The sequence below is a fragment of the Patagioenas fasciata genome, chromosome 5 (genome assembly GCF_037038585.1).
Source record: "Patagioenas fasciata isolate bPatFas1 chromosome 5, bPatFas1.hap1, whole genome shotgun sequence".
NCBI lineage: Eukaryota > Metazoa > Chordata > Aves > Columbiformes > Columbidae > Patagioenas > Patagioenas fasciata.
This window is the reverse complement of record NC_092524.1, coordinates 56,350,504-56,422,592: the sequence shown is the minus strand read 5'-3', so window position 1 is coordinate 56,422,592 and position 72,089 is coordinate 56,350,504. Positions and strand designations below refer to the sequence as shown.

At 37.9% G+C, this 72,089-nt stretch overlaps 1 protein-coding gene across 6 annotated transcripts; it reads right to left on the bottom strand.

The window, feature by feature from the left end:
• Positions 1-22,366: 22,366 nt before the first annotated feature.
• On the bottom strand, positions 22,367-56,504 carry VRK1 (VRK serine/threonine kinase 1). 6 transcript variants are annotated; one of them, XM_071809628.1, is made up of 13 exons: positions 56,367-56,504; positions 50,624-50,785; positions 49,012-49,067; positions 45,075-45,144; positions 44,595-44,682; positions 43,113-43,221; positions 42,874-42,966; positions 41,707-41,839; positions 40,327-40,447; positions 39,237-39,295; positions 37,936-38,114; positions 33,524-33,617; positions 22,367-23,711 (listed from the first exon to the last, which is right to left on the bottom strand). In XM_071809628.1, the coding sequence occupies exons 2-13, from the start codon at positions 50,778-50,780 to the stop codon at positions 23,629-23,631; spliced, it is 1,242 nt and encodes a 413-aa protein (XP_071665729.1). In that variant the 5' UTR covers positions 50,781-50,785; positions 56,367-56,504; the 3' UTR covers positions 22,367-23,628. The 6 variants fall into 6 exon arrangements, with proteins under 6 accessions (XP_071665729.1, XP_071665730.1, XP_071665728.1 ...); XM_071809629.1 differs by having other exon boundaries at positions 56,395-56,496; XM_071809627.1 differs by lacking the exon at positions 56,367-56,504 and adding an exon at positions 54,694-54,789.
• Between the last annotated feature and the right edge of the window lie 15,585 nt (positions 56,505-72,089).

Here is a 72,089-nt window from a genome sequence, read left to right as displayed (position 1 = left end):
CTTTCCATTTTGATTTGAAATAAAAAAGAATTGGTGGGTACTACCACATTGCTAGGAATGGGGCAGATCAGAGGCACTTTTCATTCTAGAAAATAATTAGAGCCTATCAGATCAGCCTGAGGCCTCAGATTCTAACTCTTACTCATGTAAATGGCTCCCGCTGAGGTATTTTTCTTCCTGCCAGGGAAAGCAGTTTGCGCCCCTACCTCTCATCAGGCAGGTCCCCAGCCATACATCCCAGCCTCTAAACAGTGATGCCAATCACCAGCCTCAGCTCTCCCATTCAAACAATAAAGTCACAGGCCTCTTGGATCAGAGAAAAACCCCTATGGCTGGAGCTGACAACCTTGGATTCGTCACTCTCCCAGCAATAAATGAGTTATGCAAGTACATAAATTTCAATTACTCAATGCTTTGGAAAGGGATTTCTGGATTGTATTGTCTGCAGTTATATCCTTGGCAGTGGGGCCACCCGGGCATTTTTCAAACAAGAGCGACACCTGGGTTGCGGCATTTACTCCAACAGCCTAGTTTATGCTTGCAACCCTTAACTGTCCCACAGAAATACGTTTCACAGATGGGATGGTCATTGAAACAAACTGGGAAGTGAACATAATGATGGCAGTTTTATGCATTGGCAACTTGTCTGTTTTAATTTTAGACTTTCTTGATGGCTGTGTTGGGCCTTGACAGCCATGGCCCCCAGATATTGCAAAGCAGGATTTTTTTAATATTTTTTAGGTAATACCATTTTTATTTATTATATCATAGTCTTCTACAAAGCAATGAGTTTGCTGTTGCTGTTTATAGAGAAAAATTATGACAAAAATCTTAATTGTTTATTTACACCCATGAACTCTAATTTGCTTTAGTATTTCGTCGTCCTTGTTTGCATTACGCCTGTCCTCATGCAATCATACAAGGAGCAGTCCATGTTGAGTGGAGATGTGCCCCAAAGACACACAGAGATTCCCAGGCTTCAGGGTGTCCTATCCTCACGATCTGAGCACCTTGCACCCTGAGGAGACAATGCCTTCTTGTGCGTCATGGGGAGAACATCAGCCTCCAGGTATTTTTCAGGTCTCTGGAAAAGTCACATGAACAGTCAAGAGAAACATTGTAAGCAGAAGTGCATATAGGGAGCATGCTCAAATTTGTTTATATGCAGGTCTCTAGTCAAGCCAACTTGTGCCCAAAAAGGAAGTGAAGGCAAGTTCAGGATCTCCCCAGAATTTTCCAGGGGACCTGGTGGATCCCCAAGGAGAAACATTAATGCTGTATATGTCAGGCCAAGTGCTTGTGCTGTTTCAGTCTTCTCACCATCTATCCCAAAAGATTCAAGCCCCTAAATGGACTCAAATAAATGAAGCTGCAGTTGCCAGAGAATTTTGAAACTGAGGAGGCTATGGATCCCTTCTCAAAGGAATAAGCAGAGAACAAAGTGCAAGGAAAAAAGCAAACTGAAAGGACCACAGGAATGCGCATGAATGATCTCAAAGTGTGTGTAGATTAGCATATTTTGAAAACATTTGTATACCAAAATATACTAAACAAATGCAGTTTGGTTTCGATTATTGAACACTCCTTTACGTTGCCACATATAATGGAAGCTTTCCTCCTGTTTGAATAGTGAATACAGACACATCTTAGTTAAGGTAAGCATAATAAACAGTTAAACAAAAAGAAAGTGGAAAAGACCAACATTCTGAAATGAAAATGTTTTGCTTTTTCTGAGTGACTTTAAAACCAGTAGTAGATCCTAGGCTCTTTCCACTTGATGTCACAATTTTCCATTTTTATACTCTATAGCAACAGTATAAAGCTTATACTGAGGTGAGAAAAGGCTCACAGAAATGCTCAACAAGTTCCTAAAGCCCCTTCTCCTAGGAATATTTCTCCAAGTGATACTGCTGCATTCACTCCATACCCATTCTCTGACATGGATACAGCTACCTGGGAGGGGTGGGTAAGGAAAAGGCCGGTCTGCATAGCCGATGTTTCCAGGAGATCCACCAGTCCTAAAACTAAAGGCTGAAGTTAAAAAAATCTGTGTTGTACAAGGGAGGATACTGATCAGAGTACAGTGTATTGTGGATGCCTAGAGAAGCAGGCATGCAGAGCCATGTTATCCCTTGTCCGTCACCTGTGCAGTACCTGTCTGCCTGCCAGATCTCACCCGTCACTCTGCCCAGTGTGTGCTGGCTCAGCACTGCGAATGGGCGGCAAGGGGAGAAAGCGGAGTAGTGAAGGACACAGCAGACTAGACTGTGCCGCATCTGAGCCTCGACATTCAGCAGCACTCAGGCAGACGACAGCATTCCTTGTGACAGGAGGAAGCCCGCAGGCTTTTTACAACAGCAGCTTCATCCAGACCAAGTTCAGGGGACAGGAAAAATGGTATGAGGTGACTTTCCCACTACCCCCAGCCAAGCTTAAAAGTCTGTTCAACTGGGAACTGAGTCCTGAGCCTTTAGACAGAAACCTATTTGAGCTGAGAGCAAAACAGAAACAGTTCTAGGATTGTCTCTTTTTTTAGTTTGGATGTGTTACTAACACAGTACAACGCTACAGTCAGCTACACATCATCCCAACTGTAAAAATTAAAAAGAGCTGTTGAATGTCAAGTGATGAAGCACTAAGTGTCACAACTTCAAAAGTCCTGTTTTTCTGGCAATATTTACTTATTCACATGACACGTTAACATATGTAATAAGTACATAAAAGAACAAATGTCATATGGAGAAGTGAATGTGTACCCATAATATAGCGAACAGTACCAGAAAAAAACTTAGATTGTTTTAATTTCTTGACTCATACCTGAAACACAACCCCTATGCTATAATATCACTTTTTTCTTCTGTGACTATACAGCACCTGACACTGTCAGGGTTCAGGACTGCTCCTCCTCTTTTCTGCCTCAACACACCGAATAGGACAGAGTTTCCTTTCCACTGAATTTCTTCCGGGCGACTTTATGAAGAACAAAACCAAAACCAAGATAGAGCTATAAAGAAAACCTGTTCTTTAGGGAGTTATTCTGAGCAGCTTTAGCCAGCAAAGGCTCATCCAATCAGTCCTTACCTCATATGAGCAGTGCACATTATTAAGTCATGAGGCTGCCACAGGATTATTGTGTAAGATGATGACCAGATCCTGAAAGTTTGCTTTGTCTCAGCTTTTCAACTGGCATACATTTAACTGCTTTACTTGCTTCCAAATTATGTCTAATGTCCATTGCACGTGTCATGTGGCAAACATCAGCCAGTTCTGCAAAAGCTGTTTCCAAACATGTTTGGTTAGATTTTTTTAAGGCACATTCATCTCCTCTGCCAAATTTAAAGAATAGACAGCCAGACATGTATGCAGCATTTCAGCTTCACGGTCAGTGGTCTTCATTCATTATTTGGGTGTGAAAATAAAGTGTAAGAAATGAGATGCTGCTACAGCTTTCCCTACATCTGATACTAGTAATTGGTTCCTCCAATGAGATTATTACGGGTTTGGTACATACACAAAAAAAAAAAATCAAAACAAAAGACAAATGTATGAACCAGATTAAAAAAAAAATTAAAAAAATGAAAAAAAGGCATTTTGTTTTAGGCTGGTACGTCCTAGACCTAGACTCTTTTCTTTTCCAAAATAGTAAAGATTGTATTGATATTCAGCTACTAAGTTAGAACAGATACATGTTGCCATTTGAGACTTCTAAAGAGTGTGGAAATCTGTGGGTAAATAAATCTCTCAATTTTTAAACTAACAGAACAGTAGCAAAGATGCTGACTATGTGCTATTCATTATATAAACTAATACATTTGACAGCTGAACTGAGACTCTCACTGTTACCTTCAAACTTGAACTTCGACTTGACCTAATCCCATATCAAATGATAACAGCTTACCATCTGTCCTTGGTCAGCCCAATGGAAGACTTCAAAGGATAGATTTAATAGCATATAGTTTGGCCTTGACATACAGACTGTATCTGTTCTTACTTAAAGAACAATAAAACCTTGTATTTAATTTCTTTTTTTTTTTCTTTTTTCTTTTTTTTTTTTAACAGATGGAGGGCTGGTGTCTTGTTCCATTCTGTCACCCCATCTGGATGCCTTAAATGTGATACTAAGGGAAGCATGGGGTGGCCCCACCAAAAGCTCAGTTCAAGTTGAGATACAGTGAGAAAGGAAAGAAAATAGACTGATACGTATCTTGTGTCATGGTAAATTAAAGGCATTTAAGGCTGCCATAGGGGAATGTGGAGAAGAAATCAGCACTGACTTCTGAAACAATGATGGCAGAACGTAAGAATGCAGCATCGGAGTGCACTGGAAGCTCTCAGAGAAGTACAGATGCTTCATGAGTGACACCTAATTGAAAATAACATTTTTGTCAGTCAGTTTATGTGGCACTTTGCAAAGCAGCAAACCACAAGTCTAAACATCATGTGAATCACTTTGTGCTTACTGTTCCTCCTGAGATCTCACCTGGCTGAGCTTACCATGGGAAAACCTTCTTTGGGGAATTCAGAGAATGTGTTTTACTCTCACTGCAAAATTAACTATTATTTTGCTCTTTCTGAATGAGCTCTTAGTTATAATAAAGAGCGCAGAAGTTTTTTTGTGAAACAGCCCAATGCTTTAATACAGCGATGGCATACTTTTAACTCCGAGTAATAGATTCAATTATCATTTTTTAAGGGATGAAGGGGCACTAAAATCATTTAGTCTGAGCTACCAACAAATATCAGACCAGCACATGATGACTCCTTTGTCTGCAAATCCTCTGCAGAGACAACTAAGTTATTCTGAGGCAAGTAGCATATTCAGCAGTGCTATAAAATAAGAAATAGAAAATGGGTTTGTTTTTAGTGGTCATTCAGAGTTTACTCTGGTGATTTACATATGTAGACTTCAAAGTTCCTTTGAATTGCAGAACAGTGAAGCAAAACCTTATTAATGATGGGGTGTTTTCATGTTAAGGTGATGCCCTGATCCTAAAAGCAAGACCTTCAGTCCCCAGTTAGCTTTAATCTAATACTTTCAATCTAGTGTGCTCTGACATTAGGAAACTTGGAGGAAGCAATGAAGGATGGCAGTGTAATGCAAAGGTAAATGATTAATGAACACCAGGAATTTATTCCTATCCCTTCCTGGTCTCTGTATCCCTCTGCAGATATGAAAAAGCAATGCAATTCCTTTCTTCCTCACAAAGGATGTTGAGTCTGTCACCATGGACAAAAATGCATCATAATGTTATGTCAATCAAAGCTTCGACAAACAATACCAAATCCAGTGACCAAAGTTTTGTAAAAGTATGAACAGACTTCTGCTCAATGAATCTCTGCATACACCCTTCTAATCATATTGGAGAAAATTATTTACCAGGTAAACCAAAATAAAAGAAGAAAGTGAAAAAAAGTAAAATTGATCCAGACCAAATACATATATTATTGTTTCTTTAACAATGATAAAACCTCTGCATTTTGTTCGGATTGAAACAAATAATTTTGGGGTGGTTTTTTTTGGTTTTTTTTTTTTAAGGCAGAGAAAATGCAAGTTGTAATTGTTATAAAAATATTTATGTCAACTTTCCTCCTTTTCACTTCTGACTTTTATTCACAAATTGCAATGCTTAGGCAGATCACTTGGAAGGGAACAGCCCTGTTTTCAGTCTCCCAGGACAGCACCCCAGGCCTGAAGCAATAAAGCTATTTAAGGTATGAATCTCGCCAATTGATGCCGTTCCACTTTGGGAAATGAGCATTTCCTAGATCAAAGACAAACTTGAGTGCAAATCTTAAACACAAGACTGTATAATTATTTTATATAAAATATATCTAGCTTGGAAGCTCAAATGTAATCTCAGCTTTAAAATGCACTCTGGTTGGGGAGTTATTTCTTCTGACACATGAGAAGGGGTTGATTTAAACCTCTGTTGTTGGCTTCCCTGTGAGAGACTGCAGGACAGAGCTTCCATGGAGAGTAGCTCCAAGGGCCAATTTTTCAGGAAATAATAAACAAACATGCATCTGCATATGTGCTGCAACTTCTGTGCAGTTGAGAGGAGGATTTGAACATGAAAACATCTATCCTGTACCAGTACCTTGGGCTCTCAGCATGGGACAGGCCAGTCAGTATGTAAAGACCTGTATCCCAAATCCCTGCCTGAACCATGATGGAATGGCAGCTGCCTGCATTACAAAGTGGAAATCTTCAGAAACATGTTTCTTCCTTGGTGAGGGATGTTTCTATGTCATTTCCTCTACTGCACATTTCTCCTGTTCATTAGTGTGCTTTTACTGATGTTCTCATGGAGACAACCAAAGCAGCCGGTCTGCTTTGAGATAAAACCTGCAACGACACTGGGATCAGCACAAAACTACAGGGAAAGGAAGCATTTTAAAGCCCTTTACTGAAGATCTCCATAGGTCTCAAAGACTCAGTCAGCAGCTCTTCCAAAGGAGTCAGGCTGGGGGATCTGTTTGAAGGCTCCAATAATGTAGCAAACCTGTTTTCTTAATGATCTGTCCTTTCTCATCTGCAGAGGGAAAGCAAGTCAAGTGTGTCCTTATACACTACTTTAGTAAAATGGATGTGCAGTACACACTTCATTACAACCACCACGGGGATTAAAAGTAACTTGAGCAAATGGCCCCAACTCCTTGTAATTATCTTTTTGAAGACACTCAAAGACAAAAGAAGGGAAAAAAAAAAGGCAAAAACTAGCTCAAGGACAGAAGACTTTGCCAAGGGATTGGTGAGCAGCTAACACAGCCCATGGGCTCAGCAGTTCACCCATAAGCCTGGCTCTACTGCACAGTATCCCACGCAGATGACACAGGCAGTGTCCCCTGTGAGACAGGGAGTGTGTAGTGGTCCTCAAAGAAGAAGGAGCCCTTCCATGGAGGCATGCAGGACAAAACTGAAAGGTGTCCAGCCTTGTGTCTGAGCAATGCTGCCCTCCGATGGTATCTTGCTCAGCCCATTCACTTCTGGGCTGACAGCCCCCAGTCTCAAATGTTTCAACAAGCCCCTAACCCCACTGAAAAGGCAAAAGGAGGGGTTACGTGATAATCAATCTGTTACTCTTTCTGGCTCGTGGCCTCTGAATCATATTCTCAGATGCCTGATGCAGCTGGCAGAGTCCCACACTGTGTCCAGGCCCCTGCGCTGGGGCCACAGCCCTTCAAAGACTTCAGTTCCTGTTTCCCTCTGAAGTCTCTTGGCTGTGGAGCAAATTCCCCTGTTAACCCTTTCAGATGTAATGCAACAGAGAAGCGAGAAGCTGAGAAGTTTAACACAGAGGACAAATATTCTTTTAAAAACAAACCTTCAAGTCATGACAAGTGGAGATCTACAAGAAGCTCCTGACTACAGTCATGTGTTCCCTTGTGCACCATTGAAGGGGCTGCAACCCAGCCTGAGTCCTTAGGTCAACCCCATACTGACTCTTCTTCCTTCTGACAGAAGAGTAAGACCTTTCTGACTTAAAGATTATTTTTCTCTTGAAAATAGTTTCTAGCTCCTTTCTTACCTACTTTCTAGGAAAGTTTCTCTTCTCTGTTGCCACAAAGTGGCTGCAAGTGGCCATGGAGTTGTCTCTGCAGACCCTGCTCATGGCACATCTCTACAGCTTTGTGTTGGCTCTCTTCAATACAAGCACTTGGTGTTTTCTCAGCTTACTAAAATGTCTTTCCACTACAACACCAGTCTCTACCCAACTCTGTCATGGCGTGTTTATCAGCAGGACTTGGCTTTAAGTCCCAAATAAGTGTGAAGATTTATTAAATAAATACAGCAATTGTCTGAAATGTGGCACTATGTGGTCAGTGAGTACTTCAGCAACAACAGAGGCACCCACTTCTGAAATGACTTTATGTGGACCAAGGCCCACAGCTACATTTTTGTAAGTGTTCTTTATGGAAAAGGAGGCTTGAACTGAGTGTATATCATGGTTTTGCAAGCAGTTACAGAATATAAATGTATAAGAGAAAAATTGTAAATTGAAGAGACATAGCATGGCAGGAGACAATGGCCATCCATGGAGTCTGTTCATATCCAATCAGTGCCCTGGATGATAGCTGCGTATTTTGTACACCTAATGAAGCTGGTTGCATAAGGTGCTCAAATATATGTAGCCACTTTTATAATAGCTAACAGGGAACACTCTTCTGCCTTTCCCTCAAATCCCCCAAATACCTGTGAAATCACTACTCCAGCACAGAAATGGGTCTGCCTTAAGCCATGCCAGCCTGTTTTCCAAATTCGCTGTAGTCAGAGCTCTGCAGTTCTGAGGCAAACCTGTACCTTTTAGGTAATAAAAAAGTAACTGAGTTTGTGTTTACCATGTGCCTTCTCAGATGTTTCTCACATCTGGATTGTTTCCAGTGTACATATATAGTTTATATATGTTTATAACTTTATAAAGTTTTAAAAGCTTTGGCAGTCTCTCAGCCAGAGCTGTGATGTAGGTCTAGTGTGTATTTTACAGGGCTTGAGTTGAGTATCAAAATACTGGGAATTTCCAATGCCTTTATGGACTTGCAGGTGGAGCTAAATAGAAGCCATAACCCAACTGAAGAGGATTTCTTCTGCATGTAAAAAACAAGGTTTTCCTACAACAACAGATTCCTGACTGAACCTCACTGTAATCACTTAAATCTGTTCTCGCAGGGACCTGCATAGCCCCACAGCTATCTGCATGGACACCCAGGCTGTCATATCCCAGTGGTACCCCTGGTCCCACAACCCCCTGACCCCTCTGCAGCCCACACTACTTTGCACATGACAAGCCTGAGCTACAGACCTGGCCCACCCTTCAGCCTCCAGGATGCTTCATGTGCCATGGCCACAGTCTTCCTTTCCCAGGTAGGAGGGCCCTTTGCATGGCTTAACACAGGCCTGAAGTGCAGCAGACCCCACTGGGAAGTGGGAGAATAGAGCATTAGCAAGTGCGCATCTATTCTTGGATGCAGAATTTATCTGTAGTCTCAAGCATTGCTCCCGCATTACACCCCCAGTCTTCACTAGGATCCTCCTCAGTGGGTCCTCCCACCCTTGCTCTGTCTTTGAGCAAACCTGTGTGCAGAGATACACTCCATTTTGTGAATACCAGGCAACTGGATTGTAGAAGTCCATTCCCAAAAAAAGCTCACCTTGCATGATTGTACCCTGACCCCTATATGGGCTACCATAAACATAATATTGTGGCTCTACTGGTCTTACCACCCCACTATGAAACCTGATAAATAGCTTTTGATGGTAGGCCATAGCTGGCTTCAAGCAGGCAATCCAACAAGCAGTGGAGATTTTGCATATACAGCTGTTAAAACACAAGGTAACATGGAGGGTCAACTTCTTCCCATGTTGCTATAGCAAGCAGTGAGAAGGTAAAGACAGAACACATTTCTGTAATGAGCTAATTACACTTAATACAAAAGAGAGGCTGTATTCAACACTGATGCATCTAGGAATGCTGGACATCATAGTTTGCATTCTTCACAACACCTGAGCATCTGTTTCAAACCATTTCCTGACAATCTAATTTCCCCCTTGAAATTTCAGAAGATGTAGGCACCAGTTTTGTCTCCCCTTACTACCCTCAGAAAGTGAAGCAAAGTTATTTTTGCTAGCATTACAAAAGACCTGCAGTTTAAGCCAGACTTGTATAAATAACTGAAGACTTTTACTGCATTATTATTTCCATTTTTTAGAAAACAACCACTTTGAATACATAGTTTGAATTCATCCTACAACCTGATGAATGGATTGCAACCATAGAATTACTAGAAAACTGAAAAATTGTAAAAAGTATTTCAAAAGGTAAATATACCTGGTCTTTTTTGAATTATGTACTAGCAGTTTCCTATAAAATAATAGCCATCATTTTGAAAAGACCAGTTCTTCAAAATGCAAAGAAAATATATATCAGTTCACTTTCCCCACTTCTACGAAGTAGGTTTCAGGAATGTAATGGGAGACATTTTGCTAATTACTGCCAATAATTAAGCCATCAGAATTTGCTTTTGCATAGGATTCGTCATCTATAAAGTGCAAAGAACTTCTCAGAAGCAGGCTGAGTTTTCTGCATTTCTGAAAGAGGGGTAGGAAAGGCTCTAAAATGAATCCAGTCTCAGGAACAGGTACTGAACCCAGCAGCATGCTGACTCCCAGCATCCTTCTGTGAACATCAGGAAGATTCCCTCAGATCAAGAGGCAGAAATGAGCTAACTGCTGCCCTCCGTAACACCAGAGGAGTCTTGGCATTGTAATTAAGGTGATGACACAACCTACTCAGTCAACCATTTCATGTCCACCCAGGTAATTATATTTTAACTGTTAAAAGACTTGGAAAATGGGCAGCCATGTGAATGCTTGGTTGGTGCAGCACATATATTTGCCATCTTAGGGTAATTAATGTAATTCCCAGCCCAGGAGAGGCCAGATGCAGTCCTTGGTATTTAAAAGCAACTGACCAAGAGAAATCATTGAGGACATACCCTACTCTTAATTTGTGACAGATAGATAAAAGAGTTCAGGGAAGAATCACAGAATCACAGAATGTTAGGGATTGGAAGGGACCTCAAAAGATTATCTAGTCCAATCCCCCTGCTGGAGAAGGAACACCTAGATGAGGTTACACAGGAAGGCGTCCAGGCAGGTCTTGAATGCCTCCAGAGTAGGAGACTCCACAACCTCCCTGGGCGGCCTGTTCCAGCGTCTGTCACCCTCACTGAGAAGTTTATTCTCAAATTTAAGTGGAACCTCTTGTGTTCCAGTTTGAACTCATTACCCCTTATCCTATCATTGGTTGTCACCAATAAGAGCCTGGCTCCATCCTTGTGACACTCACCCTTTATATATTTGTAAACATTAATGAGGTCACCCCTCAGTCTCCTCTTCTCCAAGCTAAAGAGACCCAGCTCCCTCAGCCTTTCTTCATAAGGGAGATGCTCCACTCCCTTAATTATCTTTGTTGCCCTGCGCTGGACTCTCTCCAGCAGTTCCCTGTCCTTCTTGAACTGAGGGGCCCAGAACTGGACACAACATTCCAGGTGTGGTCTCACCAGGGCAGAGTAGAGGGGAAGGAGAACCTCTCTTGACCTACTAACCATCCCCCTTCTAATACACCCCAGGATGCCATTGGCCTTCCTGGCCACAAGGGCCCAGTGCTGGCTCATGATCATCCTGTTGTCCACCAGGACCCCCAGGTCCCTTTCCCCTATGCTGCTCTCTAATAGGTCATTCCCCAACTTATACTGGAACCCGGAAAGAGCCTGTATAGCTTCTACTACAGCTAGCTCCTTAGATTTCACTAGACGGACTGAGGCTATTTTACTCCACAAGGCCTCCACAGGACATTAACATTGTACATAAATAACTTAGCAGGACAGTGAATCAAAAACAAATGCTTTTCAAGACTTGTATGAAGGACCAGGAGAGGAAGTGATAGGTACTGCCTGGGGGTTTTATACGCATTTTAGCATCTGATTTAGCATGAGATGCTCAGCAAGCTGAACAGTGTTTCTTGTCCCTTGTTTCCCTGTCTATAAAAGGAAGACAGTATTCAGCTCCTACATATGACCTTCTCCTACTGAGTCTGTAAGGCTCAGTGTTTGTAGAATAGCTTGAGATCTTTGGAAGAAAGATGTATGAAATCATTATTGTTGCCAAATGTTTTGTGTACTCTGTTGCTGCACTCAAGAAAACAATCAAATATAGAAAATGTTTCTGCAAAACTGACATGTAGAAAATTCTCTATTGTCTCTATCAAGCAGCCGCTTGAAATCTTTAGAGTGGCTAGTCAATACTATTTAAAATACCAAGAATGATTTTTACACTCCACATTCTTTGCAATTTCTCTTTCTCTCAAGTAAGTAGCATAGTTGTGGGAAGAATGTCTTCCCTTCATAATTACAACACACAAAGCTTCAGACATGCACATTTCAGGTGAAGGTCTAAAATTTTGAATGCTCTCATTATCCTTCCAACACAAATAGACTCTCCTGTGAATCACTGCTTTGGCATGAAAGGATGTGTATTTTGGTTTTTTTTTTCAATGTTACAGTGAAACATAATGTCATGACCACCTCACACACTTAATGGTAATCCAATTCATGAATAAGCAAATCCATCTATTGTATAATCGTAGCTTTATTATAACACAAGAGCCCATACAGGGTGGCTTAGCAGAAGACTGGTTCCAACTTGTCCCTGCCAATCATTCAACATCCAGAGCATATCTCTTGGAGTCATAGGTCTATCACATGCATCCTGGTAGCCCCAGAAATTATTCTAAATCATTTTATCGAATTCCAGGCCAGCACTTCTTCTAATTACAAAATGAATAGCTTGAAATGGGCATTCTAGAGTTAACCTCCCGACCTGCTTAATTGGTGACAAGAAGAGCAGCAAAATGTGGCACAAGTGTCAGGCCGAGAGTGACAATGCCTGGGGTACTTGAGGCTCCACTACTAGAAGCAATGATGTAAAAATTGAGGTAATTGTAAGGTTTTCACTTCTCCTTTTGGCCTGCAAAAGTTTGCTTTCCATAATTGACTTTCACATGCTACTTACTATGTGTATTTCTCAGTAGGAAAATATCAGTGATGAGGCACACTGATGCAGCTCAATCAGGTACTTCACTAATTTTCCACTGTTTGAGGGCGGAAGGGAATTTTTCACAAAGGAGTGTAGGACTCTTAGGGCAGGACAGGTATTCAGAGCCACCCAACAACTACTTTTGGCCAGTGCATCAATGATTTACATCCAGCCCAGTAACAGATGACATTAAGTATTAAGGGCCAGGGAAGAAGAAAAAATAATTAGACAAAAAGAGGTTTTAAAAATTTTCTTCTGAAAACAAAGAAACAAAAAGACCCAACCCCTGTTTTAACAAAAGGGTTGTACATTTGGCAGGTGTATTGAGCTCACTATAGGCTCAAATGAGCAACAATACTGGCAGGCAGAGGGGGCAAGAACACATAACTAGGGAACAGCAAAAAGAAATGGGTCTGAGCCAGTGACCCCAGGTACCCATTAGACTGGCTTAGTTGTAATGTGAATCTATTCTCTGACTGATGTCCAGCCTATCTGTAGAAACGTGCGAGACAGGAATCAACTGAATGAGTCTCATTCTCCAAGTATAAGACTTGACAGGTCTGAACGTGGGTTTTAAATGCCTGAACAAGGAAGGAAAGAGATTCTGGTGATGAAAACTTTTTGAAGAACAAAAAATTCCAACTTGGATCTACACTAAATAAAGCATTAAGGATGTCTTTTTATCTTTGGAAATTATTTTACTGTTAACTGAATAATAACTTTGAAAATAAAGCCTCCTTTTATTCTCTCTCCTTGGACTGACAATTGGAAGGATTTAAAGAACTATATTTGATCCATTAGGTTGAGGAACTCTCAGTACTGTACATTGTTTTAGTGTACTAAATTTAGTTGACTTCTGTCTCTTTCAATTACCCTTCTAAAAAGGACAGGTGAAAAATAATGTCTCTCTTTATATCATTTGGTCGCTGTTGATTAATTCTTCTTCTAGTGCTTGCTTATATTTTGTAGGGTAGGGAGGATAGAACAGCTTAAAGGGGGTGGGGAAAGGCCTTAATAAAAAGCTCTTTTTCTGAGTTTTAGCTTGTAGAGTCTTCCCTTTCATATTTATATCTCATCAATAAAATGTCAGGACTGTTGATAAGGACTCAAATTAGACAGAGAAGGGACTGAACCTTAACTTTGGTAAAACAGGCCAACTGTAAGAAATCCTGAATGTAAAAATGAATTTCTACACATGCTATCCTCATCATTAATGTGAAGCAAAACTAAATAAAAGTTTTACATAATTAATCCACTGACTTGTCCGTTTTTGCCACGGCAAAGAAATGTAGAGGAATAGCATGCCCTAATTCTTAAAAGAACTGTGATCCACATCAGAGGTACTCTTAGACATTTCAGAAATAGTTCAATTCCATTTGGTATCACTTATGTGTGTGCCCTCTGTAAGCTATGAGCAACTCTTAACACCCCTCAACCTCTCAAAAGGAGGTAGAAAGCAGGTATGAATTCTGGGGCAGGTCTTGAACTCAGCTTCTTCTTTGCAAAGGATACAACAGTGAGAGGCAAACGGTTTCTGACTGTGATGTCCTCCAGCCATCAAATGGTAATCAAATACTTTGATGAGGAGGAAGCAAAAAGATGAATGTATTTTAGTGATCCGTTTAAATTTCCAAAATAGTAATTGCTGAACTTGACTGCTCTCAAAAACCTTGTTCTGAAAACAGAAAGAAGTAGCAATGATTTGCCCTGAGTTTCTGCAGAGTTTTAATGATCAAAGATATATCAAAGTTTTATTCCCCCATCTTGTTTCAGTGCTTAGACTGGGCCTGTGTTTCACAGACAAAAAAATAAAAGGCTTCTGGAGAGGAAGTGCTCCATTCAGAAACTCGCTGATTCTTTCCAACCTTCCTGTTGGAAAGGTTATAAAAGTCTTCCTTACCACATTTGATAATGCTTCATTAATTATCAGGATTAATCTACCACTAAAATCTGATACAGAAAATTCAGCACTGATGTATGTTTCATTGATTCTTCCAGAGAAACACAAAGCAAGAAATCCAGATCGTGTACTAAGACATGGAGGAACTTATGACAGGACTGAAAGTCTAGTGTACTCTGTGACAATGCTGGTGATAGTAAATTGGGTAGTAGACCAGTATCAAAGGCAGCAGTGATGATACACGGACCTGTTGGGAGTTATGACTTCCTGGTTACAAATGTCTGTGGACCAGATATCCTGAAATCCCTCTTTCCCATCCACCCACCAGACGTTCCCTACCCTTCCTCTTAATTCATGTCTTCTTCAGACACTGGGATGTCACCAGGAACTGGGGAAGAACAGATCACATCTGTGCCATGGCTGGCACAAGCATAAGTAACTGGCAATGGTCATAAATGCTCATGTGAAGTATGTAGATATGTACACAAGTCTGATAGTCTTTTTGGGGCCGATGGCTTTAACTTGCCAGTAGATCATATACTAGAAACATGTCACTGCTTGTGATACAACAGCAGGTGTGCTCTTGCCTGTAACTGGAATGTGCCTGTTAAGGCAGTTTGAAATTCACCAGTTCAGACAAAGATATCTTCTTCAGGTTGTGACAAAGACAACAAAAGAATGGAAAAAGCTTAGCAGACATTCATTTTTTTCTTTATGAACAATCTATTTAATGTCATTTCTCAGTTAAAGTTTGAATTTATGAACTTCTGGAGAGGAAGTGCTCCCTTCAGAAACTCGCTAATTCTTTCTAACTTTCCTGTTGGAAAGGTTAAAATAGTCTTCCTTACCACATTTGATAATGCTTCATTAAAATGAAGCAAGTCCCTTTGCAAGAAAATGATGCAAGTCCCTTTGCCATCAGAGATTTGGATCCCTGTTTGGCTGGTGTTCTACTAGACTGATCAGCTGTTGGGCACATAATATGCTCTGGCACTTTTCTAAAGAAGTCTTGCAGTTCAAATAAAACTTGCAATTTTAAGATGTCAGACACATTGCTTGCTGCTGACCTACATGGGCTACCCATGCATTCAGGCAGGTTTCTACAGTGAACAAGCTCCCAGTGGAATGTGATATGATGTACAAAAAATCTTTGTCCATCTTCTAGTCTAGATTCTTGAGAACTCATGAGATAATTACGGGCTTATAATCTATGCTGTCTCTCCCTTGTGGACCATTAATACATGAAGAAATTCAAACACTCCCAAGAAACCATACCAAGACAACACATTTACACAAAAAAAATATTATCATGCCTATGAAAGTCTCGTGGTTGAACAGCACACATGCAGATAAAATCATTTTCCAGAAGAAATCACTTCTTTGGTACAGTTCATTCATTCCCAGTTTGACAGTCTTTCAGAAAAACTAACAGGACTGTGGAAGGCAACACCATGATGTGGAAACACAGTGAACTGTGGACTTCTCTGATGAGTCTTCAGATATGTCTGTGGGGGACAGAGGGAAAATGGACGGAATGGGAAATCAATGTCTGTAGGTCCTGTAAAGATCTGAGGAGATGCTGTGGTGGAAGAGAGGAATAGAAGGAGAGAAAATAAGGGAGAGTGGAGAGAAAAGCCTTATTCACTATTGGTGCTCCCTTGAAGGCTCTCTGTAGTATCACAGCCCCTACCAAGCTGTGAATCCCAGCTGACCCACAGGGATCTAGTGGGTCCCCAGTACCTGTGCAGGACTCACACTTCTGGTCCCAGGGCTTTGGACATTGCATGCACAACTCTAATTAGAAAAGTGCATCAAATAGTAATTACAGTTGTCTGCACTTAAAGGGGGAAGAAATCAGATTGAATATGACTGAAAAAGACAGATGAAGGAAGGACCGAAAGTGAACAGCTCTGTCTTGCTTTTTCCAGGCAGATATGATCAAGGGGAAGCAGCAAGGAAACCACTGTTGTAGGAAACGCCCACACCTTGAATCTTCAACCCTAGGCAAGAGGCAGAGAGCCTGTCCAGAAGAGCAAACCTATTTCCTCAGCTATAAGCACAATGGTCTGTTGTGCCCTGGCCTGCCAGTGCCTCAGGTCTGCTCTGGCTCTCCTCATTTTCAGTGCTCTTCAGGGCAATGCACATTTCAAAAAGGCTAACAATTAGCTTAATGAGGCTAAATAATTAGTCTAATAAAGCTAAACTACTTGTTGGAATAACCCGAAAATTCCCTTGGAAGGTAGAAGGAAGAAGCATGCTGATGTGAAGTAAGCAAAGTAACTAATAAAAAAAATTCATTTTACCATTGGCACTCAGTATCTCACATTCTAGTACACCAGGTGCTATGCAGATGGGTGAGAAGACAACCACCTCTTGAACGAGCTTAAAAGAAAGCCAACATGCAAAAATTGTGAAGAACACAGCAAAAACACAAACACATTTCAAGACATTTGTTTCTCACTCCTGCGGTTCCTCATTACCTCGGTCACAGTACCCTCAGTTAATCAAGGAATGTCAAGTTCAAGCGTAAGTTCTGTGGGTTAGCTTCACAGTTACTGTGCTGCAGCATGCAATTTCAATTATAAATTACTCATTCCCTGTTAGGGCCTCTCTTGCGGTTTTGCTTCTATCACTACTCTTAAAGAATAATTCAGCAGTGTGCTAAACAGCCAAAAATATAATTATCTTTCTTGCAGGCAAGGGGTGCATTTTAGAGGAACATAAACTTAATTTTCAGAGATACTGGATACCTGCAGCTCTTACTGGCTTCAAATTATATTGTGGGCACTACCACCTCAGAAAAGTCAGATTTTCCACTGAAACAACTGGAATTGATCCCCACAACAGAATAGTTTTCACTTAGAGAGAAAAGTATTTTGGTCAGATTTAGAGAAAACCTTGTGCTGCACTTATATGAGAAATGGATGACGAGTTTCAAAATTGTTTTTAGGAGGACTTTGACTTGAGGAAGGGAAACAAGCAATCAGTGAGACAACTCATTGCCGCACATGGAGCCAGCTAATGTATGAAGATAACAGGGGAAAAATATTTCGCCAGTCTCTGAAGAGGTCTATCAAGCAACACCTGGTCTGGAGAGAGGTGAGTTTTGAATTCCATGTCCTTCCAGGTTTGACAACACTGGCTAAAAAAAACCAACCAAACAAACAAAAAAACCGCAGCGCCTACAAATTACTGATGATCAGCTCTGTCAGTGACAGAAGGAACTAATTGTTAGACCATGTCCAGATATTTTCAGCACCATATTGTCTTCTAAATATGGTGGTGTTTACTGTATACCTTCCGCTAGGCTATCACCAAGCATTATTAGAAGTGAGTCAGAGACTGCAGATTTGCTAGCACAGATCCACCCGCACCATTTCAAAGGAAAGAGCTCCGTAATAAGAGGTTAGTGAGAACGGAAGAATAAAGGCCCTTTTATTTTTTTTAGATATATCTGTTTTCAGAAAGGAATTCAGTTTATTAGTAAAACTATTTTTGTTCAGGTTTAGCAGCAGATAGACAAAATTAGCTGGAGGGTTACTTACTTTCAAGTAGATCCAGTGTTCCACCCCTCTCCTGGCAGAAAGGAAAAGGAAAGTACCTTCAGATTTTCAAGGCACAGATCGTGTATTTCTTGTGGAATGAAGTAATTTCTTTTAACATTCAGCTGTGCAATTCACCAATTCCCAGAACTGCGTGTTATAGTTTGCATTCTGAACAAAGCTAAGTACCTTCCCTTCCAGGGCTCTTTTGTCTTCTAAATGCATCCTCCTTGGTTGTATTTCATGTTATTGTGTTCTCACTGCTTCTGCATAAATGAACATATTAATCCTTAATTTTATAGATTTCTTGCTCTGTTTGCCAAGGAAGCGTTTTTCTTCTCTCAGAAGCTACAGATGCAGATTACCACTGTGCCAGCTTCTTCATGTCTGGAGTGGTCTGGCAAAAGGAATTAGTTCAGGAAAGTTCATAAAAATGTATATTTTCTTTTTACTTCTACTGTACTTCACAGCTGCCTCATTGTGTTCTCATCACTTGTCTTTTGAGTATACTTAGGAAAAACCCATCACAGCAGCCAAGGTCTGCAGGGTTGGAAAGCTGACCTCCCAAGACAGGAATAGAAATACGGGAGGCAATCTTTGTCCCACCAAATGACAGTTCCTCCACAACTCTTTTACCCTTTGGGGTATCCATGAGAAAAGGCAAAGCCTCAGTTTCGGCTTGTTGCAGCATTCACAACGGTGAAAAAAAAAAAAAGCTGTCAGGATTCACTTGTCAGTATCTCAGGCAGATGTGGAACTTGAGGTCCATTTGAAAATGCGTCAGGTATTTTTATGCAGTAGACCTGAATGCAAGGGAGTTAAAAGCCATGTTTAAAACCTGGCGTGGAAGCCTACAAAGGCAAGATATGCTCCAGCCTGAAAGGACATAGATTTTGGTCGGGGTAAGATAAACCACAGACCATGAGAAAGAAGTTCAAGTGCAATACCGCTGGTGACTTCATCTTTAAAAACATGGCACGTCAGTGTAGAGAAAACTAGTCGGTAGCATCCAGTTAGAGCTGTTGCATTTTTATGAGCTGTCTGGCTTACTCTGCATTCAGGCAAAACTCAGTTCGCAGGAAAATTATGTTCCCTTTTCTCTATGTCCCTTTGGGAGAAAAGGAAAAACAAAGAAACAAACAAAAAAACTGTTGCTATAGAGGTATCACACACAGAGACAAAGAAGGTCCAAAATGAAGCAAAGAATTAATGGAATCAACTTTCTAAATCTTCAGCTGCTCAACGTTGAAAACATCAGGGAAGAAAACTAAAATGCACGCAAGCTAGCATGCATTTGCATAAAGCTGCAGTAAGATCCCAACTAGGACTCCAGGAATTTCCAAGTTCCAGAGAAGTTGGTCCCACCACACCTGCTTTCTCCCTGCCTTTGAGAGAGGGCATCTGTCCTCAGACAGATAAAGCATACTCATTCTCCCTTTGAGTACTGCATCATAGCAAAAAGCCCAGTGCTCACAACCCAGCATGGGAGGTGAAGGAATTGGCACTTAGTGCCACGGAGCTTTTCCAATCGGTTTGATGTTGCTGTTCAGCTACAAACAACAGGATCCAACTCATGTTCAATAAGCACCAGCTCTGTATCTTGTTTAACAATGGAACTGGCGCACTATGGAAACTCTAATTTAGATGTCCCTTTATATATGATGGTAAAAGCATATTATATATGTATGAATTGCTTGTTCAGGCATAACCTTGGGTTTGCCTCACATCTACAATGAAGCTGACACATTTCTACCATCACCCATACGGGGCACTGCAAACCACCCTTGAAACAACCCATCAGCAACTGGTAGACTATTAAAACTACAGCAGTATTACTATCTGACATCTTCACAATAGTAAAGATATCTTTTTTTAAGAAGCAGAAAATTCTGAGAAAGACATTATTTGTCACAGGATGATCCAAACGCCGTTAATCTCCTGTCTACACCTTAAGAAAGAAAAGAGGAGAAAAATCTAATTTAAACAAGTGCTCCCAGGGATAAAAAATTCAGACTGATGCTACGCTAAATTACTCAGAAGGCTGAGGTATCCAGCCATAGTCTTCAGTAAAAAAAAGAAAATTATAGGGTCTATCAATTAGAGAAGCGGTGCTCTGAGCCTATGTGCTGGCATGCTTACAGTTTTTTAATGTCTGGCAGGATGTTTCACAAACTAAACTCAGCAAGATGACAATTCCACCAGAAGGTGCTTCAGATGGTTTTGCTAATAATTTTGATCAGCTGAAATGGAGAAAAACATCACTTTGTTTATTTGGCTTTTCCAGAACCTGTCAAATCTGAGCAGAACCATTAATTGCCCCCTTCTGCATCTCCCTCCCCATCTCTCCCACCTTCTACCAGAAAAGACAAACTTCAGTTTCATCTTTTTTTTTCCTACAAGTGTTCTGTATAATCAGCCTTTGTTCCCCAAACAAACTTTGGCCATTGTTTGTGCACTTCCTTTGCTAGAAGGAAGTGCCATTTCTTGAGACTATTCATGGGAGGCTGATACCGCTGCCGCCACAAACATGTAAGTGCTAACCACCATATATTGGCTTTTGTTTTAATAGCCTTTTAACCAACTTTGTTAATGGACTGAATGCAATTTAGATATGGAACTTGGCTAAAATGTAGCTTCAATTGGCTATTAAAATTTAAGAGCTAACTAAGATAGCTAATTACAAAAAAGCTCCAGTGATAATGCTAAGCAGAATTAGTAATAGCAAATGACAGTCTGTCTAGTCTTATTCCCAAAGGGAAAGAAACTCTTAACTGAGAAGTCAACCAGACAACGCGCAGAAAACCTAATTGCATTACTGGTATTATGGCATCCCAAATCTGGCAGCTCACTGGGACAAAGCAGTGAGTAGAGTCTATCAAACTACTCAGGAAAGCAACTGACCCCCTTCTTAATGCTAGCTGCAACAGTTATCAGGAATTACATTATTATTTCATATTAACTTATTGGGAAATATTCCTGTAAAAAATTATTTAACCAGCACCACCTAAAAAATACCTTATACCCATCCTGAATTTGATTCTCTCTCCAGATAGATTAGGGAAAAAATACAAACAATCTGTCCACAAAATGTTCAAGCACTAAAAGCAGCATTCTGTGCTTCATTATCAATATCCTCATTACACCATTAGCTGAAGTGCCGACTAGTTCTCCTGTGAAGATTTATCATGTATGGTGGCCACTTTGAAACATAGGTAGCGGAGTCTTTAACATTCCCTACTCAAGTGTCTCCCTGCTGTGCCTGTAAATGTCAGTCCAGTTTTTTTCACGGCTGTGCGCACAGATTAGAAACAGCAGGAGAGCTTGGGAGTGTGACTACAATACCAGTAAGGACACTTGTCTTCATGGCACTGCTCAAGTGATTCTTGGAATGCAGGACCCTGCTGTTTTCTAATATTTACACACAACTGGAATCATCAAGAGCAGTAAATGCAGTCTAAAGGCAGCTTGCTGCTTTTGTGTTAGGGGCTTTACTTTCAAATACGGATGTCAACAAAAACCTGCTACACTCTCCACCTCGTATAAAGTGGTGTATTTCCCCATCGCTGTTCTGCGAAACAGCTAAAACACACGTGTACAAGCACATACTGTATGCGACACACAGGGTAGTAGTGCAGGTATTATCGCAGCCTTCTATTCGGCTCATCCTGATCGTCCCACATCCAAACGTCCCTGCAGCTTCCAGTGAGCCAGAGATGTTCTTGCCTGCGCAGACTGCAGTTTTGCACAGTCTCTCGTGAGCAGAGACAAGTCCTGTAAACAACATTTGCCTAGAATGGAAAGCACCTTTCCCTTCACAGAACACTTGCCAGTACAAACTCTTTTCCAGGACATTTTGGGGGTGTAAAGATATAGGGTTGGCTTATGAAATCTGTACCTCAAAACACTATGGAAATGTCTGTGTTTGGTGCATTTGGCTTTGATAGTGTCAAAAGAAAACATGCTCCTTGAAAACTTGGAAAGTAGAGAAAGGAAGTTACTAAAGTTACTAAAAAAAATAAAACGCCAATCCACTAAACTACAAAAGAATGACGTTAACTTTGAGTATGCAACACAAGCAAGAGAATACAATATGCCTTTCTGACAACAGTTCTTCAGAATAGTGTAACATACTTTTTGAACAAAATGATTAAATGAAGTCATTAAAATGATAGTTTTATTTGAGGAGTTTTAAATATGAGAGAGGCTTTAGCAGTCCTATTTTTACATCTGAAACAAAGAGAATGCTCTGCTTGAAGTTGTCAGCTAATACCCAGGAAAATGAATCTATATATAATAGCAGTCAGAACAGAATTAAGAAAACACTAGACCTTTTAAGTATGTTATTCCAGTTTTATTTCAAAAGAACAGATTCACTTGTTTTCCAAACATAACCTCATCTTTCATTCAGCATTTTATACTTCAACACATTTATTTCACTGAGTAGCTACTCAGGTGATACACAAGCAAGCAAGCAAGCAGAGCACTGGACATCCACACAAATACACCACCCATTGGCTCATACGGATTCCTTTTGGTTTGCCAGACTTCATAAAGTCATCTCCCTGATACAAATGATGTTCGTGCCCCAATTATATGTATTTTTGCAGTATCTAAATGAAGTGGTATTTCATACCAAAATTAAGCATTGCATTTTTGACTCAAATCTCTGAAGACTCAAAGCCAAGCAAGGAAGTTACTTTTTAAGAAAGATTTTAAAAGATTTCCTGCTTCTCAAAAATTAATAAAAGGTAAACCATTATTTTGTTATGAGAAGCACATGTAAGTTAAGCTTTCACTTGAACTAGATCATTTACAAAGTTATTCTTCATAATTACAACTTTTCAAGCTTTTTCACTCATTCAAAAAGAAAATCTGAGTGGGGGCGGGAAGGGGTTGAGAATGTACATTGTTTTTCAGTTGGTTCTTTTCCTCGCCCTGGGTCCTGTGTCTGAAATTTTGGTCTCTTTCTTTACAGATAAACTCTGAATAATTGGAAAAGTGATGCAAACAGAAATACTACGCAAAAAATAACTAAAATTCACTACACATCCTCCAAATAATTGTTTAAACACATTTTATAACAAGAATATGGTTTTTGTCTTATGTTCTGTTTTCAATTCAAACACTTGAGAAATATTTAAAATATGTCCCTATCATTTCAGACCTCATCTCAGTGTACATCTAAGTGACCTCCAATGAGACTTTATTCAAAATCAGAATAGGATGCAACACTGCTGTTCCTTGTAGAGTACCCCAATGAAACTAAATAAGGCTTTATTTCTATATTATACAGCAGAAAAAAAGCACTTTCTTTTAGTTTGCCTTTAAGATATGAATTCATGTATATAAAGAATAAAAATGCATCTTCACTTCAAAGTTGGCAAAATTTTGCATTACTATTTAAGTATGCATAAATTATGCAAATATTTTAATAAAACATTTATTCTTCAAAAATAGGTACAAAACAGCAGTTCATGTTTTTACAGGATTCATCATTTTAAAAGGAAAGGAAGAGATTCCAGTGCTACAGTAACTGAAAAAAACCCAGAGATCACCCAAAGAGCAACTTAATTTGTTGCTCCATCTATTATTTACTTCTGGACTCTCTTTCTGGTTCCTGTTGCTTTCCTGGGTTTTGGTGAGGTCCTCTTCCGGGTTCTGGTAGCTACTGCATCTACAATCCAAACAAAAAAAAGACTTTCTATAAAATAAAATAACAGATATGGATCACAAGAGAATACTTGTAGACATTTAAGAGGCTAGATCAAATCAAATCATTCATTTAGTTTTGACTAGGAGGAAGGGCACACATATTACATTGACTCAGAAGAATTAACCACAATTTCTGGGCACCGATTTTCTCCTGAAGAACACATTGTACAATTCAGCTTCTTAAACAGTAGTATTACATGCAGTTAAGACAATTTAATAGCTCACCTTCTCCAAAAGATGAAGAATCAGATCCTCATCAAATCACTAACCCTTCCTTCCACCTCATGTGCTAAATTTCAGGATTAAGCTATTTTTGGTGCTTTTTCGACCTTGTGCTGAGCTGATCCAGCTCTATAACCTGGCAAAGAACTTTCTTTTGGTCTGGTATTCTGATAGTTTACTGAATTGCAGCATCTTAGAGCATGCAAATGGAGCTTATACAAGGGGAGGTGGAAGACACACAGGTAGAAAAGAGGAAGATTTTTGTTTAGCAGGATCAAGCTGTTAAATCAGCTCAGCTATCAGTGCAACTTTACCTCAGATTTCAAGCTATTATTTGGCAACATTTTATTAACAGAGGAAACTAACAGTGCCATCTAAGTAAGATTCTTAACAAACGTGGCAGGCAGGCCATTCAAAGAGACCGTAACTACATGCAGTAATAAAAAACCCCCTGCACTTTGATTCTTTCTTGTCCACTAGCAGGAAAGGTGGGGGAACAACAACAAATCACACAGCACCACAGCTCATATGCATGAATCACATTCAGCTGTAGTCACTTCGAGAAAAAAAAATATTACATATAATAAAAATCACTATCATTTTCACAAATGCAGTAACAATTAAATGTTTTTCATTTCCTAGTCATGGTATTTTCTTTTTTGTGGTTTTTTTTTTTTTAAATCCTGACTTTCTCCTTGAAGTCAGTATGCCCAACTGTTTAAGTTCTTGCTTGTAAAACTACATATAACTCTACAGTTCCTGTCAAATTCTTCATCTGCATTACTGACAAAGAAAAAAAGGTAAAATTGGGTTTCATGGAAGTCCTTGAGAAAGAAGAAGCTGTTTGCATAAGACAACAGCCTTGGAGTGGTATGAGTCACTGATCGTTGGAGCTCAATGAGTAAATGTAGGGGAAAGCAAAGAGGCAGAGAACAATGCAAAACAAACCAAAATAGTCTTGAATCTACCCAAAACCAAAAGCACATCAAGAAAAGCAACAAGCTATTGCAAACAGTTTTGAACCAAAAGCACATCAAGAAAAGCAACAAGCTATTGCAAACAGTTTTGCTTCTGTGTTTGTTCAATTTAACATAACTTAATTTACTCTTAAAGTGTTGATTTGAAATGAAAAATAGCAAAATAAACCATTCCTGAAAGTGAAATGGAAAATGAAAAAAATATTCTTGTTCCTTGTTTGTCCAAAAGCTCTTGTTGCATTCAACATACATCTTTAAGGAAAAAAAAATACATAAAACAAAACCAACCAACCAAACACAACAACAACAACAAAACCCAACCAACAAACAAACATACATAAGCCATCTCTGGTAACTGTTTCTCATTGAGCAGCACAGCTTCACCAGATCTGTTCTGGCAAAACACATCCTTGCAAATGCTATGTAAAAATCAATTATTCTGGTACTTTTACAAGTATTGGTAGCTAAAAGCTATACAAGCAGGTATCATAGACTAAAGTAGTAACTTAACTATGTAAATCATTCCTTCTCCCAGCTAAATTCTGGTTTATCTTCAAGAATTAGTTTGTACTTTTCCAAGTCACAAAATATTTTAGCTACTATAATTGTGAATTCTAGCAACAGACATGTCTCATGCATTTTCAAATGGAGTAGTTTTAGTGGTATGTAGATTTTTCCCTGGAATCTTTGTATTGCCACAGAAAGCAGAAAATGACCGAAGTTTTCTCTTCAAGAAATACCAATAACCTGATCTTTTCCCCTTTCATTAATCTTCATCTGTTTTGACTGAGGTAACTGTGATTTTTATTCTCATTCAATCCTAGATCGTATAATCAAATGCTGCAAAGACATCAAATTTATGTTCTATTGTCAGAAAGACTGTCAATATAAAAATGATGACCTTTGGTAGGAAAACACTACAGGTGTTTGTTTATAGGGAAAAAAACTGATGAGTTATCAGATTTTCATGTTCGTTTCTCAGGAATATCATATTTCTTGGTAGTCATGGACAATATAAGCAGTTGAAGCTTACTAATTCCTAATTCAGTAAGAGCTTAACCATGTCTAGTTGCCTACGCTGGAATACCAAAAAGGAGAAGTGAGCTATCCTGGCTTGGATTTTTTCTTTATCTTTATTGCATTAATGACTTCTTTTCAAGGCTTTTCTAAACAAACCATGATCATGGCAAATCTCTACTTTAAAGACAACAAAACCAATCCTTGTCATGGTTTTTTTTATTCATGATTTCAGACTTAAACAGCAGAAATATTCTCTTAAGCTCTTTGATTGGGTTATGTTAAGCTCGGAATGACTGCTTCAAAGTTTGCAGCTATTACAAAACTGAAGGCCTTCATGTACCGAAATCTCATCTGAATTTTCAAAATGAGTTAGCCTGGTAACATATATTGCCCTGTCTCCACACACTTTTCTTCTGGGAGAAATGTCAATTCTGTTTCTGAAAACAGAAGTCCTGTGTGGGCAGCACCAAATGAGGACACAAACAAAGCTATTACAAGCAAAGGAGAGGATTTTTATAAAGCACATTAAACTGAATTAGGTTGAAACAGCAATTTAAATGAGGAAGAATTATATAGGCAAAAATAAACCAGATGGTGTCACTGCACAGCTTGTTTTGAGACTGGAACAAAGTTCAGCAGAGGCATAGAGAGTCCCACAGGCTCTAGAGGAATTATTAGACAAGTTGACTCTGATATCTGATCCTCTCTGTGCAAACAGTATTATAAAGCAACTTTACAGAAGAAACTCAGCGGTATCATGTATAGTTTTGGGCTCTATCCTTCAAGGAAGTTCTGAGAAAAATAGAAAAAAAAAAAGTCAGGAGTGGTGATCATGGTTTCCAGCTCTCTAACAAAATAAAAAAAAGGAATTGAACTGGCTTATCTGAAGAAAGTAGAAAAAAAAAAAAAAGGAAGAGAGATGTGATGGTGCAGCCTTTTGTACTCATCAAGTGTACAAAAGGTTGCCGCATGAAATGAGAGCAATTTTCATGTCCACAGTGGATAGGACAACAAAAAAGCTTAAGGGAAGTTCATATTAGGTACAAAATTATCAGAAGAAAATATTCTGCTTTCTCAAAGTCTTTTTAGTGGCAAGGATGGTTAAGTATTACAAGTGGTGTTGAGCAGGGATGCTTTAGAAAACTAATCATAGAGCTTTTGATAGAAAATATTGGTATACATCAATATTAACACAGATGTAGATCCATAAGCTTGTCCTTAGGCTGGTGTATAGAGCAGATCACCTCTTCATGATGTCCCTTTTCATCTTGCTTTCTGTTTTTACATACACTGTTTTAGAAACACACATAGAACTTAATTGTAGCTTTCTCTTACTGGTAAGGCCAAAAGTGAACATTTCTATAAAATAACAGAGGTTCTCTTGTCTCAGCAGTTCTCTTCTCCACAAAAATTTGGAAATATGATTCAGAAAAAAGAACAGAGAGATGAATGAAAATACGGACTTGTATATCAGGAAATATATGAATATAGAGTGGAGAGGAGAAAGAATAAAGTTGGTAGTTGTGGGATAGGGTTTGAGTTAAGGTATTCTGTGTTTCCAAGGCCTCTGTTTCCTGCAACAAATCAATACATTTCCATATGATAATATGAAAAAACACTGGGGTACAAGAACGTATAATGTGATTACTTTATGCCTGTTTACTTCCTAAATAAAACATTGAATCTATGAGTGTTCTTTTAAAAATTTTAACGTAAAACTGTTGCACATGAAATTCAAGATGATTTACTTCTAAAAATTGTTCTACTGAAGACATTCCAAAACAAAATTGTACATACACATGTAAGCCAACAGTCACATGCAGCATGTGTTTAAAAATAGCCCAGCAATTTGCAGGAGGAACAAAGTTTAATTCAAAGAATATTACTTGCAATCTTGAAAAAGCTTAGTTGCCTGTAAAAATCGGAGTCACTGCAGTACAATTTTTCTTTCCTGTAGAGAAAATTTTCACTTGCAAATTTTATACCCGAGTTTGAATCGCAACACTTCCTTGTTCAGCATGCTGCAATGCATCTTCAGGTCACAGAAAAACAACAAAAAAGCAGACATCACTTTTACTCTTCAACTATTTAGTTCTACATGTAAAGTCATTATACAAAATCTTATCCCACAGAAAATTTTCCTCAGGTGTTTTGTTCTGTTTTAACTTAGTACTTTTTATTAGCAGCAAATACAAGAAAGTCCCAAGAAGCATAGCATGGAACTTAAATGTATTTACATTTCAAACTTAAACACATTTAAGTGCTAGAAGTGGTCTGAAGAGATTGTACAGAAAAACAATCTTAAAATATAAAGGAAGACTAAGTAGAAAACTGTGTTCCAAGCAGACGCAGGAGCAAACGGGAACACTCTCATTCTTTAAATCTTGAACATTAATTTTGACTCTTTATTAGTGTAAGTGGCACATGTTCAAGGTGCTTCTTAGTGTATTTGGCACTTGCAAATTGTCACAGAAAACCATTATTCAGGAAGAACCACAAGGATATATTTGTTTTATATCTAATTTATTTTAGCCTTCCTACCCATAGTATTTAAGGATCTTTATACTTAAATACCACCTCCTACCACATCTTTTCCAATTTAAATAGCTTTCGAAGATCCTCAAACAAGACAGATTACTTCATGTTGTGTTTGAATATACTTAATGCAGAATATAGAAGCAAGTTTGTCAACATTTCTGACAACCCATGGCAGCGTTTCTCTGCTCAAAAACCCGAATCTTCCTGTTAACTTCTAGATACAACATAGCAGCACATGCTTTCAACTTCTAAAACCAGATCACAAAACTCTCATACTAGAACATTTAACTTGCAGCATCCCCAAGACAGGTAACGGTAGGCTAGGAATGGTGCAGAAAGGGACAGATCTTTTGGTGACGAGTCACAGAGACGGATACACTGTTTTAAGACTGATAGCCACTTACTCCTGGAGTACCTTACCAATACAGATGTATTCAGGCAATTAGAACTATTGTACAGTACAGGTTTTGCTGAAAATGTTTATATTAGGGTTTAAAAACAAGAGGTAAAGAAATCTACCTATAATGTGGGTTTTAGTGTGAAGTAGAAAGACAAGAAACAAATTGGCGCCATAAACAACCTCAGAAGAACTGTATGATTTGTTTTCTCCTAAAGCTTGATGACAAGACCAATAATTCTCTAAATATAAAAATGAGCCTAAAAGTAGATTTAATCCAACTTAAAGTAATAAATCTTGTGTGAATAAGGAAAAAAAAAAGATTTCTAAGACAACAACCCACATACTGATTTATGCAAAGCCATGCAATGCAAATAAACATAAAGCTAAGTATCTATTAATTGAGAAATGCTATTAAACCTCCACTTAGGAATGTCTTCTAACCAATCAACCAGTATGACTGTTTTTTATGTCAGAGCTGTTCACAAAGTTCTTTATTTGTACTGTAAGAGTAACCAAAGATCCCATTTAGGGCCTTACCATACTGGATCATATCCAGCAATACAGACATGCATAATTCCTACCCCTGGCAGTCCTGACCATTAAAAAAACACTGTACTTTCATTGTCATGTTTACTTGAGTATTTCTCTCTATACTGTCCCAGTTAATAAAACCTAAAATTATTAAAAAAAAAAATCACAATAGAAACTAAAAAGGCTGGTGTAAAAAAAAAAAATCTATTCTAAAATATATATATATGTACATATTTCTATAACCCAATCTTCATCAACCCCAACATTAAAGAAGACTGCCAGTGGTAGAGTTCTACCTCTGTTGGTAACTTTGAAGTTAGGATTATTTACAAATTTTCATTAAGCTCTTATTTTTCCATCATTTATGCCATTTTCAAAGTTCCCTATATTAGCTGCCTATTCCATACAAACTGGTTAAAAACAAGCATATTAGTCTTATTAATATTATACAGTACACCCCTGCATAAGTGTTGTTGGATACATACAGTGTATGCCAAAATTTGGTATTCTGCTTTAATAGTATCATCACTCATAAGCTTGGATATTTTATTATCATACATGAAGGCAGTTAATAACTGAAAACAGAGCTGTAACAGAGGGTGAGAAAACCTTTTTGTTTAAATACAATTAATCTCTTCTGATTGCATTTTGCCTGGTGGACAGACATACGCTAATATACTTCAGCATCATCCATATTACCTTAAAAAGGATACCTCTTAAAATTCCAATTTTCAGGAAAGCATATGAGTTCCAATTATCAGAGGGAAGGAAAAAAAAAAAGAGGTTGATATAATGCTGATTTACATAAAAAACAATTTAAGAATTCCACAAAATTTTATGCATTTTATTTTGGAAGTACAACACAGCTTGTTTCTTGAGGACTTTCTGAAATTCTGTTTATAAAAAGGAGAATGTAACACCCTCCTCTTGTTTGCCAGCCCCAAAAACACTGATGGCTGACATGACTGAAAGAGATGGCCTTGGCTAAACTCATCTGCAGTGGCCACACTGTGATCAACCCGGGGAGCAGGCGGAAGAAGCAAGAATTTCAAGACACCCATGTTTCTCATTCCCATTCTTTCTTCCTCCTCTCCCAAGCCTGGGGGCTCCCCAGCCCCAGCAGATTCGGTTACTGGCAGAGCCCCTGTAGCCACTGAGCACCCTGGAGGACTCAACTGCTGCATGGCTGATTGGGATCCTTGTGGGGTGACTAATCTTTTGAGCTGGATTAGACAAACTGCACAGCCAGATGTGGTTAATGCTCAGGAGCTGAACAGCAAGAGGCTGCGTGGCTCTTCTTGCCACCGTTTTAAGAGCAAATACTTGTGAGATGTTCTTTGACCGCCTGAAGAGTAACCTGTCTGGCCATATTTATTCCCTTTTAGAAAGCAATAAAATAGAATTTCACAAACTTTTACATTGTTTCCGTATGTCTAAACCTCAATTTCTATAATTAAGAGGTATCAAGAAATTATCCATTTTACTGGTCAATAAACTTTAGGATTTTTTTTAGTCACAGGACTAATCACATAACAGAGAAACAAGTCCCTGGTAAACATAAAACTCTTCAGATTTAACGGAGTTTTATGTTTTACTATAATAATCAGCTATTTTCAATCTATTCAAAAGCATTAAAAAAAAATCATAAGATTATGAAACAGTTGCCCTTTCCTTCAACACCGATTTATGAATCATGTAATAAGGGGCAAAGTTTTTAACTCCGAATTTGGAGAGAACAAAATGAGTAAGCACATGTATCACTTTTCACCTGAAATCATTTTATATACTCCCCCCACTCGGTATTCATTAAATTGGGTAGTATAAAAAGGTGAAAATAGAGCCATTTCACCCTTAACGCTACTGAACTGGTAAGAGAAGGTTTAAATTTAAGCTTATTTTTACCACTGGATGCTGAAAATACATACAGCTTCCCAAATACCTTCACTTAGTCTGAATAAACTTAGCATATACAAAAAGCTGATGCTACTACTTAGATTACAATTCTTCAAGTTCTTTTTCATCTCTGAGAATGTCAACCTACAACGCCAGGAAAAAAATAAGTATAAAATATAATATGAAATTAAGTGTATGCTGTTCTATGTGTATCAAATCACAACCAGAAAACAGTCAGCTGCATTAAATAATTTGTTATAAGGTCTTAAATAAAATCTAAAATGCTAAAACTGCAAACATCATTATCATAACAAATAGTTGCATTTCCTCGAAAGAAAATCTACTCTAATTAACACTTTTGCAGCCACTGACAGACTGGAAAATTCATAATAAACTGAAGTCAACAATTCAAAAGGCATTCAAGTAAGAGAAATAATCATTGATTTTGATGATCACATTCTACCATGCAAAAAGCTGAAAATAAACAGAGCAGTGTCACCTTCTGCAATAACATCAGCTTAATTATACTTTGTACCATACTGTTTGAGTAAATACACTAGGATAAATCTATAACTTACCAATAACATTACTGTCTTTGAAATGCTACATTTCCCATTCTGCCATACTCCTTCATCAAACATTTTTTAAACAAGTGGATTTGTTTTGAGGTAGACTCCAGTGCTATGCTTTATTACTACTTGACCATGACAACATCTGGTCTTTTACTGAAAAGTCCAAATCAAAAGCTCTGTAGTAAAAATATCTTTGCAATTACTTGAATTCAGTTCATCTCTACATGAAGGAGCTAGGAGGTTAGATCCAGAAAACAGTGTGACTGGACACTCGCTATGAGCTTATCCTATATAGACCTACTAAAGATTTCTGATCTTGGACTTAAAATAATCCTGCTTTATCTGCCTATGATTTTTTCCAGGCGACACTGAAACTATGCCGAATTACCTGAAAAGTAGCTTCAGCATTTCCTATCCTTACAGCTGATCCTTTCCTCGACTTTAAATACACTCACTCTTGGAAGCTGCTGCTGCTGCTAGCCCCTGGTTTAACACACTGTGATAAAGATGTCCTGAGGAGTCAGCATATTCTGACAGTGAATTGGACAAGGACAAAAATGAGAATGGAGGAGAGAAAATGAACGACAGCAAAAGAACAGGGTGCAACTACCAATTTTTATCACCTAGCATTTTTACCAGCTTTAGGCAGCATATAATTGGAGAGTAGACCTTTCTTACACATAAAGTTTAAATACTTCAATTTTATTAGAGTTGATCTGAAAAGAAATAATGAAAGACAAAAAGCACTTGAATTGCTAAAGGTAAATGGCTGTATTGGGTATATGTGGCCATGTGGCAGGGTTTTGGTAAGCTGGGGTTACAGCTATTGGGGTGGCATCTGTGGGAAGAGGCCACATGCTGCCCTGTGCCCAACAGCCCATTCCATCCAGACAAACCCACCGTAGGCTAATGTTGAGCCTAACTTGTTTGTGGCACCTCTGTGAAAACATTTAAGAGAGAGAGAAAAAACAGTGGACAGGCAGGGGCTGGTCGTGTGGGGAGGAGAAAAACAGCTGAGGGAACACCAAGGTCAGAGGAGGAGATGGTGCTCCACAGCACTGGAGCAGATATTCACTGGAGCTCAAGGAGTACCCAGGATGGATCAGATATCCCCTGCAACTCAGGGGAGAGTCCACACTGGACCAGATTAATATTTCCTGAAGGAATCAGAGCACTTTTTCCTGAAGGACTGCAGCCCAAGAGAGGGAGCCCACACTGGAGCAGGGGAAAAATGTGAGGCGGAAAAAGCAGCGGAGAGAAAATGCTGTGTACTGACCACAACACACGCCCTCTCCCTGCCCCAGCAGCACTCAGGGCTATGCAAAGAATTCTAGAATGAGGAAGCTGAGCTTGAGATACGAGGAAGGAAATATGTTGGTTTAATGTCTGCCTTTTTTACTACCCAAACTTCTTTTAATTGGCAATGAATTAATTTTCCCCAAGTTGAGCCTGTTTTTCCTAAAACAGTAAGGAGTAAGCAATCTCCCCATCTTTGTATTGACCCAAGAGTTTTCTCAACCTATTTTCTCCTTCTGTGCCACCGGGGAGGGGAGGGAGTGATTGGGTGAGAGATTGGCCCTTGGCCAGTACATGGGACTGTGACAATGATCTTTTGACTCACTAGAAGAAGTAGGTTTCTTCCTTTGTGGACTTCCTGCATCTTCCATTTCTGCTTCAGTGCTCTCATTGGTCACAGCTGCTGCCTTTCTTTTCTTCTGGAAAGGAGAAAAAAAAGGAGGGGGGGCAACTGAAGTCAAGAGCATAAAAGACAACACAAATTAGAGAACACCTCATCCTCACAAGGTATTCTCCAATTTTAAGCATTATAAAATGTCTCCAGCTGTAGAGAAAGTTTATTCATACATTAATACCAGAAGTACTAGTAAATATACAATTTAAATTTCAGTTCCCCTATCTGCAGATCACTTTAGGAGTTGAAATTTTAACATATGAAAACATAATTTTTTATGATCAAAACTTTTGTTTTTAATTTACATTAAATAACTGGTACAAGAGGAGCAATCTGAAAAATCTTAAAGAACACAGAAAAACATTTTACCCAAAGTCGATGTTAATTGCTTTTAAAAAGCAATTACACCTCATTAAATTCAAGTTTATCTGGATCCTTGCTTCTCAAGGCTTTCTTTGCACAGCTGAAAAGTAGCTAACACCCACTGACAGTACATTATTATTTTTTCTAATGGCAACTATGGGTTCTGTTCCAAAGACAAATACTTGATAAAGCTGAACTCTACTCAAGCCACACTATCTTAAAGCCGCTAAATGAGTAAAACTGTTATCTGCATATTACAATTAATCTTACTATTACAAAATATCCCTAAGGCAGTTATGGAAAGATTCTCCTAAAGCCACATGATTTTTGCAAAGGATGAGTTGACCTGTATCTGTATCAGACAAATTATAGCTTTGATGAACACTGGGAGAGTTTACCTTTTCCTATATATATATGTTTTTTTTAAACTGTATGAGACTGGAGCTTTACCAATACAGCTTTAAAAGTGGCTACAACTTCACATGGCTCATGAGAGAAGGGGAGAGTGCATTACATCTTTCCTTTCCAAAGTGTTGCTTCATGATTACCATCAACCCTGCTGGGCTGAACAGATTGGTTCGATAATTACATACAATAACTGCAGTGGGCAGGTAACCCTCAGCTGGCACAGGGCAGCTCCCCTGTGAGAACTTCCATATGCAAACCACACTGATGGAGTGCATTAGGTACATCTTTCCTGCCGGTGCACAGGCCTGATTACCGCCAGCCAAGACTCCAAGGTTAGCATGTCAGCAGATTTGTGATGCATTAGGCAGGAATAAACACAGACACTTTTGTTCATTCTGACCAAAATTAAGGAGGACTATTTCAGTGCTGTACTGCTTTTATGTGAGAGATAATGCATTCCTCCCAATTGTACTAGAAAACATTTGAAATGCTCATCAGGAAAACAGATATCCAATACACACCACACAAAAGCAAAATACATTTATCTTGTTTCCAAGCTTATGTAATAAGAAGTGGTTTCTTAATCTTGATGCAGGTGAATTACATAGCCATCAAAATCAGGCAGCATTCATCTGGCACAAGCAACACCTGCACATCAGAAGCTGAACATCAAATCACTAAGATCCATATTTTTCCAGTTTAATTTACTCCCAGTATTTCCCAGCAACTCTTCTGCACTAAACAAAAGATGTGGTCCTTGCCCTAAATAATTTAGTCAAGAGCTCCAGATACTTCCTTCGACAGACAGTACTGTTAGCTTCTTGTTTTGCTATAACTATTATAAAATGCCACATACACAAACCAACATGCATTCACTACACACACACACAAAACAAAACAAAAACAAACAAACAAACCACACACCACAAACCCCACACAGACACCACACAAAACAAAACCTCCAGCAGAACTGTGGACTGTGTTTCATTTACTTATACATCTGGGGAAACTGAAGTCACAATATAGAAAATAAAATGTTAACTTCTAATTTAGCAGACATCTGTGAGTTTTAGCCAGATAACAATACTGGAGAATGACTGAGATTGCAGAACAACTATGTTTATATGCAACATCTAATGCACATTGTGGCTCAATTAGTTATACAAGCCGAAAACACAGGAGAATGCTACATTCTAAGAATTTATTTACACAAAAGCTAGAAATATTGTCTCCTAGCTATGAAACAGCATAATTTCATAACATTTTTTTAAGAAAGTATTATGGAAGATCGCCCCAAAGGAATTGAAGAGTGCCTTAAGTCTGTGCTGATTAAAAGATCAGTACAGCCAAAATATCATAAATATTCTATATTAGAGGTCACCATCTTCTCAAGTGTGGATGCCAGACCACATTTTTCTTTTCTACGCTAGACATTAAACATGCCAAAAGAAATTCAGCACGTGCTCGAAGACACTGGCAAGATGACAGAGGCAAGACGCTACTGATCAATGGTAAATTATCTTTTTGGAGAGCAGTTTCTAACAGTTTGGAATCTGGAACTTATCTTTAAAACACTGGATCATCAAATTGAGCTTCCTGTCACAGCTGAAAATACATATAAATTTAGTTAGCATTCTATGTTCTTCCTTTCTTTCTCTGTGTATCAAAGCGCACCGTTACTCTCACCTAGAACAAATTGTCCTCCTGTTCTCTGGGCCTCTTCCGTTGCAAGAAAACCCTAGTAGCATGAGTTCCCAAACATATATTCTGGGAAGGGAAGCACACTGCTGAAGACCCTCTTTCCATTAATGTATTAAATACAAAATCTATCCCTGGAAGGAGGACTGACACAATCTATTCTTCAACCCCACCCTACACCTCAGCTGTTACAAGGCCTAGAAAATCCAACATAAAAGGAAGAATCATCTGTGCTGTTACTTGGTCAAAATCAAGCAAAGGTATGTCAACCTAATCTCAAGCACACAATCTTATTCTGTCTGGACACTCTAGCAGTAGCTGTCATGGGTAGCATGAAGTCCATTGTAATATGAAGGAGACAGCTGAAAACTTTTATTCAAATGGGCCAGTAGCACTTGCTGGTTTACATAAGTGCTTGAACATATGCTGGTCATGCTTAGGTTTCCTCAAAGCTGAAAAAAAACAACAAAAAAAGAAACCCCCACAAAGTAAAACAACCAACTCCTAGTTGATGATAGTAGGTAACAGCCTATGGAAAAGTATCATCCCACCCTTTGAGAATGGTCTTTACTGATATTAGCTAAAGAATTAAGATTTTTGAAGTTTTATTCCATTGGAAACGTGCACCAGCCATCTCTGCTGGAAAAGGACATTATAGGTCACAGATGTTGGCTCTGCAGCAGGCCAACTCATGGAGCAAAGAAACCAGCCAACCATTAAAAACAGATTTTAATTTTTTTTTTCCAAAAAACACAGGTCTCAAGCCACATTGATCCACACGGGAACAGAAGAACTCTCCTTTTAGACAGATCTTTATACTAATATTTTCTGCTGAGCTGAGTGTAAAGATCATGGCTGTACGATTTTAGCAAAAGTACTATTCAATGGGCAAAAACAAGTAAGAAAAATAGTACATATATGCTACATCCTTAGAAGACTTTAAAATCCTGTAACTTGTTTTCTTTTGTGCTTTATGTCCACCTTTAACACACTGTTGATCATGTCAGTAAGCAGGCAGAATTCTTGTAGTATTAGCCTGTATTATAATTCTCAGTTCCCTGGTTCATGTTAAAGGAACCAATTAATTGACCACCTGTTATTAACAAATACAAATAAACAGGTAATAAATTCAGTCTGAAGTATGGGATAATATTTATTGTTCCATACAGTTGGACTCAACAGTCTTAAAGGTCTTTTCCAACCTAAATTATTCGATCATTATTATATCATTTTTTATTGTTATTATAAACAGTTTTAACATATGATTTCCCTAAGGCTTAAAAAGTTCTATTCAAATGAGAGTTCAAATCCAGGGTTTAAGGTTTTTTAAATACAGAAAATAAAATACCCCATGCCTACCACTACAGTTAAGACTCATAAATAACATATTAGACCACAGTGAATTCAATATGTGAATTCCAGAATCAAATTCTTGGCACTAAGATGCATACTAAAAACTAAGCTTTGAACTAGTCACAGAAAGGAATCTAATCTGAAAAAAAAACCTAGACTTATTTTACCTTACACGTATTTTGACCCATCTGGAGTTTTACCAATTTAAGGAAAGTAAGTAAATTAACTGAATGTTCATCTGTTCAAATGTCATTACAACTACATATACACATTCTGTTATCAAATATATAATCTATTATGAAAGTACACCTATAAATATCATTCTGTATTAAGTTTTAACAACAATTAGTGAAGTTAAATTGGAGAAATGATGTGTAAGAGTAGAACTTAATATCAAATGTTTCACTATTTGCTTATTTCCTACTGGATGCAGTTATGACACCTACTTCCAATACCACTTTAACTCTTACTTAGCTCAAAAATATGCATTAAAAGCTGACATAAGTGTTCAGAGTAAAAACCTTTTGTGTGGGATCTGTCGGTAAGTCTCCGTTTTCTGACAAGCCAAAGTCAAGTACTCCATCATCTTTTTGCCCAATGGCCTTAAGACCTTGCAGAAGTATTTCTCGGAAATGCTGATAAACGGGTTTCTCTTCATAGTTCAGCAGCTTCACTCTTTCCATGTATTTGGCTATTTCATCTAAAGAAATGGTACCTCCAATTAATTTCTATTTGAAAACATTTTAATCACTCACTTTTACCACAAGAGTCAGAAATTATGCATGCGCTAGTTATGCCATTTTTTGAAATGGTAATTTATAAACTCATAATTATGACTTTACTACAATACATTTTAGAAAAAAATTATCCCAAGCTTCATTACCCAGTGATGACAGCATCACTGTTTTTTACGCATTCCTTGCAATGAAGAAAACAGTCAGTCGTAAAAAATGTAAAAGGCAAATTTTCACCAATGAATGGTTGTTTACATGATACTTATGTCTAAACTTTAAAATGTGGAAGAGGAAACTCAGTGTTATTTCAGAATTTTATCAGTGCAAGACTGAAACATTAAAAACATATATGAAACATCTGACCACTGAAAAAACAGAAGTCACACTTGACAGAGAAAGTTCTCTTACGATTACCAGAAGTAGCTGAAAATAACTATTGAAGATCCCAAGAAAGTCTAAAGAGTCAGGTTAAAAAGAAAAAAAAAGGCAAATCACCAATACCAAACAGAAACAGTCTATTCTTCAAGTTTGCATCACTTTGGACTTTGAACCTCTAAAATTCAGTTGTGAAAAATCAACTTACACATTTCATATTTGAAAATACTTAATACTGTCATTAGTCAGAAGCAAGTGTTTGCAGTTCACATAACTGCAGCCAAAAGGAAGAGTCTGAACTTCCCCTAATCAACAATCTAATTCATGTCACTTTGTTGTTACTGATAAAATGTATAAACTTCAGTAAACAAGAAGGACTCAAAGAAGCAATGGGTTAGAGTGCAATGCTTGACATACACCTTTCAAGAAAAAATATGCTGACCATCTGACAACTCCTCACTTTTTGCAACAACTGAATTAATCTGTTTTTATTTGAATAAACAGTAGCACAGCCTTCCCTTGTATGCACTCAATATGACCCACGTAAATAATTCCAGTGCTTCTACCCATTGTCTAAAGTTGTCTACATTCGGTGATGGCACCCAGATTGACAGATTTTATTATTTTTTGTAAAGAAATGGGATAGTAAAGCAAATTATTAGCGAATGCTTCCACACAGTACAACCCAAAGTATTATAAATAGCTCCTCTTACCTGGTTTATTTTTCCCAGGAAAGCATTTGTCCATCAAAACTGAAATATTATCTCTACATCTGAAAAACAAAATTATTCAAAACGATTGTTTCTTTTGAAGTTTGAATCTTGTTCTGATAAACTTCCTAAGTACCTAGCTTGGGCTGCTGTCAGAGACTGGAAACACCACTAGATAAACCTTTAGGATGACTTGGTACAGCCATTTTTAGGAGGGCAGTCCATTTGAGAATCTGACAAATGCCAAACAGGCTGAAATATGGCAAGTTTCCTTCAACAGTTTTTGATTCTTATAAAAGCAAGCAAAAAGAAGACTGAAGGAAAAGAACTGGTTGGTTTTAAACCTTCACATACCATCACTCTCACCTCTTCCTGCTAGAGGACTCTTCCTCCAGCTGACATTCTTCTGGGCAGATCTCCTGCCAAAATAATAACTGGGGGAAGGGCAAGAAGCTTTGCTAACACTGATGGACACGGAAGTGTTAAAAGTAGAGATAAGGAAACCAGATAACATATACTTGTTAATGAGACGGAAACTGCTGTGGTCGGGCAGTTTTCTTCATATTAAATATCTAACAGGAGAGGGTTGAGGGAAAGATGAAGAAATGTAACAGTGAGGGAGAGGGACAAAAAAAAATAAATTTAAGAAATCCCACATTAGTAGCCCTGTAGATGGAATGATGCTCAAAGACCTTTAAAATCTACCTTGAGCTTTCACCTCTGCCACTGACTTCAAAGCATGGTGTTATAAAGGCTATTCATACTCCATGCTTCAGTTCTCTTTCTGTGAAGCAGGACTAATACTGGCAAGAGCGCTTTTTGGCTTAACTATGGCAGTATTCTAAAGTGACAGTACCATGGTGGATAACTAAGCACCTCATATACGCAAAACAAGACAGAGTAGAACAGTACCAGTAAAGTTTAATTCCAAGCCAAGGATACATGAGACGTGAAGAGGGAAACTGCGGGGTATATAAAACAGTAGCCTGCTCACCAAAATGGAACATACTGAGAATAAAAAGCATTTCTACACTAAGATACTTTAATTCTTCTTTTCAGTTTTAAAAGAAAAAGAAAACAAGTAGTTTCTCACCTGATTTTTGAGTCTCTGACAACATTTGGATCTTTCAAATTATCCTCCCATGGTAGATGGCCACTAAGCCAATGAATCATACAATAACCCAAGATCTCCAAATCACCACGTCTTGATGGTGCTAGATATATGGGCACATATATTTAAAAAAGAGCAGATAATAAAGCACGGACATTTTAACAACAGTTAAAATCAGACAATGTGTCAAGACAATAGAAAGCCAATGCTAACAATGTAACACTGCTGTACCTGTTATTTCTTTATTTTAGCATGAAAGCAAGGAAAGAAAAAAAAAAATATTGTTCCTACATCTGGAAGGATATCTTAATTTTCATGTCCTTTAGCAATTTCTTTCTTCTACTCAAGGATATGACATGCTGCAGTTATCCCAATTTGGGATGTTTTTCAAGTACTCAGATTAGGGAAAAAAATGGAGCAAATTATTGAAGTGACTGTCTGTTCAAAACAATTTTTACTTCCCTTCTTTTATAAAAAGGTAATAGTGCTGAAACCCCAGCTCCAGAAAAAAATATTCCATAATGCTGAAATATTTTATGTGGCCTGAAAACTGACCAGATAACTGTAATAGATCAGATCCTTAAGCCTTGCCAAAAAAGAGGAAAAAAAATACACCCAACCCACATGTACATTGACCACAGACTACACTAGATGTATTAATGGGCAAATCAAGTCATCTTTGTTCATATGTTCAGGTTTAAGCATAGGTGCAAACATTCATCCTGAAGTAAATAATAATTTTCAACAAGTGATCTTTTTGCAGCACACACTTTCATATTAATAAAACAAAATTTAAGAATGAAGAAAATAAAACTGGTGTTCACTGCAAATCCTCAATGTTTAACCAGACACAGACCTGTCATTTTCATCTTCAAGCTTTTCTCACTACTTGCCTTTTGATGTTCAGTGACTATAGTCATAAATGAAGTTTTGTTAAAAAAATATTCTAAATATTAAGCTATAAACAAGATAAAGAATATTAAGCATCTTTGCCAAATATGAAAGAACAATGTTTACACCGATAACAGAAAATTATTTATCTCCTGAAAACGGCCTGTTTTTCTATCAAGATCTCATAAGCATTATTCCATTTCTGTTTAGTTAATTAAAAAAATACACCAAACATCTCCATCTTTACAAATCAAGGAAATCTATTTAAGAAAGTAACATTAAAATACAGTAATACCAAAGTAAAAGTTATTTAGAAAAACAGAAAAATGCCAGTAGAGTTCATAGAGAAGAAAACAAATAGATTCAGAAACCGTGTTGTTTACAAAAGTCAGTGAAGCAAATAAAGTATTTTTTATTTATAAAAAGGACGCACAAATGCTTATTTTTAAGAACCAAGTTTTCCAGCCTTACCCACACCCTTGTGTGCATCAATACTGGTATACTCAATAGTTCCATCATGACACCTTTTAGGATCTTCTTTATACACTTTGTGAACTCCATCAGGACAGTATCGGTAGGCAAGTCCGTAATCTACTAAATACACCTAGTAATTTCCACAAAGAATTCTAAAATTAAAGAACTATAAATACAGAAAAAATGCAAAAAAATAAACGCAACTCTCAACCATTCTCAAAACGTCTTAAAAAGTATTAAGAAATGGTGAATTTGACTTTAAACGGTTCTTTCTCCGTCCTTTATTGAAATTACTACATATGGTTTGAAAACAATGTATGAGCTGGGTTTTGTTTTACATAAAGCAATCTGATTTGGAAATTAGTTTCTGGCTGATGCAGAGGACAAGTACAGTAAAATAGTCAGCTACTACCAGTAAAATTAACAGCAGAAAAAAAAAAAAAAAACAAAAAACACCCGCACAAAAAAACCACACACACACACAAAAACCAGAATGATCATGGAGTTATAAGCACATTTACTGTCCTATCCTCTTTAAAGTCAGTTGTCCCATTTGAACACTACTGCATACTATTACTTCTCACTAACATCACAGGTACTTCAAGATTATTTTACTTATTTCATGAGCTAAAACATTTGGGCAAGAAGACATACATAATTCTGAAACTCTAATATGCATTGTTTAAATACTAAAGAGAGTTAAAATGCAGAAAAATGAAAGACTTCCCTAAATCAAGTGGAACAATCAACACTTTAAAGACCAATTTTTCCAAGTAACAGAACACTTATCTGATGGATTTCTTGAACAAAGGAATGGGGTAACAATGCAGACAAGCAAACATAATTTACCAGTGTGCTATGTAATTTTAAGCTTCCACCTGCAAATACCTATTTGTGAGTCAATTTCTTTTTAATCTTGTGAATTTCTCTAGAATATTATTTAGGGCAAATAGTCAATTTGATAACTGTCCAGCGACATGCATTAAAAAAAAAAAAAAAAAAAAAATCACAGAATATTAACTAAATAGAAATGTCAAGCAGAAATAATGTTACCATGTACATTCTTAAAAATGATCTTCTGCTAGATTTCACAGGTTCAAAGCACTTCTCTGTGTTGTCAAATAAAAGGTTTAAAACATGAGGAATAAAATGCATTAGAAATACCTGATTAGGGTTCTTGTAACTCAGAAGAAGGTTTGAGGCCTTGATGTCTCCATGCACATATTCATGCTCGTGGATGTATTCCAGAATATCAAGCTAACAAAACAAAATACAGTCGTATAAACGCAGTACCCAGCTCCACCCAGCAGAGGACCTGTACTCAGCACAAAAGTGTCATACAACTGAAAGACTTGCAGGGGGGGAGTCAGATTGTAAAAATATAAAGTAATTTCTAAACTTACTATTCTCAGGCCTAATTGTAGTACAGTTTTATGGGGAAATCGCTTTGCATTCTCTTCATATGTTTTCTGGAGATCTCTGTCAAATCGGTCCATTATCATAAATCTATAACTAAATGCAAAGCAAAAAAAAAAAAAGCGAAGTTACTGAATTGTACTTAGCAAAGTACAAAATAAAAAAAAATTAAACTCAAAAAATAAACTGCAGAAAACAAATAAACGGGAAATATGTGACTTTTTAAATGTTGCTTAACAGTTCTTAACTTTTTTTACATCAGCTAGCCAAAAGTTAGTCCATGAAAATACCTGTTCTTTATTCCTGGCTAGTTATGCAATAAAAAAACAAGTACCCACAGCAGAAAATATCTGTATGGTAATTTACTATATGTAAAACCAGACATTAATTACTTACAGAAATACATTTTTTACTTTATAAATGACTATGTGACTTAACATGGTTACTTAAAACAGTTTCTCAAAATCTACTACAACCTTTTTCTTTAATCTATTATTAAAACCAAAAATCTTTTACTTGTCAAAGGTGTTCTGATATTCATTGCTGTAGCTAAACTGGTTCTATTATTGTAAGAGCTCATAGTAGCTATATTAAAGAATCTCATGCACTAAACAACAAATGAAAATAAAAGTATATTTATGAAAAAAAAATATATAATTGTTATATTTACTTTTACATCCCAAAATTATTGTTTTTATATTAAAGTTGAGCATCTACTGAAATAATTATATTTCTGACATACTAAGGCACATATATCAATTGCCCTTTGTAGTAGTCCACACGAAGAAGTCTGACCTACTCTAAGTTGCCAGATTAATAAAACTTCTGCAGCTCAGCTTCATAGAGAAAGGCCACCAGGAAACATGGACTGTTACATAAACCTGCAAACCTTTCAAGACCAAGTAACAAAAACTTTTTCTGACACAGAACAATACCAAAAACCATCCCTAGACAAATTTAACATGAGACTAGCAATTATTCTAGCTCACAGATTACATAACAAAATCTATCCCTAGGGAAAATAAAATAAACTTAGAGAGAGTAGTAAGTCCTTTATACATGTGAATGAAAATATTCTGTAAGTGCACAACACACCAGAAGAAAAACTTTAAAGGTAGTCATACTATGTTCAAGGACTTAATACGTTGGAAGGCAGCTTTATTTCAATTCAAATATTAAAAGCTTTTAAACCACATATATATCATCACCGTATTACAGCAATGTTCAAAACAAATGAAAACTAAATCACTGAGAATATTATAGGCAGAAATACAGGTAGCAAACAGAGTAAAGAAAAATTTTATCTATTAATCTATTCCTTAGACCTGTTCTGAACATAAAACTTTGTAGCAGAAATTAACAACATGAAGATAGGTGGAAAATACACCTTACAAAGTAAATTAGGTTAAAAGGGATACTGGTTGTGGATGAAATAAATCCCAATATATGCCAACAAAAAATATATTCACCTGTTTCCACTTTTTTCATGCAAGCCAGAACCCCAATATCTTGGTACACCTAAATATTTCAGTTTATGGGACTTAGTCCACTTCTGAACTGAAAATACAAATAAAGATAAGTTCATGAATTCACTTCAGTAGACACTTACATAAAAAGGGACTACTCACATTACTTAGTTTCTGCATACATGTGAGCTGCTTATTTCATGGAAACTTGTGTGCAAACTGTACTGGCAAGTTAATGATACATCCACTGTAGGGACAGAGATGCAACTAACATTTCAACTTGGACAAGATCATCAACACAACTGTAAAGAACATCTTACTAAAAGAACTAATTTTACTATACGCCTTGATTAGATTTCAATAATTTAAAAATAATTTTGAAAATTACTTAAAAAGATTCTCTTAAGGTTTGACCTTACTCCTGTAGGCTCTATTTTCCTAAATGCTTGTGGTTCATTAAAAACATTTTAATAGACTGCTTACTTTCATCTGGTTTAGCAGCTCGCATGTAGAACTTTAACTCAGTAAAAAGAGGTCCATTCTGGCTGGGTTCCTTCAAAACAATTTAAAAGGAGTTAAAAACTGCTGTGTTAAAGCCTAATAATGATTAAAAGCTCACACAATGTAACATTCAACCTACAAAAGCACAGTCTCCCTTGAATGCTCTAGCCAGTGCTGATACGTTCAATAGAATATGCTATTTTTATGAAACAAGTTATTTTTATTATGAATTGCTTAACATTTAGGGTATCAAAGAAGCCTTTCCCATAACAAAGGATTAAAGAATAACAAATTAACTGAAATGTGCAGAAATATTACCAATAATTGGCAGCAAAATTTTAGCACAGAACATTAAACAACATTATCTCAGATTTTCCAGAATAAAGCTGGATTGCATCAATTGCAATAGCCATTAGTGAGCCCAAAATAATGCCTGAAATGATGGAAAAAATCTTAATAAAAGTTAAGTTCTTGCTGAACAGAAGGTATTTGATTCCCTTCGGAAATTAGTTGATCAAGATAAAAATTACAGAAGACTTCACAATTTCTGTTAAACTAAATTATAAAACTACACCTATTTTAACCTAAAGGACTACATTGTATCTAAGTTAACACAAGGTATTTCAGTTCCATTTTGTAGGGATGTGTATTAAATTGCAAGAGAGAAATTGGTTTGAACACACTTGCAAGAACTGCAAGTGGGCATATGCCTTGACTCCACATTTCCAGAACTTTGTGCAAAAAGGTAAAAAGTTATTTCAACTCCTACAAATTTTAAGCAATTGATTTTGAGATCAGCTTAAGTGATTTATTTTAATCTAGTTACTCATATTTGTCTACATTCATTCTACCTCAGCGAAAACACCTGTTTTGGAATATCCCACACATTAAAAAAAAAATATATATATCTAGCCAATACCAGTATGTAATTACTGGCAAAGAAACACAGAAAGAATACAATCACATGGTATTAGCAAAAGTTCCAAAACATAAACCTTCAATCTTAAGTGGTTTTAATCAAAACTTTTAAATGCAAATGTAATGACCCAGAAAATGGCTGAAGGCCACACTGTACCACTAAGCCAACAGAGGTTTACTGGTGTCCGACACTAATGAAGCAACATAAAGAGACCAAACACGCTTACAAACGTGGGCGTTCACGTGCATCTGACGCAGGGGCTCAGATGCAGAGTAGGAAGAGGGGTCAGAACCAGAGCAGGTGGCTTAGGCACCACTCCTAGGCCTGAAGGCTAGATTACAAAGCCACCACCTATCTCTACCTCACTTGCTCCAGCAGCGTTGCCCTGATAAACAATGGAGCCAAGAAAACAGTTTTCCAGCCCCTCCCTCCTCGTGGGACCAACGTTAAGACTGAGTCATGAAACACCAAAAAAACCACAACACACAACTAGACCAACTGATCCATGTACATGGGGGGAAAAAAAGAAAAAAAAAGCGTATCTTTCTCTAGCCAGAGCAAATGCTGAAAATCTGGTATCTTTTCATACTGGAGGGGATGGTTAAATGATTTAACCACAAGCCACATCTTCATATTGACTATGAAGCTGTTTCCCCATAATACCATTAATTCTACATACAGATAAATAAATTCATATTTTATGTTAAAAAGGCTCAGGTAATCATGTACAATATTTGCCATACTAGTCATCTTAGAGTACACTGAAGCCAGAAAGACTTCAAACACAAACTCCTGCAACTTTAGGCCCAGGGTCATTCTAAACACATGATTAGCAAAACTGAAATCGAAGTCTAATTAGAAAAGATACTGTAATGAAAGAGATTATGGAGCACATGTTGAAACCAAACAAATTTCTTCAAGTAGTACTTTAAGAGTTCTGATGGTTTTCAGTCAGCAATTTAATGAAGTGTTATTAAACTCTGCATCCACTCCTGAACAATGACATCTGTAAGGTCCACATGTTAAAAACCATTTCTTTTTTAAATAAAAACACTGATTCATTTCGTACTGCTCAGACATCAACACTATGAGGATATGTCAAAGACAAAGCCAATTTCCATCCCGCTTTAATAGCTTAATTTGAAGAACATTACTATAGAAGCACATATTTTGTTAAACACTAATAATTGTTCAAAGCTGTTAAGCACTTTGCTTCAGCTGATAGATCAGCTAGGAATCACCCAGGCATCAGAAAAATAGGCCCTTATCCATAGTTGCATTATACTAGACCATAGAGGCATAATATGTTATGGGTCATTTGTGAGGGCAGCACAAAGACTGGGGCTACTCTTTATTGTCATAAAGACAAAATTATAAAAGACAAATTAAAAGTGAGTAGGCATCTGGGAGATTAGCAATGGGGGTATTTACAAATTGCTGCAACAAAGCAAACCTATTACAAAAGCAACCCAAGAGTTACAACTCTTCCTATATTCAGAGCCCAAAGTGGAGAAGACAAACAGACAGGTTTCGACCTTGGGGAAAGAAGAGGAGAGCAGTTACGCAGAGCATAAAACAATGCATATCTGATGATTGTGCAAACTCGTCAGGAGCTGGGAATTAGGAGCCACTGCCTCTCATAGGAAAGCCACTGCTGATAACTGGAATGTCTGTGATCTGCCTCCAAAACGGGCCACAGCTCCTCCACAAAGGACACCCCTACCCTCGATGGCCCGGGCTGGACATACAACAGCAGGTGGCCACCACACAACAGCTGGGGCTCCTGGTCTGCATGGGGTTCCTGTCCACCAACACCTGAGGCAGCAACAGCACTCTGATGTTGGAAGCGTGGTAGTCTGACATGAGCACGGTAAGCAGTGTTTTTTCCAGCGCTTTATTTCAGCTCTTCAGAAAGAGTATCTTGGGGTGTCTGAACAGTATCAAAACCAGTACTCGAGAATTTCCCTGTACTAAGCAAATACAAATATCAATATTAAAGGCATACACTAACATGTATTTTATCTTAAATTAATCTGATCTTTTAGTTTCAGGAAAAAAATGTTAAAAGTATTACTATAAATGGTCAGCTATTGTGATCAAGTATTTCAGTATCACCATACAGTTTAATAAATGATTAAAACATTGAAGTTCTGAACTGTGCTGAAGAACTAGTTTTTTACATTGTGAAGTTCTTGTACAGTTTTCTGGTATTTGCTTTTGTCACAGGATCAGATGTACCACCAAAATAAAGAATGGTCTGGATCTACTATGGCTGTTTCCATATACCCAGTTTTTTTACTAAAACTTTACCAGGAAATCATCCATAATAGTGGGTTCTACACATAAAAAGATAGCAACATTTAAGAAAAAATACTTTATATCTTAGCAAGAGAACACCATAGCCAAATCAAGTTTAATAAATCTTTTTAATTTTGATTAAAAACATAAGAAAAATGCCAACTAATAAAAATAATTTGTTGATTTGCTACAATGGGCTAAAAATCAGCTATCAACAATGCTTTTTCTTCTTTCTAATCATCAGGTTAAAAAAATACTTATCACTGCCATTTTAATTCAATAGACATTAGAATACGTATGTGGTTTATGATAAAACATTTAAAGGACTTCATATCTGTGGGGACCTCAGGAATCAAAGTTTTGCTGTTTCTACTCCCAAGCCATCTGTCAGCTTACCAACATCCAGTGAGGAGCTATCCAGATTACATTCATTTCGTAATATTTGGGCTGTTTACAGGAAGCAGCAAACGAAACAGAATCTGATCTATTTCATGAACCTTTTTCAACCCCACTGATGTTCCATTATCCACTCTCAAACACAAGAATGCTAATTCTCATCAGCATTGCTCTATATCACCACCTTTATTTTAAACAGCACTAAGCAATTGTATTCTTTTCAGTCAGAAGATGTTTTAAATTATACACGCTATTCTATAACAAACATTTTCAAGTTGTGAAATAAAGATTCAAATGCTGTCTTACCACTTTTGCAACATAAGGTGCATCACTGCCAACCGACTTCGAAGAATTAACATCAGCTGTTAAAAAGGAAGTGTTTATTAGTAATAGAAGAGGCAACTGTCACGAAACATAGACTTATTTGCTATGCAGCACAGACAAACAAATGACAAAGCAATTAAGTACTGATGTGAACATGTAATGGCACCTTAGATTTTTGGTAAGGGCACTACTCTATATGGCAAGACTACTCCATATGGGTAGGGTCATGCTTTCTCCCTTCTCTTTGAAGAGAACAGGCAGTTTAGTAAATAAAGGAGTTCTTGTTTTATTATTCAGTAGTCCTAGTCAACAGCATTTGTTTCCTTTTCTAGAACTGTGATGAACACGCACAGTTGTGGACATAAAGATGCAGTGTGGACATAAAGATGAAACACACATTCTCTCTACTATATTGCGATGTCACATAATCAAATGTGACTTTCTGTTGCTACCAAGCGGTTGATATTTGTGACAGAAGGAGATGCAGGTATGAAGGACATCAAGTTAGGCAAACATGAAATACAGGAATGGTCACAGGCACAGCTATGTGCAAATGACAGGGAAGCAAGCAGAGGGCAAGCTTTGAACAAAACAGGAATTCTTAACACAAAGAACTACACAATTTGCGTGAGCTGGAACTCCAGTCTCAGTAAATTTAGTAGTTCATTGAGTAAGGCTGAGTAAGTAGTAGAGAGCTTATTTGGCAAGAAGCCACCCAATGGTCTTGTTTTTCTTCTTAATCCATTTATGCTACAGCCTGCTCATTTTGAAAGCAGAATGGATTTTTTTTTTCCAATTAAGTATGAATTCAGTGAAACTTTTTCACCAAGAGGAAGACAATCATAAATGCATGGCAAAAGAAAACCTTATTATCAGGAACACATTAACTTTCATCCCTTCAAAACTGTTTGGAAAATGACTGGGGTCATTAATTCCCTGAGGTACCCTCCAGACTTCTCTTATCTGTTCATCTGTCCAAATAACAGAGATACCAAGTATGGAACACTACCCACCAGAAGAAGTTTTCCTTGAATTCAATAAATAGCATTGCAAAACAAGAACTGTGGTGATGCCTTAAACTGTAAAGTCCAAGATTTCAATTTGTTTTGAGCATTGGTTACGTTAAAAAAAAAAAGTATATGACTTACCGCAGAAGTTCAAAAGGCAATGAAGAAGTCAAACGCATCATAGTCAAAATCAGCCAAAATACTGGCTGACCAGTAACCTCCATAAAATATGCTTAGACAGTTTCAGTTCAGAATTTGTGATGTAAGGACACTCATGCCAACATCCTTGCTTTCAGCCAGATCAAAAACCAAATTGAAACAAATACTAAACTACCCTTTCACTGCTAAAAAGTAATAAAGATTTTGGTTTAAAAAAATGAATGAACTACCACTGGAATTGCATACAACCACAGTTCTCACAATGACCATTTGTCCACTCTTGTCATTTTTTCCAACATGAACCAAGCTAAAGGTCTAGTAAAAAGACACTCTGCATTCCTAACTCATGGTGGATTTTTCATTGCTTTGAATAAGGCTAAATATCTCACTCTGCATTTAAAAGCATTATCAAAGATAACTACACTTACCAAGGTACAGGCGTCCAAAGCCTCCTTGCCCTATAGAGACACCTAATTTCCATTCTTTTCTTGATGTATCTGCTAGAACCTCCCCCAGAGCAAACACCTCAGCAAGTTTCCTTTTTGCAGGGGCTCTTTTTCCAGCAGTCTTCTTATTATATGGCATCTTCCCTGGAGGGAAAGGAGGAAGGAAAAAGGAGAAAAAAACAGCATAAGTTACATGCTGACCAGACTTACTTTACATAGAAATATGTCAGAAGCATGCAAAAGTATGGACTGTTGAAGCTTTAATTTGTTACTACAAAGATAATTTAAAGGAAATACAGTAAGTATTTTCATTGACATGAATTCTAAGTGAAAAACAACTAATTTTTCCAGGTATCAAAAAAAAAAGTCTGACAGCAAAAATCTTCACAAGAGAAACTTATTAAAAGGTCTTGTATGATACATGCTAGAAAAATGTCAGAATTTATCATAATCAAATCAATCACAACCAATCACAGATCTAAACTTAGAAAAAAGTAAACTAATGAAATAAAGTTCATTAGTTTTCCTGGAGTGAAACCTGCTTAATGAAGAAGTGCCATAAAGTCCAGGTCTTCAGGAACAATATGAGGAATTCCTGTTAGCTTTAAAAAACACCAAAAAAATTATGTCATTCAAACATTTTTTTTTTCTCCTATATAGTTTCAAGCAACAAAAATAAAATTTTGCTTATTGCTCACCACGTGGCATAACTACCTATTTTGAGATCATAAATTTATCAGTATTACCATTACCTTTTCTCAACCTCAGGTCTCAGATAAGCAATATTTCCAGAAATAACAGCCCACTGAAACCAAATGCATGCATCTTTATGCAGAACAGGCTTCATTTTGAGCAAATAAATATTTTGATTTTCTAGTAGAGCCAGATTTTGATGCAGTAAGAGGACTTACTGAATGCACAGCCCAGATATGGCAGAGATCCCTTTACATGAAAGGCCTTCATGATTTTTCCTAGAAAGAACTGATCTTTCCATCTACCTTATAAAGATAAAAGACGTACAAACGGAGCCACAGTTATTTTCTAAAAGATACCTTTCTGACTGGTGGGATTTTATCATTATTATTATTTTATTTTGCGTAGGGAAGCAGGAAGGAATATTAATACACAATTCGGGAAGTTTCTGGATAGCAAAATATCTTTTTCCCATTAACCTAGCTACTCAATACAATAACTCTAAGCCAAATGCAGTTACTTGACATCAGTTTTCCTGTTTTAGTTCTAATGCTCCTCTAGGACATTTTTTAAGTTCCCAAATAGAAAACTACGTAACTATGATAGCTGTTGCAAAAGTGTTCTCCCCTCCACAAGCCTCTTTTCTGACTGGGTAGTATTATCAGGAAATTTTCTTCCCCAAATAACGTCTGTCACCTAACTAACATCTGAAAACACGAGCCCAAACTCATTTGTCTACATCACTAAGTGCAAGAATAACTGTCAAGTTTCCTGAAAACATTATTCTGTTTACTAATACTAAAGTCTGCGGCTGTGACTGATCAGACCCCCAGGAGTGGCATATGACCAAAAAAAGGATGGGACACTCTGTGGAAGCATGCAACAACGCAAAGGAGTCACGCAAACACTCAACGCAAAAGGTACTGGTGGGTGGCCTTTGTTTCAGGTAAACACCCAAACAACAGTTGAGTGGAGCTCAAAATTGTTGAGTAGATCAAAAGGTGGTATAAATATCTCCCTGCATTTGCCAGGCCAGTCCAGGGGTAGTGAATACAAGGCTCAGCCCAACATGAAAGTATAAAAACTAAACAACTAGCAAAAGAATTTCAAAGAGAGCAATCGGCTTGAGTTGGTTTCAAACCAGGTATTCCTGTCCTGGGGACATCAGCATTGTGACAGTAAGCATATTAGAGAGACCAGTAACAGGAATCACACTGGTATTGTGACTGAACTGTGTTTTGCAATTGCTGGGTTTTGCCAAGTGTAAGGCCATACCAATGAGAACACAATGGTGTCAAAGCACCAGAAGGAACACAGTGGCAGGAATGGCTACATGTTCATATTGCTTACAAGAGCGAGCTAAAAACATCACAGCAGCACCCAGATCAGGAAAAGGATTAAACCAAAGGAAAGACTCAAACCATTAGAGGTGGTATTGGGAAAATAAACCAGAAGTCTGGAGCCCCAAGACTGACTCAGTTAAGAAGAAAAAGCGCAAAAATCAGCAGTGTTGCCTGATGAGTCAGATGTGGGACACACTCACACTCACTGTCATCTAAAGGGTACAAAAATGTATACAAAATTAGCATACTACCCTCAGGCCAAGAACAATAGAGGAGATGTGAAGAGGGCTTGAAGGACTGCATCCCTTGACCTCTGAGCTACTACAAATAATTCCAGTGAGACTTGGACAGATGCACTCAGGTGTCTGAATTCTGGACAGATTGCTATCCAGTAAAAGAAAAATTTGTAGCCTCTTTTTCAGTAGGGCTAGCAAGCTAGTATAATAAAACTATTGATACACTTCACATCTTTGACATTCAGAGTGAGTTTTGTGGTAGTAGCCTCACTTAAAAGGGAATTAAGTTTACCTAAAATAGCTCCTCAAGAGTATTAAAGGACTTTGTGTTTCCATCTTTTTTTTCTAGTTTTTGTTTAATGTGATCAATAATTGTATGCCTGAAGGTATTTAGTTTTTAAAAAAATTAATGACAACTTCCCTTTATCCATAAAAGCAAAAATTCAAAATGGACATAAGTTTGAACATCCCCAGCTGGAAATCCTGCCCTTAACAAATACACTAGATACACATACATGGTTTCTTGGCTGTCTATATTCATATCCATCTGTTAAGATGGCACCGTGCCTACTTACAAGTTGGTCAAACTATCAGTAGGCCATAGGTGCCAAACACTGATCGCTTTCAATGGGCAGCATGCACAATACTAAGCACTCACTCTTTTGCAAAAAAAGCTGTTATCCTTGGATATATTTAAGCAATGGCTGCACATGCTTTCACATTTATTTGGATTAATCTATTCAAGGATCTTCTACTGATTGAAACCAAAAACACCTAGAGACTGCAAAAATTTTCTACATGAAAATACAGAATTGGGAGGGGAGAAGGGGAAGAAAAAAGAAGTTAAAAATATGACATTTTAGTTTAAATTTATCATTCTATGTGTTTTTCAATTCACGATATAGCAAGCATGAGGTGTTTTTCAAGAAACTTATGAACCAGCAAACACAATGTAGAGCTGCCTCCTGTACACAGCACAACTGGAATAAAGGCCTCTACTTCTCCCTTAAAATCACCTTTTAAAATTAACACACACAAAAAAATCACCTTTAACTTTCCTGCACCTCAGTTACCTCTCCCTATCAGCAAATGGAAATATTTTCTATCCCACAGGTATTGTGAAGCTTAATTCATTAGTGCCTGCAACCATGCTGAAGTCCTTGGAAACAGAGTGCCATAGATGTCAAGTACTATACTATCATTCAAGTATCAAACAAATCTGACCCTACTTAGATAAGGGATCTGACAAGAACAATTTTCAAGGTGCATAACTGTAAACAGCAGCATTTTATGTGGCTACAATATGCTCAGAACAAAGACATTGTTACTAACAAATATGAATAACAGAAGTATATTTGTCTAAACTCCCTCCAAAAGCCTCTTAGTACTACAAAGGTTATTTCTCCTGCTTCTCCCTAATAAAACATCTTGGAAGAAACTCAATACTCTGTACTTGAGATATGCAGACAATTTTGCATCAACGGTGCTATTAGTGGTGTTATCTTTACAAATGTTGTCTGCAATGGTTGCTACTCTAGTGATACTTGAACTCTCAGAATAAATATGAAAAGCCACTTCTCAATTTGTGTTGGCATCATTCTCAATAAAACTGTGAAATTAATATAAATCAAATTTATTTTGAAGGAAGCATTTCTTCTTTGAGGCAAGTGAGACTGGTTTCTTCCTGATTCTCCTCTTCTATTCTCTGGAAATTGTCATTTTTACTGTTATCTCAGTAGGACCCATTTTCATTCTCAACACTGAGAGGCATGATGGTGACCTGTGCTCCTCTTCAGGAACAGGTAGACCCAGCCACACATGAGACCTATGAGTCATTAATACTGTTCATCAGTCATAGCAAGGCATCCAAGTCTGGCTGCAGAAAAGGAAATAAAGACAAGAAAAGAAAACAAAAAGAAAAAAAAAAATTGAGTACTGCTATAATCTCATTTCCTGGTGATTAAGACATCTGACAAATAATGGTAGTTATGGAGAAGGACGTGCTGGGGTTCTTTTCCTGAGTAATAAGAAAACATCTTTTCAGATAAAATGAATAAATGTACACTGGTGGACTACAATTAATGAGAAGTATTTCATCACAATAGCACCATACTGGGCACACTGAAAACTTTTTTTTTTCTTAAACAAACTGCTGTGCTGCAGACTAAATTTTCAGAATGTAGCTTGTTCAGAGACAGGTAACAGTCTTTTACAAGAGGAATTACTGTGTTGCTAACTAATTTTAAATAGCCTTCTCAATAATGTGTTTTCTTCTTTGGAACAGTATTTAAGGTTCTCCTGAAAATCCTGAGCATCACTCAAAAAGTTATTACAACAATAAACATAGTGAGCTTTATAAGATGTCTAATCATCTGTCACTCCAAATGACCTCACCACCAAACCAACAGCAAGTACCTATGCATGTGAATGAGATACTTAACTTTGATAGTTGGGCACACTGTATAAAAATCAACAGCTGCAAAATTCATCAAAAAACCTACCTCATTTGGGGATTATCCCCAAGAACTAAGTGGAGAGCTTATTCCCACAGAGGAAAGCACAAATCTTCTGACACTATAATAGCCACAGGAAGCCTCACAACAGCTTTTATATTTTTGCTAATGATAAAAAGGGCCTATGGATTCCCTATGAATTAATAAAAGCCTTAAGGACAAACTGAAAACCAAAGAAAACAACAGGATTCAGCCTGCCTGCAATCAAACGCGTCTTACACAACGAAGGCAAATGGGGAGAACTAGGAAGTGAAAAACCACAACCAGTGACAAAAAACAGCTTAGCCCAGCTCTTCCACAACAACAGGCTTGTCCTGATCCTAAAACTGCATATTTTTTGTAGGTTTGTATTTGAAAAATATGTATATATTATATATTATGTTTACTTTAAAGCAAAACTCAGGAATGCCTCCTAATCAAGGCGGTATTTTGTTAGTCACACGGGGATGTTCCTGAAGGTGACAAACCTCTAAGTGCCACTGAGTATGGCTCTTACTCCACCTCCCCCACCTGCCTTAGTGCTAAAAAAGAAACCACGAAGGAAAGCAACTCAGAACGCTGCCACCAAAGGCAGAGTTAGAGGCACCACCCGGAAGGCGGGAAGGGGGGTGCAGCAGAGGCCGGGAGTGGAACTGGGGCAGCTCTCGCCCACCTGCCCCCATTCCCTCCCTCCCTGGCGACCCAGGGAGATGCCTCCGGCACGGGTGAGGGGAGCAGAGGAGGTGCCTTCCCTTCTCTTGCAGCAGACGAGCGCGAGGATCAGGGCCCCGGCGGCACCACCAGCCTCCTCAGCGAGGGAAGCGGGAAAACCCCGCCACGACCTGCCAGGAGCGCCAGGGACGCACGGCTGGCCGAACGGGAGGCGGAAATGCGCCGCAGAACTCACCTCACCAAAAAAAAAAAAAAAAAAAAAAAAAAAAAAAAATAAACAACACTACACCTCAAAAGCAGACACCGGCTTCCAATACCTCTCCGTGCTCAGGCCCGGCCGCCGCTCCTTCCGCCCCGTCCGAAATTCCCGCACTGCGAAGGGCCCCGAGGCGGCCCGCCCGCCCCGCCGCTCACTTCCCACCATCGCCCGCGCCCATTGGGCCGCCGCCCGACGGCCACCCGCCCGCGCCCCGCCTTGGGCGCGGTGCCTGCTGGGAAGGGTAGTCCCTGACCACCGCGGCACTACCCCCGTCGAGGGCAGCGCCTACATTTCCCAGCAGGCACCGCGCCCGGGATGGGTGCAGAGGGGTTATCTTTTACAGGGTAGCTGTGTGGAATCTCTGCGTTTTAAACCGAAATAAGTTTGGAAAGGCTTTTGTGAGGCTGATGCCGCGTGGTGATAAGCCACGTCCAGGAGACAGGCAAGACACAGGTTTCCTGGGGAGATGGTAATGCTGTGGTTCTCACCTGCCGTGACCGATGCCCAGGCTGAAACAGGCCCCTCCAGCCAACACAGCACCAGAGCTGCTGTTGCACAGTACACCATTATATACCATTACATACATATTTTACCTACTTCCTACTTACCTGTCAGACTCCTTCTGATTTTACCTGCTGTGATCTCACATGGTTGTGCAATGGAGCTTCTTCCTTCTCTGAAGAAGCTTTTTATCTACACTTTGACAAAACGTGTTTATTTAGTACTGACTGATTTTTTTAAAATCAGGTTCTGTGATAGTTAAATTGTCTCAAGTGCACTATAACATTTTGCAAAATTAATAACAATTGTAAAGAACCCACGTCTTCAACAGGTCTCCATTGATTCTGAATCTCCTTTTCTGATTGTCCTTCCTCCCCATCCCAATCTCCTTTTCCTCAGGTCCGAGTCAAATCATACAGCCTTGGTTCACCTAGCAGGTCTGATCCATTTGACATCCAGTATCACTACGTCTCCTCTTGTTGTCAGGTACACCCACACTTCTGCCAAGCTGTGAAGTGGGAGACAGGTGTGGAAGATTAGAGATGTACCAAAACAGGGGACTTAGGGAATGACGCGGAAAAAAAATAAAAGGACAATGTTTTTGTGTTGTTAATTTGCTGGGTGTTTAAAACATTGAAAAAAAAGCATTGTGTTTTCATGGCAACCATATTCATGTGCTGCAACTTTAGGGATATTAAATAGCTTAAAACAAAAGAAGTATCATTCCATAGTATGTTCACGATTACAGTACTTATATAGAAGATTTCCTTGAAAAGTTGGGCTACATCAGGAATAATATATATGTATAGTAGAAATCCCAGGTAAGTACTCCTACAGATGTTCAAAAACTTGAACTTGTTTGAATGTTCTAGGGTATTACTGCTCATAGTAAAAACCAAAAGATCATTTGAAAGAAGTCGAACACACCCCCACATATGATAGCATTTCACTTGAAGTGTCACCGTCTTTAATATCAGACTACTGGGATGGTGAAAAAATGTGAAGATGCCGATGGAGGAAACAAAATGAAAAATTTAATAGATATTCCATTCATTCCTTTAGCAAAAAGCTCATCTTCAGGCTGTCAGTCTGAAAACAGTCTTAACAATGAGGCTATAGAGATCTAAAGTAAATTCTGCTATCTCATCTAAAAGTTTTGCCGAAAAATAGTAGCTTTCTTGCACTAAGAGAGAAACCTCGACCTCACTCTGCCTCTGATTTTTCTCTGTTGAGTCTGAATAAGTAGTTCTGTTTCAAGCAAAAGGTGCAGTTTCAATATTCCCGTCCTACTTATTAAGAAAAATATAAGATACTGCCGATAAAGAATCAAATCAGAGACTTTCATACATTATGTTTCTCTACATGAAAAGGCTGTGGTTCTGTTTAGTCTATCTGGATGCATTTGCTTTAATACTGCTACAGCTGGAGATTCTTCAAGTATTAACCAAATCTAAAGTGGCCACAAGTTTTCTCAGGTGTTCCCTGTATACTGTCAATTTGTTTGACTAGATATCAGAAAAGCAATTATTGACAAAAGAGTCAAAAGCATAGGATGAGTTTTTCATTATCATCCTTCACTGCAAGAGCATTCCTGGAGTGGGCTGACTCCAACTTTCAAATATGCTCGAAGAATTCTTTTAGATTTGGTAATTGTGTTTGATTCATCTCCAAAGAAGCACTTAGTATCTTTTTCTTAAAAGTTCCCTAATCTAAAATTAAATGGTCAATCCAATTTATGTGTATGCTACAGGTATGACTGTTAGGAAGAGTTCAAATCCTACTTTTAAATAGTAGCAAATATGCGATCTATCCTGTACTGTAGTATATAGGCAGTTACATACTTTCAGTTTAACAATGGGGATAAGTATGACATTTTGAGTGTGGCTTGACAAGAACGCCTGAAGAGATAGTGATCAGACTACTGTATGAAATCTTCTAAACCAACACCTGATAAAATAACCTAGATTAACCTTGAAAATGTTTAAAAGACTGGTGAATCTCCAGAGTAAATGGAGAATAGCCATTTCACAAATGGCTGTTCTTTCGGAGAGCTACATGTACTTGTCAGTTCCAGAAGACATGCAAGTTACATCCTCATTACTAGGAGAATATTAAGAATGTTCCTCGAAAGACCCAGAATAGCACAAAGAACATTTGAATCCTCCTACCTCACCAAAAAGAAAAAAAAAAAAGGTTTGTAATGTTCCAGATGATTTAGCATCACAATTTCATTTTGCAGTAAGGAAACTGAGGCATAGATTGATTAAAGTATTTGCTCAAGGTCTTCAGGGATTACTAGACAAGGTCAGAAGTGTAGCCCAGATCTCTTAAACAGATTCAGTGCTGGGGAGAATGCAACACAGGAATGCATTAATATGGTGGTTCCAGTAAAAATACCAAATAAGAGAATGTCAAATGTCTGCAGGTAGTGAGACAGTGTGTTATACTTCAGTTACGCTCATTCCTGCTTTAGCATAATTTTTTTCAGGCTGTGATTCGTGGACTAAAGGTCTGTAAGATCTCAGAAGACAATATGGGAGCAAAAGGTGCACACATGCTTTTCCACATACAGATGCACATAAGCAAGCAACGATCTAAAAATGTGAAAAATAATACAAAATTTCCCTTAAGTTTTGTTCTTGTAAATTGTAGCCATAATACCTCACAAGATTGTTGTTTATTTATTTATAGAATTATTAAATGACATTTAGATTTTAAAAGTTTGGATATAAATGACGCAGTGGTATTTTTGCATTATGTTCTTCACGTTTCCACCCTTCCAAAAATTGCAGAACTAAATGGCTCAGAACTCCAGCATGTATTTTCTTCCTCTAGTCTTTTTTATTTTTCTATTTTGCAAAATGAGAAGAGTCCTTATACATTTCACCTGCCATACTACACACTTAAAAAAAAGCAAAAATAATTTTTAAAAGTAAAACAAACAAATCAAGAGCTAATTCCAAAAAGGAATGGCGAGACTGTGCCACAACAAATGCATGATAAAGTAGTAGCCATGCACTGCATGTGGCTGTCCTAACTGGGGTTTGAGGACCACAGACAAGAGTAGAGATTAGAGGTAACTGTTCCTAAAAATCACCATGGCATTTGCTTCAAATTACAGTTCTACCAAAGTGCTAGACCAAAAGAGTTTTGCTAAAAACCTTGTGGTTAGAAGTCATAATGAGTCTGAGAAGGAAGGGTGGTAGGGTCACGTTCCAGAAGCAGTTCTTGACTCAGTAGCCTTGTGTTACCATCCACCTCTGTGGTGTACAAAGAATTGTGCTTCCCATCCCATCCCATTATTCTGCAGTGTGAATATACTGACAGTAGGGAAAAAAAATGTGGTTAATGCAAACTTTCCTTTTTTTTTTTTTCCTCTCGTTCGCATTTCACACTGTTTTCCTCAGTGGAAAGCTGTGTATAAATTAAATGATGGTGTGGGTTCTTTTCCTCTAATGTACTTTTATTAAACTTTAAAAGGGTAATCACTATTCTCTAAGAATAGCAGTATGGCTCTCCAGAGTTATGTTTGTTCATCCATTAATATACATTCTAAGAGTATTTGAGATTATCTGCCCAGTAACCTCAGAGCTTGTGTGTAGTTTAGGAGACCAGTAAACATCCTATTGTGTCTGAGTGCTGTCAAAAGGTAGTTAAGAACAAAATCAGTTTTGCAACGTTTAAGATCTTTCTTGGTGTCTTTACTAGACTGACTTTAGTATTTTATTACATAGGAATCTGAATTTTTGTTTATTAATTCCTTCAGAATGCAGGGAATAATAAACCAGAGAGAATCAACTATTATCTTGAATATTCTGTCCGTTTGATGAGACAATTTTTTTCCTCAATAAAATTATTGCGTGTCTGTCTAGAGAATTACACGTGAGATGAGGCTGTCACGTAAGTTCTCCTCACCGATGAAAGGTACAATATTGTTTCATAATAGGATCAGGTTCTTAAAGAACTTAATAAAAAAAATCACTTCAGCAAATAAATATTTACCCTTTCTACAAATGAAGAATCAGACACACAGATGCTGAGTGAACTTTGTTTGGCTTGACACGATGAAGGAAATTTGTAATAAATGTCAAAGTAGGACCTGAATTTCTTGGATCCTTTTTCTATATTAAGAATTACAAAAGCATTATTGATTGTGCTATTCAAAACATTAAATTAAAAATTAAGTTGCTGAGGCAGGAAAGATCTTTCCAAATATTGCAGCTCTTTGAAAATTTCCTCTGTATTAATTCCCTGAGTTAAGCGGTTAAATGGTGGTGTGGTTTAACCCCAGCTGGCAACTAAGCACCACACAGCTCACTCACTCTCCCTCAATGGGACGGGGAAGAGACTCAGAAGGGTAAAACTGAGAAAACTCGTGGGTTGAGATAAAGAGAGTTTGTCAGGTAAGGCAAAAGCTACATACACCAGTAAAGCAAAACAGGGGATTCATTCGCTGGCAGACAGGCAGGTGTTCAGCCATCTCCAGGAGAGCAGGGCTCCATCACACATAGCAGTTACTTGGGAAGAAAACCAAAATCACTCTGAAAATCACACCCACCCTTTGTCCTCCCCCGAAATATATACCGAGCATGATGTCATATGTGTGGAACTTTGGCCAGTTGAGGTCAGCCGTCCTGGCTGAGTTTCCTCCCAATATTTTTTTTTGTGCACTCCCAGCGTACTCTCTAGCAGGGTGGTGTAAGGAGCTGAAAAGTCCTTGACTGCTCAGCAACAACTAAAACATCAGTGTGTTATCAGCATTCTTCTCTTACTAAATCCAAAACACAGCACAATATTGGCTACTAGGAAGAAAATTAACTCTATGCCAGCTGAAACCAGGACAAATAGTTAAAGGAATGGAAAATGAGGAAAAGGTCCAAACTCTACAGAGTACTCAATAATTTAATGGAAAAGGAAAGAAGTATTAGAAGAATTAATGAAAACACTGTGAAATAAAAGCTACAGAGCCAGATACACTGGAAGTTTCTCTTTTTCTGGAAGTTTTGTGATGCTAACGGACATGTGATTTGAAGCTGTTTAAGGGAATAATTTTAAATAACTTGAAGCTTCTAAGGCTAGAGTTTGTTTGAAGTGCATTAAATCAAATTGAAGGACTTTCATGAGTTTCTAAAGGGTTTGTATGTTTTCTTTGGTCAATGTCCAAACTCATATGCATGGGCAGTTTTTTTCTATTTAAAAATAAATGACTGGACTGTCTGGGATGTGAAGTGTCTTCACCCATATTAGTTAGAAGCTATATTTATAGGTATGCATGCATTTCATCCGGGGAGCACTGTATATGCTATGCTGTAGATACATCCACATACACACAAACAACAGTACATGGAGTCTAACTATAATGATACAAAGAACTTCTGTTTATCATCAAACATTTAATATATCCCATTACATGTGAAAGAATTATTATCTGTCCTGTTGCAGTGCAATGCTTTTTTTCCTATAATGGAATTTTACTCTGCAAATTTATTTTTGGTATTAAAAGGTTCCACTTTATAATGTCTATGGTTCAATCAGTGATCTAAAAGGCACTTAAATGCTTTGAACAAGATACATAAAACGCTTTTATTGCAAAAGCTTTGCTGTATCTACCAATTTTACCATTGATCTCTTTCCATGTAAGGCAGTTCTGGAAGCTGCCCATGCTGTATAAAATCGCATGGTGGCTTTTGATCTCCAGCTGGTGATTAAAGCACATTACGGAGGTTTGAAATTTTCTTGTGGTCATTAGCATACCTCCAAACACTTCCCTGCTAAATAGTAGTGGTGTTCTCACTACATGCTATTTAAATAGGAAAATGGGAATCTATAAACTTACTATCCTTTGCAGCTTAGAGGATATGGATCTTTTGAATGATGTGACCTTACCCTTAGCAATAGACTTACTGATCAAATAGTGATCTCTTGAAGTCATTAAGCTCTGTCAAAATGCAAGAAAGAACGAGGTTATATACTTTTAAACCTCCTTTTGATACAAACAGGCAGAGATCCATTCTTTGCAAGACCTTGTATAATTACTCCTTGCCTGCAATTCCATATTTCCCACTGCTAAAACACGCCACCGTCACTTCCAAGGTCACCATGCTGTTGTAGATTTTCCACAGTGGACTTTTAAACAATGCAACATTAACTCTGTTGCATGTAAATAACAAAAGAGCATCTTTCCACCCACTTGAAACTGTATTTACATGATGGGAAAAATAAATAATTGCCATGTATTTGTTACTTTCTCTAGCAAACTCTTTGGGGTTTTCTTTTGTAGAAAATAAATGAGGATGTCATCTTTTTATATTTATATTTCACTTTATTATAATACATTGTATTTTATTTATGTATTTTTACCATCTATATCGTGCTAGCAAGCAAAGTTTACCGAGTGTTACCCAGATACAGAGAAAAACAACATTTGTTGAAAGAGATCACAGTCAGTAAATACCAAATAAATTCCATAGCTTTCAGTTAGGTGTTCTACCCTGTCCCCTCATTCCCAAAAACAGAACAATTATAGGTAACCTGGTTTCTGAGAAGTCAGTGATTACAAGCATTTAAAAGGGAATAAAATCTGGGTCAGGGGAAGAATATTGCCCTGGAATGGATGTTCCAGTTGTAAGGGAGACATTTGAGAGGGCAGTAAAACTTGTGGAAGAGATGGGCAGGCAGAATATCAAGGTTAGCAGATATCAGCAGACCAGTGAAGGAACACAATTTTGAGTCAATTATATTGCGTGGCAAAGCACCTTGAATTATTTGAATCTGGGAAATAACAGATTCCCATGTCTGCTTCTATCCAGCAGTTTGACTAACGTCTGGAGAAAGAGCAGAACTACAGAGAAAGAGGTACTAGAAATCTGCCATTTAGGTAACATTTTTGTTTTACTTCCAAGCAACACCCTAAAATACCTAAAATCTTTTATAAGATTGGACACAGCAGTTTTTATCCAAGGAGCTTATTGTTGAGAGGCGAAAAAATAAGAAAAAGCAGCACACATTGCATCCTTTTTTGTATCAAAAGTTAATCCATATTCATATAAATAGGTAGTTTGTAGATCAATTGTCTCATACAAACTTTCTTTGAGGAAGTAGAAGGAGCAGAAGTCATTGACTGTTTCCTCAGGAGAAGATATAATACATTGAAAATTTTTTAAAAACCATTGCATTTCATAATAATCCACACTTTTCTGTCTTCTGGCAAGATTTATTATCCAGAGCTAGTTGCCTGGATAAGAAAACATACTGCTGCTCTTCTGTACTCCAGCATAGCATGGAATCCTTCCTGTCATGCTGCTCTACAGCATAGTTCTGGTGTTCATGGCCATACTAATATACATGAAATTTACATGACATGTAACGAAATGTATCATTTGCATAAGAACTGGTGTACTCCAAGTCCCAAATGGCACTAAGAAACTAAAAAAATGCTACCACTAGGTGTCTCATTGGTTTCAATATCCTCCAACCTAAGAGTAAGAAATGTTCAACCAAATTTAACAAAACTACAGTTAATTACCACTGACATTCCCTCCTTCGTTACACCAACACACCCTGAATTTAATCACATGCATTATTGTAATCAAGCTGTCAATCAGATTTTGAAAGATTTCATTTTTTGACATAATTACAGCAGAATCCCTACAGCCCCTCTAGAACACAGATATGGCAAGTTTGATATTATGTTACAAAATGTGATCTGACAAAAAAAAAAATTGATGGTTCTGTGCAAAAGTTAAAGAAACACTGAGATGCTAATGCATTTATCCGGCAAATATGTTGCATCAGGTAGAATGTCAAGAGTTAATAAAACTGCCTGCCCAGTCACTGAATAATATACTCGTTCTTGTCATGCTTTAAATGCTTAAATGTTGTCCATGTCATTTTTATTTTTGCTTAAAAATCTATAGCTTTAATTTGCTTAATTGGAACTAACTGTGTGGAGGACTTTTTTTGCTTTTAGACTTACAGCAAAAGATTTAGAGAAACAATCAGCAGAGAAATGGGATTCCAAGGAAAGAGTTGGGCTTGTGTTGAAACTCCTCTGAGACAATCCCGTCTATGAAAATCCACAAAGCTGGTGGGACATTTGATTAGTGTTTGCAAATAAGCTCATTATGAGACTTCCATAATACTTAACAGTATATTTTTAAAAAAGTTTCGTGTTCATGCTTTTTGTTGTATGGTGGGGAGCATATTATGTTAACACTGGAAAACATTCAGGATGCATGTAGAGGTGAAAGGCTCTTTAGATGGGGACCTGTCTATCAGCAATTACAGCGGTTCCCCCAAACACATGTAATTTAAACTTCTGCCTGGCTCAGGTGAGTGTTGGTCAGGTACAGACTCTCATTTTTGGGACCCTGGTTCGTCTTTTAACCAAGAAGGTTATTTTTATCATCTGATGACTATTTCAAGGCCTCTGTGAATGAGTTTGCAGACTCCAACTTGATTTTATATAGACAGATGTCCCCCTTCACAAAAACAACAGTCACAACTGGCAATAGTTGTCACACGTGCTCAGCGTTAATGGGCAGGAGGCAGGTGAAGACAAGGGATGTTCGCAATACCGCCGACAGCGCTGCATTTTCAGCGTCCGGTATCCTTAATTCAGGCACCTTTTATGTGACCCATACTCTTTGCTTTAAAAGCCACTCATTTGGATATTTCTAGACAGGTATTCCACTAGAATAAATATATCTAAATGCGCCTGGGTATCTTAAGACAACCTCTTGTCTGATAGCAATTAATAATGAATTTCTGTGTTTCCTTTGATGGGTGAGGAAAACTGCAAATACATTTTTCACTGGAGAGATATACAAGGCTTTTATGAAGTTACAGAAACACACACATAGCTTCACACACAATCCCAGCACTTTTTGACCCTCAGCCTGGGGAGATGCACTGTAATGTGCTCCTTCTCTCCATCTTCATTCTGTTCTCAGGGTCTCATTTGCTTATTTTCCATATCGCTGGTACTGGCCCTGTTAAACAGAGAACTACTGTTTTACTTGCGTATTATCTCCGCTCCAAAGACCTCTGCCTATAAGATCTGTTTTTTCTAGTTGAGCTGCTGTATTTTCATGCAGACATCTGTTGAAAGCACTGAATTAATTAATGTAGTGGCAGCAACTAAGATGATTAATAAGCTTTGTCCTCTGCCACAGTGAACTTACCAGGGCACAGAAAGGAGATGTATAGAATCTGATGGGCTCTCTGTTTTATGATTTGGTCGTGGGGAATAGGTTAAATTTCTTCATTTTCCTTTCATGCCACCACCTCCTACTTTCCCTTCATAGACTTGAAACCAGCTCCATCCACACATATGAAAGACAACCCTGCATATCTTACGATGGAGGTGATGAGTTCCACGTTCCCCGCAGACAGGCTGTTTTGGACAGGAGACACTAAGCTTTGTCCCTCCCTAGTTGCCTATAGCTCATTGTCAATTGAAACATGCTAGGAGGAAACTGTTTACCATCTATTGTTGAAACAGCTAATTTTTTTCAGTAAAGACATGTCTTTGAAGATATTTAAATGGTATTAAACATACCTTGATGATATAAATAAAGAAGCGAGTTCAGCAGTTTTTATGACACCATATACCGACAATATTCTAAACTGTCCAGTAAACATTTTTCATTCTCCATGGAATATCAACATACTGACTGCAATATTACTATTTGTGTTCTTTTACTTGCTAATAATCAAATTGCAGCCATCAACCTTTTCATTTAGAACTACTTTCTCCAAAAAGTAAGCACAGCCATTTGAAACAATTTTGTAGCTCTCTCAGATGGAATGTAAGTTTTAAATCATTGAATTGTAAGACTGCCACCTCGTAAACATATTATAATGTATTTTGGTCTATTTTGGTGAACAGCTGAATAATAATGTACTTTAAAAACACTTTGAAATGCATCTTCTAAGATATAAAGCAGGGAGGATGACTAATATGAGAATATGGCATTTCACAGTAAACCTAATGAAAACTTGTGAAAACTACAGTATCTCATCACCACACTGGCTACATTGGCTTCAATACAGTCAATACCGTATTGACTGCTAGAAAGGCTATAAGTACAGAGCATTCCGTCTCTCCTGATGAAAGGAACTGAGATGGGTCAAAATTGCGGGGTAAAAGAGTAAATCTTCCAGTTTCCTGAATTTTGTGTAACTCATTGCTGAATATTTCTTAGAATTGTGTCCCATCTCCTTGACCAATGTAAATTTTGCTTTTCCTTTGTTTTCAAAGAGTCTTTTGAGAATGATCATTAAAGTAATAGCATATTTTTAATACATAATTTATCTGCAGAGCCCCAAAATAGAGCCTGCTTTGCCTGCATTTCTAGTTCAGAAAACTCGAGAGGGTACAACTACTTTTAAAATTATTAGATTGCCTGATCAGGTGTTTTACAATTTTAATGAAGTTATTTCTTTAAAACAGAAAATGTTTCCTAAGTGTTTGCTGTTCACTTTAATTCATGTTGTCTGCACATGAGAGGGCCTTCTGAGGACAGGGGCAGGTCTGCCTGGCTCAGGCATGAAATCTTCGGTCCCCTTTGCTCGACCCTGTGGGCACAACAAGCTCAAAGTGCACGGACCACCTCTCTCCTACTTGTATAGACTGTTGTTATTCAAACATTTGTTCTGGGATGAAAAGCTCCTTGCCTGTAGTCAGCAATCACTGTGTGACTACTGAACATAGAGGCTACTTTGCCTCTAATTCTTCATGAAGGCACCACGGCAGGGTACTCAGCACAGGGGATCGACGCACACAGCCTGGGCCCTGAGAAACAAACACACACATCTGTTCCAGAAGGAAAAAAAAAAAAAACAAACAACCTAATGTGAAAATATATCCTGTGTAGCCACCTAAAGATACATTTTTCTCCACTCCAGTACTGATATCTTTGTGCTGTAGTATGGATTAAGCACAAAATGTAATTGTTTAGTGACCACTTTGTGTGTCATATGAAAGAAGAAAAGCTACATTTCGGAATGCTCAGAATGAGGTGCAAGGAAATTTTCTCTTATAAAAATAATCAGAAGAGGAATTGAAATGCATGGAAGTTTATCATTTCTGTATGCAACTGGTCAAATAAGATACATAACCTTTTCCTGCAAATGTTGTTTGTCACTTCTCTAGATTGCCAGAGCTTCTGTTGGAAATACTAAATCTATTATAACATCCTAGAATGATAAAAAGGCATGGAAGGAAGAAGTATGTACGTATAGGTGTGTACCCTCCCAGGGATATCCTGGACAACATTTGTACCTGGTCTGTCAAACAAGCCAGAAGATGTGAAAAATTAATTCACCTAACAGGCTATTCTTGGGTAGAAATTTTTATTAGTTATCAAGATCCTAATTTATTAGGTATAATAATCTTTAGTTACCAAAACCTCAAAAGATGGAAAGCAGAAAAGACAGCAAAGACGTAAGGAGAAATGCCTCTATAAAATGACATATTTAACTCACAGCCTCAAGGTTATTAGTTGATTTTTCCCCCAATGGAAAACCAAGCATAAGATAAGGGGTGCAGGTTATTATAAAACATCCGAATAGTTCCTTGCAAAACATCATTTTTAGATTTTTTTTTTCCAAATTAATAACATAGCACAATAAAAATCAACCTGTCTGCCCTAATGTGGTCATGTTTACCGAAGCAACGTGAGCCTGGACTGAATATGAATCATTAAATGTGTGATCTAATAGTATTTTTTCAACTTTGATTCATTGTGAATTTCTATCTCACATCAATAATAAGCTGCAAAAACCTTCATGATACTAATAAACACCACAGTCAGAACATTAAAATAGTCTTGCTTCCTACTGTATACCAACAGAGCAAAGAACACCAAAAAAAAATCAAAATAGTCATGAAAAATATACAGACAGAAGCACTCACAAAACCCTTAGAAGATGTTCCAAGAAAGAACCAGAAGGGACATGTGCCTGGGAATAAAGTAAGCCTGGAGATTTAACAGATGAGTGACAGAAATGACAGCAGGTAGGAGTGGGCAGCTGAGTGGTTTGGTCTGGTGGCAGGGAGAAAAGAATCGCACCTGGTGTTTCTGGACACAAGAGTTATTGAGAAACAGGTAAAGCAGAAAGACAGCAGAGAGTCCAGACAGAACAGGGCAAGGAGAACCAAGCTGGAGTTACCAGAGAGGAGACCCGGCCAACTGGAAAGCCTTTTCAAATCAGCTCTGATTAGTAAAGAAAAGGACAAGCAGAGGGAGGAGGAAAAGGAAGACATGTCTGTCCCAAAGGCCTTCCGCTACTCTAGTAAGTCAGTGTTTCCCTGCTGAGGAAGGAGGGAAACCAAAGCAGACAAGGCAGCAGGTAGAAGATCTATGCCAAGTTCCCAGCCAAGTTTGTTTAGCATGGCCACACATGCTACACTTGGCACCTGCCAAGTTGACCATTTCCAATGGTTCAGAATTTTACTTGTTCCCTTTTCTTTGCATGAAATGATCCTGGGAAACCTGCACCCAATATGTAGTTTAGAAGGGGATTAAATGAAGATGTGTATCTAGAGAAAAGTGAAATGTACAAGTAAAATTAGGTATGTACTGAAGAGCAGCTTTTTGCCTGCTAGCGTGTAGCTCTGCCAATGCACTTCAGGCTTCACTTGCGATACCCTGTATAAAATTTCAGTGCCGCCTCTCTTCAAAGCAGTGACTCAGTCATGCTGAACTATGCTACCTCTGTGGCAGAATACAGCCTATTGTATCTGTTTTATAACCTTTGTGACTCAGAATCCAACACAGTAATCAACAGAAAACAGTAACTCCAAAAGCATATTTATAATGTAGATTATTTGATATATCGCTGTTCAATGAGCAGATAGAAATTTCAGGCTGGTACACATAACTACGTCTTAAATAAAGGGTCAAATTATGAACAAGCTGCGTCATGTTTTCAAGATCCACGGGGGAGGAGAGGAGGGGTTGAAGTTTGGTTTCCTTTTACTGTTGTCATTGCTATCCAAAACACACAGGACTGGACAGCTCAGGGACCTGAAGCATGGATAGTTTTTCCTCCTGATCATAGGCTGAATTTGAGCTCTTGACCTGTATCAAAACTGCCAAGAAATCAGTGGTTGTCAGCTTATGTAAGCAACTGCAAATAGTTTTGTTGTCTCAATACAATTCTTACAGAAAAGCAGGTGTCGTGGTTTAACCCAAGCTAGCAATACAACCATGATAGCTGCTCACTGACCCCCTTCCACCCCCCAAATAGGGGAGAGAATCAAAAGGTTAAGGAGAAACTTGGATTGAGACAAACACAGATCAATAAAATAACAAAATATTAATACATTACTACTAAATATATATATATTTATATATATGTAAAATAGAAGTAGAATATAAAATAAAAGATATTCAATGCAATTCCTCATGAACTCCATCCATATCAAGCAGCCAGTCCCAAGAAACAGCACCTGGTCCCAACAGCCGATCCCAGAGAGAGAAGAAAGGCAGAAAAGGCCCAGAGGACTCTGCAAAATGGCAGGATGGCAAAAGGCCGAACTAATGAAATCCCAAACAGAACTCCCCTGAACAGGTCTCCGAGAGTGAAGAAGAATGCGAGAGAGAGAGAGAGACCAGAAGATCCAGACTCTCCTTAAATCTGAAGCATGACACTAATGGGACAGAATACTCTTATTGATCAGTCCGTATGTCAGTCAAGCTCTGCCCCATCCATGTCCCACTTCCTTGCTGCCTCACACCTGTGGTCAGAGCACTCAGAATGTCCTTGGCTCTCAGACAAGAGCAATTAAAAATGTTAACTCTGTCCTGGGGTGTTATCTCTTGTTCTCAAACTAAGTCAGACTGTGGTAGCTTTGAAAAAGAATAGTTTCTAACTGCATGAAGAAAATTAACTCATTTTAAGTCAAACCAGCACAACAGGGAGTACAGACAACAGCCCTATCTGTTTGGGCATCATCATGGCAGGCTGAACACCAGCAAAGGATTTGGTCTTATCTAAGCAGGGAACTATTCCAAAGCATCGCCTACTTTCCGGTTTAATTTCACAAAGAGACACGTGGTCCTGCATACACCAACCTAACCAGAGCAAACTTCACAGTTCTCAATAACGTGACCATCATGGCCACTCTGATCCTTATTCCTATAGTAGAACATGTTCAGACCCTCCCTGAGGAACAGTTTCCTTACAAACTGAATTTAACTTATACTGCTAACAGAGATTTCTTTTATGAGACATTGAGCCATCCAGTGGCACAGGCTGAAACAAACTACTACATGTCCTTGTTAATACATTTCTCCAGTTCCTTTTCTTATATGATATATATATTAGTGACTACAAACAAACAAACAAACAAAACAAACAAACAAACAAACAAAAAATCTGTTTATTGATTATTGGAAACAGAACTGAAGGTGATGAACATTTCTAACAATCTAAGGTCAGATAGAAGTGGTCTCTTGACATTGAATTAATAGAGGAGTGGGGAAAAAAGAAAGAAAACAATGGAAAATTCCAAAAAGTCAAAGTTTGAAATTCAGTGTTCAGACTGTGCATCTGACCTTACCTCTTTCGCATACTTCCTTTATACATGCAGTGGTTAACATCAGATCTCAGACTTTGATTCCTGAAAATACTTCTCATAAGAGTTCGAGTTATTTTATCCCAGATCACCTCACTTTTGTGAATGCTAGAGTGTTGTGACTACAAAACAATACTTTAGTATTTGTAATAGGAAGAGATAAGTACCTATGCACAAAAGCAGAGATCCAACTATTGAGGGCTTAAATGAGCCAATAATTTAGTGCGAGTGGGTTTTTTTGTTTTAAAAGATCGTGAGCAAACTAAATGCTGAATAACGGGGCTATAGCAATAGTGGGTAGAGCCTGGCTTAGCATGGGCAAAGAAGAAAGATCATTAAAAAATAAAATAGGGATCACCTCAGGGGACACACCTACAGACAGTCTGTCATCCACTGATTTTAACATTTCATTTCAAAATTTAATTATCAATTTCTGAATGCCTAAATATTAATAATATCAGCCCTTTTGCATAGCATCAACATGCATCAGCTTTCACAGATAAATTTGAGGCTATAACAACATTACTCTTCCTAAAATTGAAGGGAAAGAATAACAATGGAAGAATAGCCAGAAATTACATTCCTGGTTCCAGCAACCTGAAAAACCATCTAACAGAAGTAAATAGTGTTAATACCAATATTTAACATATCACTGATGCACTGGAAGC

Coding starts and splice junctions, on each gene's coding strand:
- VRK1 (XM_071809625.1), bottom strand. CDS start 51,604: ATGAAGGCCTTTCATGTAAAGGGATCTCTGCCATATCTGGGCTGTGCA. Junction 50,786..51,552: donor ATATCTGGGCTGTGCATTCA/GTAAGTCCTCTT, acceptor CTTTCCCTCCAG/GGAAGATGCCATATAATAAG. Junction 40,448..41,706: donor TGATGCACACAAGGGTGTGG/GTAAGGCTGGAA, acceptor CCATATATCTAG/CACCATCAAGACGTGGTGAT.